This window comes from Cibotium barometz, chromosome 19, assembly GCF_041138505.1.
Source record: "Cibotium barometz isolate CiBa-2024 chromosome 19, ASM4113850v1, whole genome shotgun sequence".
NCBI lineage: Eukaryota > Viridiplantae > Streptophyta > Polypodiopsida > Cyatheales > Cibotiaceae > Cibotium > Cibotium barometz.
In genome coordinates this window covers 57,452,053-57,524,141 of record NC_141064.1, presented here as the reverse complement: position 1 = coordinate 57,524,141, position 72,089 = coordinate 57,452,053, and the positions used below count along the sequence as shown (strand labels likewise).

General features: G+C 41.2%; 3 protein-coding genes across 13 annotated transcripts; all 3 read right to left on the bottom strand.

The window, feature by feature from the left end:
* Window positions 1-21,040: 21,040 nt before the first annotated feature.
* LOC147628783 (uncharacterized) lies at window positions 21,041-21,522 on the bottom strand. Its single transcript, XM_086813094.1, has 2 exons — window positions 21,259-21,522; window positions 21,041-21,166 (listed from the first exon to the last, which is right to left on the bottom strand). The coding sequence occupies exons 1-2, from the start codon at window positions 21,520-21,522 to the stop codon at window positions 21,041-21,043; spliced, it is 390 nt and encodes a 129-aa protein (XP_086669220.1).
* Window positions 21,523-41,222: 19,700 nt separating this feature from the next.
* On the bottom strand, window positions 41,223-45,288 carry LOC147628782 (uncharacterized). Its single transcript, XM_086813093.1, has 3 exons — window positions 45,271-45,288; window positions 42,270-42,532; window positions 41,223-42,238 (listed from the first exon to the last, which is right to left on the bottom strand). The coding sequence occupies exons 1-3, from the start codon at window positions 45,286-45,288 to the stop codon at window positions 41,401-41,403; spliced, it is 1,119 nt and encodes a 372-aa protein (XP_086669219.1). The 3' UTR covers window positions 41,223-41,400.
* Window positions 45,289-46,230: 942 nt separating this feature from the next.
* Window positions 46,231-53,625, bottom strand: LOC147628781 (uncharacterized). Of its 11 annotated transcripts, none has more exons than XM_086814031.1 (6): window positions 53,299-53,625; window positions 49,769-49,841; window positions 49,177-49,648; window positions 46,952-48,670; window positions 46,580-46,742; window positions 46,231-46,433 (listed from the first exon to the last, which is right to left on the bottom strand). In XM_086814031.1, exons 3-5 carry the CDS (start codon window positions 49,628-49,630, stop codon window positions 46,591-46,593), a joined length of 2,325 nt encoding a protein of 774 aa, XP_086670157.1. In that variant the 5' UTR covers window positions 49,631-49,648; window positions 49,769-49,841; window positions 53,299-53,625; the 3' UTR covers window positions 46,231-46,433; window positions 46,580-46,590. The 11 variants fall into 11 exon arrangements, with proteins under 11 accessions (XP_086670157.1, XP_086670165.1, XP_086670155.1 ...); XM_086814039.1 differs by having other exon boundaries at window positions 46,231-46,428; XM_086814029.1 differs by having other exon boundaries at window positions 49,773-49,841; window positions 53,299-53,550.
* Window positions 53,626-72,089: the final 18,464 nt, after the last annotated feature.

Here is a 72,089-nt window from a genome sequence, read left to right as displayed (position 1 = left end):
AGTGCAAGAAGCATCTCTTGCACTTGTGACTCTGGCGGAAGAGCCGCAAGCTGAGGCTGTGAAACGGGACATCGAAGGGGACGATGTCATGGATGAAGTTCCAGAGCTCGAAGTGCGAACTCTACACCCCATCATAGTAGAAGGTGTAGAGTTCTTATTTTTGGATGACATCGCCCATGTCCTTGGGCTGCACCAGGATGAAACTCTCTCAGTCATTGCTATGTACGCGGGCATGCAAGACACACAACAGCCGTCCAAAGATGATGACATCCGCATTGACTTCAGTTCCGCAGATGTCACAAAGGTGCTTGCGCTCCCGAAAAATCATGCCTCAATAGAGTCCCTTGTGGCAGAGACTCTTGTACAAATATCCCAGTGCAAGGATTTCTACGAGAGTGTGCCAGAAACTAGCTTTGCCCCTCACAAGCCGCTTGCCATTTCTGATTCCGTCAGCCTCGGGAGCATCAATATTAGTGATGCAGACCTTGCGGATCATGATGATGCCACTGAGGTAGTACACCCAATTTCTTCCCTTCTTAATTTGTAATTTTTTGAAGTCAACTCATTCTTCTATCTACTTTGTAGACCGCAAGAGAAATGGACTGGTTCGCAAGCCGAAAGGGTGGAGCACGAAAGGAGGTGGAGGGGAAAGATGCTGCGCTATGGCACTACATCCCGAGCTTCAATGCCGAGATGCTTCGCGTAATTCACAACGACTTTTCAAATGATGCGCAAGCTGAATTTTTGAAGTGCAGAGCCCTAAGCGCCATCCTGTCTGAAGCCCCTATAGCCCAAAATGCCCATAAATGTATTCTTGTAAATAGGGAAGCAGCTATCTATAGCTTTGGTGATAAAAGTGCAGGGTCTTTCCTAGGATTTTGTGGCCTTAGCCTTGGACAAGGCATCACTGATGCCAAAGAGATAGCCGAACGCATTGGTGACAAACCATCAGTAAAGACTCTCACCCACGAGGCTTTCACCAAGCTCATCAAGCGAGTTGGCTAGATCCAATGTAGTCATTTGCCTTCTGTGAAAATCAAACAATTAATGACATCAAGATGTTTTTCGAGCTGATTTTAAGTTTTATCTTCTTGATGTGTTTATATGTTGTTGTCGTGTCCTGTCATGATGTTTCAATCAATTTTTGTGAACGCTCGTCTGCCACCGCCCGTCCGACTTTGGCTCGACTCGACGGGCCGATTTCTCCCGCGTCGTATGGCCCCAGAAGGGTAGATCAGCTGTGCGGGGTGCGCCGGGCCAGAGGGGGGGGGCGGTGGTCGCTCCGTGGAACCTGTGTGCCACGGAGCGACTTTTGCATGTTTGACCCTGGTCAAACATGCAAAAGTCGCTCCGTGGCACACAGGTTCCACGGAGCGACCACCGCCCCCCCCCTCTGGCCCGGCGCACCCCGCACAGCTGATCTACCCGGTCAAACCGGCAAAAGTCGCTCCGTGGCACACAGGTTCCACGGAGCGACCACCGGCCCCCCCCCTCGGCCCCGGCGCACCCCGCACAGCTGATCTACCCTTCTGGGGCCATACGCGAGACAAATCGGCCCGTCGAGTCGAGCCAAAGTCGGATGGGCGGTGGCAGACGAGCGTTCACATGAGGTCGAATGTACATAGCGACAACAATTACATGCAAAAGACTACAATTACCTTGACAAGACAACAATCACTTGCAACAGAAAATAACTTTTTTGAAAATAGACATGGTTTTTCATTAATCAAATTGAGATTACAAAACACGGTTTGTTGCATTACAAAGGCTTCCCCTATCTAGTGAAAGAGAGCTTCCTCTCCACGGATACGCCTAGCTAGATGAAGATCAGATGGCTTCAAAGTGACACGTTTTGCATGCACCATGCACAAAACCGCGTCTTGGAAAAGCGAAACCAAAATATCCTCGGCACCTTGTTGCATAGCGCCTAGTGCCGCCGCTTGCACACGATTGACATCCCGGCACTGGTCGTGGATAATCTCTTTGACGAGACGCCCAAAAGGTGCCTTTGGAATAATTGGTGTGCAGGTCTTTTGATATTTGCGAATTTCTCTAAGGGCAACTGTCCCTGGTCTCCACCTTTGCTTCTTCTGCGTTGTTGGGGGCGGTGGTGCTTGTGCGTGGCGAGTCCAAGCTGGCGTGTCATTTTTAAACTTCTGTCGCTGCTCTTGGAAGTTATCGGAAGGGGGTTCTGTGCGTTTAGGAATGGTTTTCCCCTTCTTAGCCTTTGCAGGTGTTGGAGTTTTCTTTGCCTTTGCAGATGGAGTCTTCGGAGCTGCTCTCTGCTCTGCCTCCTTCCTTACTCGCTCCTCTTCATCTTTCCTGTCTTTTTCCTCACGAAGCCTCCGTGTGTTTGCTGCCCTGGCTTCTCGTTCAAGCTTCTGTCTCTTATTTTCTACTTCCTCAGCTGAGAGTTTTCTCTTTCCTTTACCAAGTGCACGAGCCAAGACTCTGTCTAGCATTGCATTGACAATCCTATTGCTCGGCAGGTGCTCCCTTTCTACTGTGTCTTCATTTCTCCTCTTTGTATATTCTGCTCGAAGACTTTGTATAGCCGCTTCCAAAATTGTGTCATCTTCGTATCGGGCCATTCGCAGGTCAGCAACAAATCCGTGAGCTTTTCTGTTAAGCCAATCCTCCTCCGCAGCAAAGAATGCTAATCTTCTCTTGTTGCTTGCGGCGGCCTGAGCTTCTTCTACAGCCTTCTTATCTGCCTCCGCCTTCCTAACTGCCTCGCCTTCTTCCTCCTTCTTGGCAGCCTCATCCTCCTGTGCTTTCTTTGCTGCCTCGTCCTCCTGAGTTCTGACGGTCTCTTCGGCTTCTTTTCTTGCTCTCTCAGCTGCCTCCATGTCCTCTGCTTCTTTGTGTAATCTCTTTGCTTCTTGGCATTCTTAGGCTTCTTGGGCCTCTCGCTCAAGCCTCACACGCTCAGCTTCCAGATCCATTTGGGCTTGTGGGTAAATGTTTGGCATTGCAGTTCTATGTGCCACCGGTAAGGGCCCAAGGTCTTTGAAAATGTCATCCTGCGTATTGGAGGGAGGATCATTTGGGGGCTCCATGTGCGTGAGATATTAGTGCACGAGCGAGAGAGAGAGAGAGAGAGAGAGAGAGCGCGAGAGAGTCAAGGGGAGAGGAAGAGAGAGAGCTCACAAGTCAAGACTTTTAAAAATGACTATAAAACTCACTGATATTTATAGGGGGCCAAAATTACAAAAAAGTCAATTTACAAAATGAACGCGCCAAAAAGTGGCGAACAAGAATTATTGGGTGGGTAACCACACACGGCCATTTCTTAGTCGACCACTGTGCCATTGCCTCGCTCTTTCACGTGCCATTGACGCATTGCACCCTTCTCTTTCGCCTTGCACCTAACACCTTCATGATTTTGCGCCTCAAAGACAAATTTCCGGCTCGCTTTTGGGCCTTTCTCCCAGTAAGTGCACGGTAAAACCAATTAAACATTTCCTGAAACGCATTGCTGCGAACCTTGCCACCGCCATGACCCGTGTTCTTAAAATAGGCCGCCTTGGCTTGGTAATGTGATCATTCCATGCCTTGGTTGCTCCAGAGTGCAAGAGACCCATATTCATCTAGAAAGAAGGAACTGTGCGCATAGAGAATATGCATGTAGTGTGTTATATGAGTTTCCCCCCAAGCATCGATCATTTCTTCTGTGAATCTATCAATCGAAGTCTTGAATGTAGCTATCTCTGCTTCATCAAGATACGGGCGCTCAAGAAGCCTCATCATCTCATCACAAGCTTCCCACACATGTGCACGCTTCAATCCTAGTGTCGCCTCATTGCCTCACATGTACTCGCGACAGTGGAATTGAAAGAATAGGGTTCCAAGTAGCATCCTCCTCTGCGCGAGATGGTGCATTGCTTTGATTGCAGCTCATAATTCCATTGAGCCAGACGTGCATACCCTTCCCTTTTTGTAATTGATTTGAGCCCTTTGCACTTGCCTGCTTACGACCTTTCACCTTGGTTGCTTGTTTGGCCTTCCCTACTGCGACACTTGGCATCCTTGGATGACAACAAAAGATGCATGGAAACAAAGTGTTAGCACCGCTTTTAGTTCCCAACATGCATTTGAGGGTCTTGAGATCACCACCAAGGTGTCACTCTATTTCAAAGTGACCAGTGCTGCCAGGCACATGCAAGACTTCACCATTTGATTGCCTGTGTATCACTCCTTGAATACCTGTACGGGTGAAGTACCACCTCAGACTGTCATGGTCCTCGTGCGGAAGGGTCCATGCCGCCTGCCACCATATGTTCTTATCAGACTGCACTCCAAAGTAATCTTGCTTGCGTTGCTTTGTGTGCAAGTTATTCTCCGCATCACCTGTTTCATCTTTGCCGTCTAAGCTCTTTCGCTTCAATGCCCTGCTCATGAGTGTCAGACTTGTATGTTCCACCCTTTGGCCCTTTACAACCTGACATTCATCCAATTTGAGGACAAATATAGCCTTTCCATCCGTCTCCTCTAATGTCATATCATAAAACTAAATAGCTCGTTGAAGCGCCTCCACCTCGACGTAAACATTGTTAAACTTGTTGTAAGCAAAATCTTTTGAATTTGACATTGGCATGCTACCATCCACCCATCTGTAGCCGCCTAGCAAGTCGGCAATATTGTTGTTTGCTGACTTCCTTGCCATAACTATACTGTATGGTGTTGGAAGTATAGATCGTGTCATTCCTTTGCCTCGTAGACGTGCTGTGATGCAAGTATACAAAGCCCTGTATCCCTTATCACTGATACCTGCTATGTCGCACACAGTGAGCATGTCAATGGGACTGACAATCTGCTTGAATTCCTTGAGAAAATACTTTTGAATCCTGTCACGCAATGCACCATTTACTGGATTGGTTATCATATTGATTACTTTCTGCTCTGGAATAATGTGCTCAAGGATAGACTCCTCAGTATTGGAACAACCTAATATTGCTTTAGCACATTCCCTGGACATCACATAGTTCAGAGTCAATGACATAACTATATGAAAAAGGAATGTAATGCTAGTTTTGAAGCTGTGATTACCTTGTTTGGCGCACACGTTGCTTGCGAGCCCCCCCATCTTTGGAAAGAAGACTCAGAGGCTTTCGCTTTCGCTGCCTTGCATTATATCCCACGGGGAGGTGAGTGAAATGATCGCACGTCAGCGAAGGTTCCGAGTTGAGTTTCAAAGACGGAGATAGTTCTCTATAGCTCAATCCCTCCTTTCCACACCTTTATCAAGCTTCATCTTCTGCTCTGCATCCTCCTTCTCTAGATCCTTGACTCGAGCCAGCATATGTTCCTTTGTGGCCATGAAAGTCGACGCACATTCTTCCTTTTCTGCCTTGCATAATTTTAGAAGCTTCCTGAGGTGATTTTGATTTGAGAGTTCCTGCAAGTACAAAGAATAGAGCCTTTGATAGTACCCTAAGAAACCATTATAACCATTACCCAAGAAGCATACGACCTGCGTGATATTACGAAAAGGGGGAGGTGCACCAGTCTGTGGATCAAGGGGATAAATGCTTCCATCAGTCCAAAGATCAATGGCTTTTGCACCTTGAAGTCGTAGCACCTCAGCAGGAATACATCCCTTCGTTCGATTACTTCGCATTGTGGCATACTCCTCGTCTAAGTCCACGTGCAAGCGAAACTTTGATTGCTTGTTGGTGATGTCCCGTAGAGCCATTGTACCTAGCAAATGGAGATGGAGATGTAGATGGATACAGAGATGGAAATGTGGATGGTAATGGAGATGGAGATGTAGATGGATACAGAGATGGAGATGTAGATGGATACAGAGATGGAAATGTGGATGGTGATGGAGATGATGGAGATGGAGGATGGAGGTGGAGGATGGAAATGTGGATGGTGATGGAGGAGATGAAGATGGAGATGGTGATGGAGATGGAGGTGGAGGAGATGCAGATGGATATAGAGAAATGGAGGCCTTGAGGAGATAGATATGGAGAGCTTGCTAGTGATGGAGATGGAGAGCTTCAACTTGCAAGGATGTGTAGATCTGTACCTTCACAGGAGGGGATGGTGAGCTCTTCCATGAGAGCTGGTGGAGAGGATGATAGATATGGAGAGCTTGCTAGTGATGGAGATGGAGAGCTTCAGCTTGCAAGGATGTGTAGATCTGTACCTTCACAAGAGGGGATGGTGAGCTCTTCCATGAGAGCTGGTGGAGAGGATGATGGAGTAGGAGGTCCAGATCTGCAGGCCATGGCTCCTAGAGAGAGAAAAAGAAGCCCTTACCCAAGTAAAACACCCTAAATGCATTTTAGAGAGAGAGTGTAGAGAGAGAGTGGGATCTGCAGCACCTCCAAAAAGGGAGGGAACAAAGTGACAAAAATTTTCAAACATTCTTTGTGAAAGGTACTTCACTACAAGACAAAAAGGCAGTTAGGTCCATATTCCTTCCCAAGGACAGAAGATCTAATGATTAGATTACCTTTAGGCCTATTTTCTTTTTTGTAGAAAAGGAAAAATGCATTTTCAAGCCTAGGCCACTAGCTTGGTCAAAGCTTGATTAGCATTTTAAGCATTTCACTAAGTGTCCAAATAAAAGGGCCCAAGAAGACCCCAAACAAGTCCTAATGGTGGACAGGTGGTGAGCGTTCTGGTTGCCAATGATGCCATAGATACTCTGATGAAGGAATGATGGGAAATTAAGAATCAACCGAATAATTTGGAAGATTGTGATCAGTGATACTATGGTTGCATTAAAGGATTGTTTTAAAACTGGTTGAATATGTGAAAAAGGCAATTTCATATTGGGTGTGTAAGTGGTGTGACTAGTTTTATTTTTGTATGAACATCCGGCTAGGGGGCCTGGGAACTCTTTTCCATGGTACCCGGGACAAAAATCAAATTCTAAATTGGATCCCATCACTACAGTGATGGTTGGGCGGTTGGCTAACCCATGGGATCAGATGGGGTTAGGCTGGACTGATGGATCCGTAAATCAAGACTCAATTTCTGTTATTACGATAGATGAAGTAAGTCCCAGATAGTAATTGTTCTATGGATAGGAATCAAGGGCTGTGCCTCTTGATGGGAAAAAAAGCATTGATCCCAATGATCCAAGTGCAAGTTTCTTTCTTGATCTGACCGAGTATCTTTATAGGTGCAGTTGGATCAGTTTGATCACTAATGGTTTTGACTACGTTAGAGTAGAAAGTTATCCTGGAAGAATCGCCCGTGCTTTCCGGATAAGGGAAGTTTTTTCGGATTTGGTTTTGGAAAAACCGACGGATTAGTCTTTTGTCCGGATATCTGTGGACGAGGCCCCGAGTGTGGAACCCTACCTCACGCAAGAAGTGCTACTTCCGCTGCTAGTACCCCGAATCCGTTGCGCGATGGGAACAGGGATCTCACAGTTGGTATCAGAGCATTTGGTTAATGAGGATCAACCGAGAAGCCAAATATATCAAAAATTTATCTAGAATCACAAAAAGGTTGTAATTGTGTGATATAATTCATACAAATTGATATTCAAACTGAAAATTCATAAATTAGTAATTGGTTCTTCAAATGGAAGTACCGCAATTATATGGAACCCTGACTTGCTTGAGGCCTAGACATGACGGTATTTACCTTATAGTTCCAAGTATCATGACTACCCGTATATACCGAGGATATAACTACAGCTCTTTACCGGCGGCAGTATATACGAGTAAATCTAAGACTTGAAATTATAAGCATTAATGCTATCCAGATGATGATTTCGAATGTGGTTGATATGATTTTTAATTATGTTTGAGAACTGATGAATTGATTTGGATTCTGATTGAAAAATGATGATCCCTGAAATTTGGTTGAAATGTAATAAGCTGAGCGAAACCTCAATGAGGATGAATGGGACGAGTCCCTGTGATGATATTCATAACTGGAATGATGATAATGACTTCAGCAAATCACTATGAGATTAGTGGATTGTGCTGTCAAATTGCTACTATTAACACTTGACTCGGTATATCAAGTTAAGGGATGACAAATTGAGAACTTTCTTGACTGAAATTCCCGTGGAGGAATGTTCAGAAAGAAATTTTTTTGATCTAATGGACCATTATCGTGTTAAAGATATGAATGATATGATCTGAAATGAATTGTTATTTAATGATGAGTTCTATATAAGGGATATTTATTCCCGTATTCTGTTGGGTTGACCAGAATATAAGGAACCCCAGAATAAATTGGATCTTAAGAAAAAGAGTTGTCCTCTACTTTACGAGATGAGGACATCTCACACTTTTTAATTGGGGTAGAATGTAAGATTCCTCCCCAGCCTTCGAGGCATGCAGGAGTAAGAACCTCCCTTTTTGATCTTATAATTATTCCCTCTCTAAATAAAAGAAAGATTCTGTTTAAAAAAGGAAGACCTTTCCCCAGAATACTTCTCAAAAGTCCCACCTGTTTTAAGGATTATGAACGATGAGTTCAGAAGTGAGAACCGGTGTTTTGGATGCCAAGGTTTTGGTCATCAATTAAAAGACTACCCAGGATCGACAGAATATGCAGATAAAAAGAGGAGAGTCAGAGAATTCAAAGAAGCAGATATGGTCTTCATTCGAATATGGCCCAAAAGAAGTTCTTTATCTCTTAGGAAGTATAAGAAGTTATCCCCTAGATATTGTGGGCCATATCGGATTTCAATGAAAGTAGGTGACTTAGCCTACGAGCTTTTTCTACCTCATCATCTCAAAGTTCATAATGTATTTTCATGTGAACCTTCTATAGAAATATGTGCCAAATCCAAATCATGAAAAGACGGTAAAACTTCAGTGACAAGATACCGTTGGCTTCTAGGTTACGCTAGCTCCTTCTTTTATATAAGTCGTAACTCTTACTTGTCACTCGCAGTAATCTTACTTCCATCGATCTCCTTTCTTCTTAATCTCCTTTATGGCTTGGCAGTAGGAATTGGTTTTATCCATGATGATTTCTCACCTTCAAGACGCAAGCGAGTCTGTGAAGAAGGATTTTATAAAACTGTATGAGCGCTCACTTTTCCCTCACTTGGGAACTTCTGTAGCTGAGACCAAATGGCGGACCTGTCAAGATATAACTAGGGTAACACCGTGGGGGCGACAGCACTTCCATAACAATGTCCACTTGGCTATGGTTATTGAAGCCTTAGATTTGGGTCCCCGATACTACTGCGTGATGAGATCAAGGCATGGTGGATTTTCTGAGCGGGTCTTCTTACTAGCGTGCTTTCTTCCTCACCAGAAGATATGCCTTTATCCCGTTTTCGGCTTGCCTCTTAGAGGTCCTTTTGTTAGATCACCTCATACCACTGAGGTCGGTGCTGCAATAACCGGCCGAATTATTCCCATAGATGAGTTACCTTATACGTGTGCAGCTTGTGAGTGCTGCTTTTGTGACCATATGATGGACGGGCTTATGGAACTGTAAAAAGTCCTTCTATCTTTGTTGTATATGTTCCAAGAGTGAATAAAGTTGAAACCTTTGTTCTTCTCTTGAGTCTTGTTCTCTTTGAGACTTTTCTTGGTGGTTAATCTTAATTAAATTTTCTCCTAGTCTCATATTCGTGTATCTTGCGAAATTACCCCCAGTTTGCGAGATGAGGACATCTCGCGTTTTTCAAATGGGAGAGAATGTAAGATTCCTCCCCAGCCTCTCAAGATGTCCAGCATCTTCCCCTGTAATTAAATCCCTCTTCAGAAATATAAAAGATCTTGTTTCTAACTGTTTGAACCTAGAGAGAGAAAATATTCTAGAGAGAGAATATTTAGATTCTGAATATTTTTAGATAAAAAAATTCTCATATTATTAAAATAAGTTCCCCTGAAACAGAAATTCAAAAAGAACTTTCCAATGTGCAATTGGAATTAATTAGAAATGGATATAAAGGACCTTAGCCTAAGGGTCTAGATTTTCAGAAATCTTTGGATTATGGTCCAATTAAGGTTCCTATGGGCCAATAGGATTAATCCATGTGTGGGGAGGAGATAAATCCAATTTGTAAAAAGAAATTATCCAAAAATGAATAAATGCTTACATAAGATGAAGAGTTGAATAAGGACAAGGCTAATAGTTTAAAAAGGGAGATAATTAGAAGTAAATACGCACATAAGATGAAGAGTTGAATAAGGACAAGGCTAATAGTTAAAAAAGGGAGATATTTAGAGGTAAATACTCACATAAGATGAAGAGTTGAATAAGGACAAGGTTAATAGTTAAAAAGGGGAGATATTTAGAAGTAAATACTCACATAAGATGAAGAATTGACTATGTACAAGGTTTATTAGTAAGAAACTATGAGTATTACTAAAAAAATGAGATATATTCGGTATAATGATTCCATTTTGACACATATGTAAGAAAGGGGAGTCCATTAAAGGAGGTGCATATTTCACATGCTTGAATGAGTTTTAAACTCAAAGATAATGTGATATTTTCATCTCTCCTCTCTCTTGAACCAAACCAAATCAAAATGGAACCAAACCGAATCAAAAAGTAACCAAACTAGGTCCAAATCTAGTCCAAATTCAACCAAATTGAATCTGGAAAATTCTAGAAATCAGTTAGCCTTGGTTAGAGCCTCCCTCTCCTATAAATAGAACACGAGTCCTTTGAAAGAAAGGAGGAGAATTTTACTATTCTAGAACTATGCTGAAATAATGCTAATATTTACTATTCTCTAAAATTCTCTCCAATTTGTAAGAAATTGGAGCTTCCCTCTTTCTTCAATCTCCATTGGTGGCTCCATCAACATACTAAACCAATTGATTGGTTGGGGGCCTCTACCGTGAATAAAGAATCAAGTAATTTTTAAAGTAAGTGGTGAATTTTGATCTTTTCTATAATTTCTCAATGTTTCTCTCTTCTCAACCCCTCTCAAGCTTGAGAAGCTTAATTGGAATGGTTTTTGAATGCTATTGAAGTAATTAATGAATGATAGTAAAGATTTACATAAATTTACATTTATGCTTAATTCTAGTGGTTTTTATGTAACATCTCTCTCTCACTCAAGAAATGGTCATACTCATGACCTATTCTCAATCCAAATGAAGCTTTTCATAAAGCTTTTCCTTAATCCAAGATTAATCTATGCTTAAGGCCAAATTAATGGCTTTTCCTATGCTTTTAGTTTATGTATTTCATGAATGTTGATGATTCAATCCATTATGGGTTAATGATCCAATTAGGGATCATTCTAATCGTTCTCTTAATGATAAGCTTTATCTTTTAAGATAATTGAGATTTATCGGTCATAGCAGCGGAGCTATGGCAAATTTTTTATAAAAATTACACATAAAATAATTTCATTCAAAGCATGAAAAGAGGACTTCCTACCATATTCTAGGAATTATCATCCTAGATAAATTAAAAGAATTTTATTGTGCATGGAGATGTGGATGTATGCATGTAGATGTAGATGTTTGGATGTGAATGTGAATGTAAATGTGGATGTATGCATGGAGATGTGGATGTATGCATGTAGATGTAGATGTAAGGATGTGAGTGTGAATGTGGATGTGGATGTATGCATGGAGATGTGGATGTATGCATGTAGATGTAGATGTATAGATGTGGATGTGAATGTGGAGGTAGATGTATGCATGTAGATGTAGATGTATGGATGTGAGTGTGAATGTGGATGTGGATGTATGCATGGAGATGTGGATGTATGCATGTAGATGTAGATGTTTGGATGTGAATGTGAATGTGGATGTGGATGTATGCATGGAGATGTGCATGTATGCATGTAGATGTAGATGTATAGATGTGGATGTAAATGTGGAGGTGGATGTATGCATGTAGATGTAGATGTATGGATGTGAGTGTGAATGTAGATGTGGATGTATGCATGGAGATGTGGATGTATGCATGTAGATGTAGATGTTTGGATGTGAATGTGAATGTGGATGTGGATGTATGCATGGAGATGTGGATGTATGCATGTAGATGTAGATGTATGGATGTGGATGTATGCATGGAGATTTGGATGTATGCATGTAGATGTAGATGTATGGATGTGAATGTGAATGTGGATGTGGATGTATGCATGGAGATGTGGATGTATGCATGTAGATGTAGATGTATAGATGTGGATGTGAATGTGGAGGTGGATGTATGCATGTAGATGTAGATGTATGGATGTGAGTGTGAATGTGGATGTGGATGTATGCATGAAGATGTGGATGTATGCATGTAGATGTAGATGTATGCATGTAGATGTAGATGTTTGGATGTGAATGTGGATGTATGCATGGAGATGTGGATGTATGCATGTAGATGTAGATGTATGGATGTGAGTTTTAATGTGGATGTGGATGTATGCATGGAGATGTGGATGTATACATGTAGATGTAGATGTATAGATGTGGATGTGAATGTGGAGGTGGATGTATGCATGTAGATGTAGATGTATGGATGTGAGTGTGAATGTGGATGTGGATGTATGCATGGAGATGTGGATGTATGCATGTAGATGTAGATGTTTGAATGTGAATGTGAATGTGGATGTGGATGTATGCATGGAGATGTGGATGTATGCATGTAGATGTAGATGTATAGATGTGGATGTGAATGTGGAGGTGGATGTATGCATGTAGATGTATAGATGTGGATGTGAATGTGGAGGTGGATGTATGCATGTAGATGTAGATGTATGGATGTGAATGTGGATGTGGATGTGGATGTATGCATGGAGATATGGATGTATGAATGTGGATGTGGATGTATGCATGTAGATGTGAATGTACGCATATAGATGTGGATGTATGGATGTGAATGTGCATGTAGATGTGGATGTATGGATGAGGATGCATGAATGCGCATGTAGATGTGGATGTGAAAATAGATGCATGGATGTAGATGTGGATGTATGGATGTGAACGTGGATGTGGATGTGGATATATGTATGGATGTGAATATATGATATGTGATGTGAAGGAATCTGAAGTGATGAGATGGAAAATGATGTGATGGGATGAGTACACATATAAATGGAATATGGAATAAGTAATGTGGATTGATGAGGGATAATGTGGAAAAATGAGAGTTAATATAGAAATTGTATTTGTAAAGTGTTTGTAAATGCTGTTTGTAAATGGCTGTTTTATGTCAAGAATGCTGGGGAAGCATTTTGACCATCTTGTGATTAAGGTCGTGGAGACCTAATTGTTGAAGTTGCAACTGCTGACGGAGAGTCAATGGAGGACGTCTCGCGTGCGTCGAGGAAGATATTGGAATAAGGAGTAAGAGTTGTTTTCTGAAACCGGGCATGGATCTGGTTGATTGACCTTGCTGGTCTTCAATGGATGAGTCCATGGCTCTTTATATGGATCTGTTGGTTGATCTTGCTGATCTTCAACGAGAGTCCATCTTGATTTTTATAAGTGATTATATTACCGAGTATTATGGGCTAGGAACTATTGAAAAGGCCCCTGAGTGGACAGGTGGTGAGCGTTCTGGTTGCCAATGATGCCATAGATACTCTGATGAAGGAATGATGGGAAATTAAGAATCAACCGGATAATTTGGAAGATTGTGATCAGTGATACTATGGTTGCATTAAAGGATTGTTTTAAAACTGGTTGAATCTGTGAAAAAGGCAATTTCATATTGGGTGTGTAAGTGGTATGACTAGTTTTATTTTTGCATGAACATCCGGCTAGGGGGCCTCGGAACTCTTTTCCCTGGTACCCGGGACAAAAATCAAATTCTAAATTGGATCCCATCACTACACTGGTTGGGCAGTTGGCTAACCCATGGGATCGGATGGGGTTAGGCTGGACTGATGGATCCGTAAATCGAGACTCAATTTCTGTTATTACGATAGATGAAGTAAGTCCCGGATAGTAATTGTTCTATGGATAGGAATCAACGCTGTGCCTTTTGATGGGGAAAAAAGCGTTGATCCCAATGATCCAAGTGCAAGTTTCTTCCTTGATCTGACCGAGTATCTTTATAGGTGCAGTCGGATCAGTTTGATCACTAATGGTTTTGACTACGTTAGAGTAAAAAGTTATCCTAGAGGAATCGCCCGTGCTTTCCGGATAAGGGAAGTTTTTCCGGGTTTGGTTTTAGAAAAACCGACGGATTAGTCTTTTGTCCGGATATCTGTGCACGAGGCCCCGAGTGTGGAACCATGCCTCGCGCAAGAAGTGCTACTTCCGCTGCTAGTACCCCGAATCCGTTGCGCGGTGGGAACAGGGATCTCACAGAGGGAGAGCTCACATACACGAACCACCACTTGACGATTCAATCATTCAACACCTCAATCAATCTCTCAATCCCTTAAATCCACTACACTAATCAAGAGAACAAGCAATGCATGGCAATCTCTTAATCCCATTCAATCATTGATTAAATCTTAGCTTTCCCTAATGCCAGCAAACCCATAAGCATGCATCTACTAACCCACAAGCTTAAGCAAGCATAGAATGTAACATTCACAAACCCACAAGATCATAGAGAGAGTCTATCCATGAATAACTCATTGCCAATGAAGTGGGCAAGAGCTTGCATCAATGGAGACTACACACACACACACACTACAAGCATGCATACACAAGAGAAAGAAAGAAGCATTCAACTAATCATAGATTAATCTACCTCAATGATGCTAAAACAGATTAAGAGAAAGAAGTGGAGCTATACTCATTGGAGCTTGATGCTCATTAGAGTACAATAGAGAGAGAGTTAGAGAGTTGCCATAGCTTGAGAGCTCAAGAGCTTCACTCAATCGCTTATGAGAATGGCCAAAAACGTACTCTTTCTTTAGCTAACATCTCTTTTATAGAGATGTCACTAACCCTAACCCTAGGCCTCTTTCACACATGGGCGGACAACCCCATAAGTGAGCCTTGCTTAATACACTTAGAACCCACATTGGCCTAAAACGATTTACATTGCACTTCGGCACAAAAATATGAAAAAATTATGTGCGTCTTTATGTTCCCATGGCTACAATCCCGCTCTCTCGCATAATTGCTTCCGGCCTCCTTCCATAATCCGTGTTCCCGTGGAACAATCTTGATGTCTCTTTCTTTTATTGCTTCATTTGCTGCTTGGTTTCCATTATGTTTGAAGCAACTTCCCTTGTGTTCTCATCAATCCTTCATGTTAGCACATGAACTATGCTACTTGGTGCGGCTCAAATATCCAGAACTCTAGCTCACCAAACCTAAAGAAGAACTAACTAGTAGAACCAGAAGAACTGGAACACAAATCAAAAGAAGAACCAGTAACCCCACCCCCACCATTGTTCATACCACCACCACCACCCCAACCACTACATCCTCGCCTTCTACATTACCACACGCTTCAGCGACCAGAACCTCAAAAAAGTACTGCTCTTTGGGTTTCTCAATACGATTATGCTCATTTTTCCACCTACGTTGCAATTAGAGATGCATTTCTTCAAAGCTTTGGGGAGGAATAGACCTCCGTGTGCATGTGCTTGATAAGCTATGCTAGATGAACCAGAAAAAGCTTCATGGTGGAAGACTATGTTGCTAAATTTTAGAAGGTTCTCCGAAGATTGTGTGAGGTACCGAGGCTGGTTAAGACCTCGGCAGGCTTTGCCGTGAGCGACATCCCTTGACGACTCCCCGCCAGCTGTTCCAACGAACCTCCTCTTAGTAAAAACATATGCCAAATGCTTCCTCTAGCATTCTAGCGTAAAACAGTCTTTTGAATGAAAAACAATGGTTCCAATGCAAGTAAAATTCCCAGTTTGAGATTGGTTCTACAAAACCCTTGTCTCCATAATTCCCGGTTTCATAATGAGGATCCTCGATCTCTCATGAGAGTAATCTACCCATCATTTTGTTTGTTTGTCCCACCAGATTCTTGGTGAGTTTGGTCAAAGAAAAAACTAGTTTAGTTCCGGTAGTCTATTCTTTGTATTTAGGAACTGGAATTGGTCACGAAGTTTTTTGCTTGATTCAGATCGAGAGATGGACAAGTAGGTTTACTGTCCGTCCCTCTCGTAGTCTAACCAAATTCATTCGGTTTAGTTTTAACAAGGATTCCCTTTAGATAAACATCTAGTTTTGGGTAAATATCAATTTAGTGATTTTTCCAATTAAAATATCCAAAGATATTCCTTATGCCATATAATTTCTCGACCTTAGTTCATTAGGTAGAATTATGGTGGAAATTAATCTTTTAACTATAGATGAAGTTATTCTCTACAAAGCTCCATAAATGTTTTATGAACAAGCAACTTAGGTCCATGCAGCATATTCTTCGCCAATAAGATCCTTCCTTTTTTTTTAAAAAAAATTGTCATTAACTTTTCCTGTCTATATATCCTCAAACACCTTGACAGAAACTTGTTTCTCTTGCTCAAGTGGACAAAATAACACCATATTGGAAATGCCACATTGACCACACTAGTTTCCCATTAAACAACATCGATATGCATGGAAAATGGAGTTTGTAGGCTTGGAGTAGAGTATGGATTTCCACATAGCTGTAACACTACTGCAAGGATGTTCGATAGGTTGTGAAGGAAAGTGTTCTTGACACCCTGCATATTGAACAAGTACATAGGAATACTTGCTCCTGGATCCCACGACGCATTAGATTAATTCCATCCTTTTAAAGCATCATCTGTACATGCCAAACACAATAGTTCAAGTATAGTGATCTTTCAGCTCTCGCACAAAATATGGCTTCAACCCCTTGAAACTTTGTAGAGAGATATTCAGTTCTCTTGGAATCTTCTATAAAGCTCAACCTGTGACAAATTTTACAGAAAAGGAAAGGTCAGATTGCGAAAGTTTCCAAGTGCTTGAGAGCAGAGAGACAAGCATTGAAAAATCATTTAGAGCATTGAGACAAGCACTAAAAACCAATTTAAAGCAGTTATAAGCATTGTAAAGTAGTTAAAAGCAATGACAAGCACTGCAAAGCAGTCAAAAGCATTGTAAAGCACCAAAAAGCACATTAAAATAGACAATTGCTATAAACCACTAGCACGCCTTGCAAAGAAATTCAAAGTACCAAAACACATCCAAGCAGCAAACTACTTTAAAGTTTTGGACAAGCACAAAAAAGCAATTAAAAGGACCAAAAAGTACATAAAAGTAGCCAAGTTCTTTAAAGAAGTGATAAGCATTGTAGAGCAGTTAAAAGCACATGAAAAATGTTTGAAAGAATCCAAATGCTTTAAAGTAGGGTGAAGCACTGGAAAGCAGTTAAAAACACATGAAAAACACTTGTTGAAAGTAGCTAACTACTTTAAAGGAATGGCAAGCACTATAAAGAAATTAAAATCGTACGAAAGTAGACAACTACTTTTTAACAATAGTTTAAAGCACCTAAAAGAAATTAAAATCGTACGAAAGTAGGCAACTACTTTCAATAGTTTAAAGCACGTAAAAGAAATTAAAAGCACATGAAAAGAACTTGAAAAAAGCCAACTACTTTAAATAACTACTTTAAAGAAGTGCTAAAAACTGCAAAGCAGTTAAAAGCACATGAAATTAGATAACCACTTTAAAAACAACTACTTTAAAGAAGTGCTAAACACTGCAAAGCAGTTAAAAGCACTTTAAAAACAACTACTTTAAAGAAGTGCTAAACACTGCAAAGCAGTTAAAAGCACATGAAATTAGATAACTACTTTAAAAACAACCAATTGCTTTGAAGTAATAACAGGCATTGAAAAGAAGTTAAAGGCACATGAAAGTAGCCAACTACGTTAAAGCAACTTAAAGCACTTATCAAAGCAATTAAAAGCACTTGAAAGTAGCCAAATAATTTAAAGAAATTGTAAGAACTACAAAGTAGTTAAAAGAACATGAAAGTAGTTAAAAGAACATGAAAGTAGGCATAAAGCAGTTTAAAATAATTACAAGCACATGAAAAACACTTCAAAGTAATTGAAAGCACATGAAAAGAACTTGAAAGCAATTAAGAGCACTTCAAAGCAATTAAAAGCAATTCAAAGAACTTTGAAGTGTAAAACACTTCAAAGTAATTAAAAGCACATGAAAAGCACTTAAAAGTAGCAGTCAACTGCTTTTAAAGCAATCACAAGCATTGAAAAGCAATTAAAAGCACATAAAAGTAGCCAATTTCTTCAGCAATAAGCAATGGCAAGCAGTTAAAAGCATAGGAAAGAATTGAACTATATTAAAGTAGTGAAAAAACATTATAAAGCACATGAAAGCAACAAGCTACTTTAAAGCAATGGAGATGACACCCTCATGGGTAAATTGTATTTTATATAGGTTTTGACTAATTAAGATCATAGAAACTGGTTTTAACCCATAAAGTCATGCCCTTCTTAATATGATATATCGACCTACAATCCTTGTTTTACAACCCAACATAATACTCAATAAGAATATTATAATACGCAGCTGACCTTCATTGAGGATCCTACTTAATACAAACTGATTAACACTATAATCATGATCAAAAACCGCATCCTACATAATATCTATGTGTAATAGTGTTCCTAGTTTCAAAACTGTAGCAAATACAAGTTAGAAAAGTTGATCATATGACATGTTTAACATAATAAGAGGGTCAGCCCCTTGCCTGTCCCTAATGATCATTAGAAATCTGCATGTAGCATAGATACCAGAGAAGCATGAATAATAATTTTTCACTTCACACTATGTATGCAGCAAGATATAATTTCCTTAAAAAACCAAAGCTTAAAATACTATAAATCTATATTTGGGATTCACAAAGTCCTTATCGCATAAAATAACCCGCGATCTTCAGAGAAGTCATAAACCATAATTTGTTTACTCATCCATCACCATACTAATGCTCTAAATAACTAGAGTCTAAACATCGAAAATCCATCTAGTGGGATTCACCAAGTCATTATCCCACAAAGCATACTCCTAGGGCTAACGGTAGAAATCTTCAGAGAAGCATAAACCAGAATTGTTTTTTGTCTGCATGCAGCATGAGGGGCATGCCCTAAAAACTAGGACAAAAATTTCAGAAATTCATTTTATGGGATTCAACAAGTCATTATCACATAAAACATCCATCAGTATCCCATATGTATAGTCAAGACATAGATACTTGAGAGAAAGAGCTCCCAACGGACGCAAATACTATAGACATGGTAGAAGAACACCTAACACAAGCTAAATGAGCTTGTAAAACTCATTGTCTTTTGTCCATTTTATAGTTGAAGCAGAGTCGAGGTTGCCAACTATCACCATCAACGCCTTTATTGGCGTAATCTCTTGTGTAGAACCATTATCCACATGCAACCATAGGTGTCATAGAGACACACTTGAAGTTAATGTCCTTGGAAGGTAATAAGTTAAAACATAGTAAGGCCTAGTGTAAGGCATTAACATTGGTTTCCAAAAATATCCATATATCGAGAAGAGCATATGTGTGTGTGAGTGTGTGTATTTTAGGCCTAGTGTAAAGCATTGAGAATATTTTTCAAACATATATGAGTCGGTTATCATAGATGAGCATTTGTGTGTGTGTGTGTGTGTGTGTGTGTGTGTGAGAGAGAGAGAGAGAGAGAGAGAGAGAGAGAGAGAGAGAGAGAGAGATCATAATCAATATGTGCTCATGGATTATGACATCCAAGATTCTATTGAATTAGGATTGATGCTATACCTCTTCTTGGAGAGTATAGAGAGCTTCCACTATAGAGAGAGGGATAGATGATTTTCAACAATTGCACTTGCCAGAATTAAGTAGAAGTTCTCATAGTACTACACTTATCTCTTAATAATGCACTTGGAAGGAATCAACTGAGCTCTTGGTAGTTGTAGTTGGAGGGAATCAATTGAGTTCTTAAAAACCATAATTACCTATCAATAGCAATAGCCACTATATATGTGGAGAAAGAGAGAGAGAGAGAGAGAGAGAGAGAGAGAGAGAGAGAGAGAGATGATTGTAGAGAGAGAGACATAGAGAGAGGAAGAGACGACTATAGACAGAGAAATATGGAGGGTGGGAGAGAGATAAAGACAGAGAGGTCGAGAGAGGAAAAGTTCAATATGCTCAATCGAGCCATTTTCATTCTAATAATGACAGTGAACAGATTACGATCACACCATAATCACAGTGATAGATCACAAGCATAGTGATAGATTACACTATAATCACGATAATAATACAAGAAAAAAACAAATTTTAAGGAGGTTTAAAAGTGCTCCAAAAATAGTGACATCACGACGATAATACGATAAAATTGTAAATTTTTCAAAGTTCTCCCAAAAGTAACGTCCTTGCCCCCACCATTTTTGGATCCACCTTACCTTGCTTTTGCACTCATAGTCCTCGTGGGGTAGACCTAAGCTTGTCACCTCCCTTGTGTAGTTATACTTGCCGCTAGTCAAAGCAGCCTTGACTTTGTAATATGAGGGTGTTGACGCAAGGTTACGTAATATCAAAAATCTTTTAGAACTCTAATCATGCATAATATCAGCATTATGTAAAACAATAACTTCTTTTCCATTTATGGTTACAGTTTTCATTATCAAAAGATATCCATAGTCACTACTACATATTAGCCTAATACCGGGGCTTGTACCGGCGCTATTTAACGGGGTCTAAAAAAGCCTCGTCATCGGTATAAGCGCCGGTATAAGCGCCGGAACCGTAGCGTCGGTATAAGTGTCGGGTATTATTACCGGCGCATATAACGGCGCCTATACCGACGCTGACCGAGGGTAATACCGACGCTTAAACCGGCAGCTATACCAGCTGATATACCGACGGATAAACCGGCGTCTATACCGGATTATATACCGAGGCATAAACCGGCGTGTATACCAATGTATATACCGACTCTGTTACCGGGGCATATACCGACGCTGTAGCAGAAATTTTTTTTTGGACAGAATAGTGCTGCCTGGCTGTTGCCTAGCTGCCTGCAATGAGCAGGATCAACAACAGCAAACAGATAGCACCATTCTGTCTACAATAGAGCACAAAAACAACCGTGCTCGTTTGCATATTTTCCTAATCGACAAACAAGAAATTAAATTAAACATTAATACTCAAGAATGTTTTGATCATATTTCATTAGTTTGAAGGTCATCTTACATCATGGTAATGCCTCCCAATTGACGGTCTCTTCTTCTTCTTCAAGCATCTCAAACAAGGCCACAAGGCCATGTTTGTGAGCGTACTTCTCCTCTCGCCTACTTGGTGGGCGATTCATGGCCAACTCCTGCACACACGATTAACAATTATAACTTTTAGAAATCAACATTTAGCCCACATACATACATTTAAATAAATAAAATTGCTACAAACACTTACGAATTCATGGCGCATGGTTTCGTAACCACCACTCCCGAGATGAGAAGCCCCTACTGTTTGGAGTCTTGCCCTTGCCGCCTCTCTTTGTTGTTGAAACCTGTCTGGTGTCTCGGTGAGCTCCTGAGCAATGGCTGCCCACTCCCTGTCATCTAGCCAAACAGGTTTCTCCTTCCCCTCTCTGAATGCGTCCCTCGCCTCTGACCTACGATGCCCCATCAAAATGCGAGCTGTATACTGTATCCACTCATTAGAGACGACATTCATAGGGTCAGATGGCTGGAACTCTTGCTTTATCTTTGTGTTTATATAATTTTTCTTCCCCTTGTCTTGCTGATCCCATTTAGTCATGACAGAGTCATGAAACTGTATAGTGCACAATTGTCGAATGCGTGTCTTCATTGCCTTCCCTGCACTATCCATTATTGGTGCCCCATCCCTAATTGTGTAAATCTTGCTGTTGTCATGGTCATGTGCACCCCAGGGAGTGGAAGGTGACCCTATGGGTGTGCTATCAACAGATGAGAGCGAAGGACGACGCTCATGTGGTGGTGGTGTCACAGCATCTGTGGCACTACCACCACAACAACCTCCCCCTGAAGACCTACTACGTGAGCGCCGTCTATGTGAAGAGGTGGTAGATCGAGCTGTAAGAGGAGTGGAAGGCTGTGTGGTATGAGGTGTGGGAGCTGCTGTCGTACCCACGGGTGTGGGAACTGGCGTCGGGAAGCCAGATGGTGAGGCAGATGTCCCTGCTCCAGAACCCCAATAACTCTGAGCCATGGCTCTCTGCTCTGGAGTCATGGACGAAAGAAAACCATATAACTGCTGGGGACTCATGCCCTGCGGTGTAGGATTAAATGAGAAATCTGGACTGTAGTCGTAGGGCGGTGAGTCACCCATGGCCTGTTGGACAAAAAACCATATGACAAACTTGTACGGAATGAAAATTACACGGTAAACAATGAATGAAAGAACCATAAGATAAACATTAACAATGATAAACAACATTGGTAAAACTATATCAACTTGCTCCTACAGTAGTGATTATGATGGTAAACATTAACAATGGTAAACAATGAATGGACCTTCAAGGTGCCAAATATACATCCATGTTCTTCACCTTGTACTTTCCTGGAACTATTAATGAGAGCAACAGATGACCTTTCTTTATTGCTAACCATGGCGGAAGATTATAATTCACAAGGCAAACAGGCCATGTGCTCCATGAAGAGCTCCTTAAACCAAAAGGGTTTACACCATCCATTGCTAGGCCAAGACGGAGGTTTCTAGGTTCTTCCTTAAAAGCCGGCCATTTCTCTTCAATGTGTCTCCATGCGGGTGAGTCAGCAGGCACACGCATCACTTCATCTGTGGATCGAGTTGTGGCATGCCATGTCATCAAGCTTGCTATTGATTTGCACCTGAACATGCTTTTTATCCTTGGGATGATTGGAAAGTGCCTGAGAACCTTTACCGGGACAGCTTCCCCCTGAACATCTTCTCTATATCTGTTAGAGCCACAATGGGGACATTCTTGCAAATGCTCATATTCATGGCGGTTGAAGGTTGAGGCCATTTCTTCACATCGGTGTACCTAATCCCCCTTCGTACCGCTTTACCAAGCAATCACGGCACAAAGAGTTCAAGCCATTCTCCCCTTGGCCTCTCCAACCAATGCCAAGGTACCCTCACACATTGCTAGATTCTATAGAAACTTGAAGTGGTTGCAATGGTGAGTGTAGGTACAAAATGATGTGGATAATATCAAATGATAGAACAAGTTTGTTGGCTTACAAGTATTGAGCATGACTCATGCCCTTTTACAATTTAGAACTCATCAATAAAGCATGGACTCATGCCTCAATCCATCATCCAAAAGCTCCAACACAAACCAACAATTCACAATGCCCTCACCATGGCATTTGCATAAGCATTTGTTAACCACAATCAAGGCATTTGCAATTGCATTTCAACAATCCCTTTCACATAAGCCTTATGCACATGCTCTATGCAATTACGCTCTATGCAATTACGCTCTATGCATAAGCCTTATGCACACGCTCTATGCATAAGCCTTATGCATAAGCTCTATGCATAAGCCATATGCATAAGCCATATGCATAAGTCTTATGCGTACGCTCTATGCATAAGCCATATGCATAAGTCATATGCATAAGTCTTATGCATACGCTCTATGCATAAGTCTTATGCATACGCTCTATGCAAGACTTATGCATAAGCTCTATGCATAAGCTCTATGCTATACGCCTTATGCACTATGCTAACCCTTTATCCCTTTCACGTAAGCCTTATGCACACGCTCTATGCAATTACGCTCTATGCAATTATGCCCTATGCATAAGCCTTATGCACACGCTCTATGCATAAGCCTTATGCATAAGCTCTATGCATAAGCCATATGCATAAGCCATATGCATAAGTCTACCTGCGTACGCTCTATGCATAAGCCATATGCATAAGTCTTATGCATACGCTCTATGCATAAGTCTTATGCATACGCTCTATGCAAGACTTATGCATAAGCTCTATGCATAAGCTCTATGCTATATGCCTTATGCACTATTATGCTAACCCTTAATCCCTTTCACATAAGCCTTATGCACACGCTCTATGCAATTACGCTCTGTGCAATTATGCCCTATGCATAAGCCTTATGCACACGCTCTATGCATAAGTCTTATGCATAAGCTCTATGCATAAGCCATATGCATAAGCCATATGCATAAGTCTACCTGCGTACGCTCTATGCATAAGCCATATGCATAAGTCTTATGCATACGCTCTATGCATAAGTCTTATGCATACGCTCTATGCAAGACTTATGCATAAGCTCTATGCATAAGCTCTATGCTATATGCCTTATGCACTATTATGCTAACCCTTAATCCCTTTCACATAAGCCTTATGCACACGCTCTATGCAATTACGCTCTATGCAATTACGCTCTATGCATAAGCCTTATGCACACGCTCTATGCATAAACCTTATGCATAAGCTCTATGCATAAGCCATATGCATAAGTCTTATGCATACGCTCTATGCATAAGTCTTATGCATACGCTCTATGCAAGACTTATGCATAAGCTCTATGCTATATGCCTTATGCACTATGCTAACCCTTAATCCCATCACCCAATGGTGTAATAAACATGATCTTGTTTTACGTACATGGATAATAGATCTTACCTTGATAACATATATAAACTCTATGAATAAAGAGAATACCTTATGCATAGAAAAACAGAGCATAAGACTTATATGTTATATGTATAAGAGAGTAAAAACATTCAAAAAGCTTTCAACAAGAAGGCTACGCAAGCTCTATGTACAATGTCCATGCAAGCTTTCAAGAAACCTATGCATAGAGATTTTATAAGCTTGTAAGAAACCCATGCATAGAGATTTTATAAGCTTGCAAACTCTATGCATAAAGCCTATGCATAGAGCTTATGCATAGAGATTTCACAAGCTCACAAGCTCTATGAATAGAGCTTATGCATAACGCTTGCAAGAAGGCTATGCATAGAGATTGCAAGCTTATTATAGGTTTTATGCATAGATATTAAATTAATCCTATGTGTAAGCTTACAAGAACCCAAAACTAACCCTAAACCATAAAACAGGGATGCAAAAATTCATAGAAAATAGCATAAACAAGAAAAATCGAAAGAGGATCTACCTCTTTTTTGCAAAGCTGAAGGAGAGGATTGGTGAAAGATTGGTGAGGTGAAAGAGCTGCAAAACAAAATATTAAACAAACTAATTAGTAAATTAAACACAAGAAAAAGAACTAATACAAAACCCTAAAATCTCTATGCATGCATTAGGAGATCTATGCATACATAGAGAGCTCTCAACATGCATAGAGAGCCAAAAAAACACAAAACCCTAAACGTCCTAATTCTTAAATTAAAAATTAAAAGCAATTGCAATAACATGTTAGGAGAAGGAGAAGAGGAGAAAAGAAGAAAGAAGGAGAAAAGAGGAGAGAGGAAAAAAGAGGAGAGAGAGAGAAAGAGAAGAGGGAGAGAAAGCACCTTCTTCGCTTGTACTTGCGTGTCTTCTGCGAAAAAACCAGAAAATAGGCTCTCGGCTGTGAAAAACTTACGAGCGCCGGTATATGCTACGAAATATGTGTCGGAATATACGTCGGTATATGCTACGGAATATGCGTCGGTATAGGCGTCGGAATAAGCGTCGGTATAGGCGTCGGTATACGCGACGGGACACGAAAATTAAAAAAAACCCCGCCATGCTTGTCTCCTCCAACATGACGACGGACATACCGACGTTCGACATTTGCGTCGGTATTTTAGCGTCGGTATGTCCTCAAGCTCTTGTAGTGAGTCGGAATAGTCATGGTCGGAATTACCCTCTTACTTGAAAGAAAAATAGTTCTCGTTGACATCGATGTGCAGATTAGTCACATTGTTCATCTTTTTTTCTCTATAGCAATGCGGCCCCACCCTCTCTGTGGCTACTTGTGCATGTAATGCACATTGAGTTGGCCTTGAATAGTAGTAGGTGGTTGTGCCAAGTAGCAAGAAATTAAGAGGAAAAAAAAACTAATTGAGAAATCAAAGTGTAAAAAAATAAATGTATAATGATAATAAAGTCACTAGTTGTATCAGGAGTGAAAAATTCAACTTTCGAATGTTGTAGAGAACCAATGAAGAATGAGATCTCACATTTAAAATACTAATAGTGTATATTTATTATTTTTAATATGTAAAAAGTATATATCTATGTTGCTAAAAGAATAAATTAATAACCCCAAATATATCCTTATGATGTCATACTTCTAAATGTATTTACACTTCAAATCCACTACTCAGTTCTCTCAACCTTGCTTATAGCACTGCCACTCGGTGTTTTTAGTGCCTTCAAAAATTGAATCATATATGCTAGTATATAGCATATTTTTGGCAATTTCATGAGAATATTAGTTATTATAACAAATATTTAACCAATAATATTATTTTAGAGTAACTCATGACTTATTTAAGAACCTTGTAAAATCATCATTTGCCTAAAATAGTTCCATTGACCTCCATCTTAAAAATCCCACTACAAAATTAAAAAACAAATGTAGCTCCACAAGATTGCACGTAGTTAAACAAATGAACAAGACACAAGATATGTACCTTCCTTTAGTGGGGGGTTGGGGATTGGAGAGAGAGAGAGAGAGAGAGAGAGAGAGAGAGAGAGAGTTGGAACACGAACTATTTTTGCTAGGCAAAAGATAAAAATTTACCCAAGATTCTCATTATTCTTCTCAAGACCTTTAGCTTTTCACTTGATATTATTATAGCTCTCATATGTCCATGAGCTACATTTGTTGATGTCTATAGTTGGTTTGATGGCCTATCACATAGACCTCATTTTCCCCTTGAGCTAGTCTCCATATAGTGAAATGATCTTTCATACATATACAAACCTTTACCCCCAATAAACATTGTGAAATTTAAGATGAGTATTCTTTGGCCAATGTGGTTCCATGATCCAAACAAAACGATAGTGTGATATATAGACTTAAAAAATTGATAATTTCTTAATGAGTAAATGTTGCACTATCTAACAAAAATATATATTTTATCCATATTCTTATAGTCTTATACTCTCTCCGCCTCTCTTGCATTCAAAAAATGAAATTAGCCATTTATACAACTCATATTTATTGACCACTCATACAATCATATCTATTAACCACTCATACAACTCGTATGTATTTACCACTCATACAATAAAATTAACCACTCATACAACTCATATATATTGATTAACTCAGATCTTTTTGTTTCTTTGAACTAGATTATATAAGAATTCTAGCCAACAAATGTGATGCCATATATTCCAACACCATTTCTTGATCAAAAAATTACCTGCAAGTTTTCTTTCAAACTATTAAAAAGGATACCCATAGCTCCTCTCATGACCATGGAGATGCTCACAAACTAGTCCAGTAGGCAATGTAAAAATACCTTTAGTCATGTCATTTGGACCCCACACAAGATAATACTTGAGTTAATGCAAAGTTTATAAGTTCCTAGCTTCTAACCACTTAATCCTAGCCTTTACAATAGTGATAGGTGACTAGCAGTCTCAATGCCCAAGTTATCAAGCCGAGGCTATTCATGATTTCACTCTGTACACTCTCTCTCTACATTCTAGCTCTTTCTCAAATAATTGCTCTCACTCAGCACATTAGTAGTATTAATGAAAATTTGTAAAACATGAAAAAGAGGGAAAGCATGGAAGATGTACTTTTCATTAGAGTTTGTGAAGGATTGTAAAAGTTATGTAATGGTTTGCTCGTGCACAACAATAACTTCTATATAAGATTGTACAATCCAATAATTTGAATTAACAATAATAATCACTCAAGTTAAAATTAGAATCAGAACCAAAACCCCGCTTGATGAAAATGGATAGTATTTTAGGCCAATTGGTGCCACATTGCACTCGCCGGTTGGATCCACTCCAGTCTTCTTGCATTTTCTTCTGATTGGTCCTTCCGCTGGTGCTAGTTGTGGTTATTGTGTGTTTTCTTTGTTTCTTGTGTGCTTCTTGTGTTTTTATTGAAAAGCCTTAGAGACTGAGATATCTACAGTTTCATTGGGTTTCTTGTATGCTATTGGCTTAGAGACTTCGATCCACAGTGATATTCAACTACTTGTATGCTATTGGCTTCTCTGAGGCTCTTCTTGATATCACGTTACTCATGTGAGAACTGTGAGGTTAGTGTTAAGAATGTGTAGAGTAAACACAAAGAGAGAGAGAGAGAGAGAGAGAGAGAGAGAGAGAGAGAGAGAAACGTGTATGTGTAATACCTTGTAAATTTGATTGTATTTCCAAATGACAAGAGAGTGTCTCTTTATACAAACCAAGGTCACTACAAATAATAGTGGCCATTTGACAAGGAGTTGTTACATTTGAAATATAATAGCAATATGCTTTCTAAACTATAGGAAAGCAACTTCCTATAAATAAGGAGAGAACATTCTAATCTAAACATATGTCCACTCAAATGGACAGCTCACACCTTAGCCACTTAACATCCCCCCTTAAGGTAAGAGGTGGACATTTGAAACATAACAAAACAGCATCAAGCATCTTCTTTGGAACATTCCCCCTAAAATGGAGACCAGGGAGAAGGCCAACACCAAGGCAGGAGACACGGTGCTTTTCATGTGGTACACGCTTGTGAGAAAGTTGGCCATATTGTCCTTGGTGGGGGATGAACCGCATGTTGATATATCCTTCTTCGACCACCTACTTTAGAAGATGATAGGTGATGTTCACGTGCTTGAGCTTACTGGATACTTTGGAAGATTTGGCGATAGTGATGGTGGATCTATTGTCACAAAACATTGTGACAAGCGGCACATCATAAGGGAGATGAAGTTCATTGATGCGTTGTTGAAGCCAGAGACCCTAACGTGCACGGTGAGGGAAGCTGCTACATATTCTGCTTCGGTTCTAGAGGAAGCCACTGAGAGTTGTCTCTTGGTTTGCCAAGATATGGCTCCACTAGCGAGACGGAAGAGATAGCCAGAGATACTCCTCATGTGGGAGTCATGTCCCCCCCAATCTGCATATGTGAAGGCCTCCAAGGTGAGAGGGCCTCCTCCTGCAACATATGTCAACCTGTGTGCTTTAGTGGCATGGAGGTACCTTAAGCACCTTTTGAATGCAATGCCATGAACTCATGTAATGCATGGGAAAGAATGTGACCAGTGTAACACACATCCAAATGGTTGCAAGTAATGCAGTACCTAATTTGCCCAAGTATGTTTACATATGGAAAGTCGTGCATAAAGCTCCTATCTACATGAGTGTAGGGGAGATCTTCACGAGTAAGTTTTTCATTGGTGACCATGGGAGTGGGGGCATAAGATGAATGTTACATGCTCGCATGAGCTAAGATCTCTTCAATGTACTTCTCTTGGGAGAGAGAGATAAAACTACCATGCAGGTAACGGATTACTTGGATACCAAGGAAATATTCCATGGGTCCATTATCTGTGATGGGAAAATTAACATTGGAACATGCTCTTAGTAAAATGTATCATGTACTCATTTGAGGAGATAATGGGAATGTCATCAACATACAGCCCTACAAGTACCCAACCTTGACTATGATGCAAGATGTAAAGATTGTGATCAGTGATAAGCCTTTTACAGCCCCATGAGAGAAGTGCATCATGCATTCTACGATACCACTATCGGGATGATTGCTTCAAGCCATAGATTGGGCATTCAAGCTTGCAAACAAAGTTGGGATGTGTGGGAGAGACAAAATAAGGAGGTTGATGCATATAAATATCCTCTTCTAATCTACCATGAAGAAATGCAGTTTTGATATCAATGTGATGAAGAGGTAGATTGTAATGAGCCGCTAATGCAACAATTAAGCGAAAGGATGCCATACCCAAGACCACTGAGAAGGTCTCAGTAGTCGATGTCCTATTGCTGCGTGAAGCGACGGGCAACCAATCGCCCCTTGAACCGATCCAGGATCCCATCATCTTTAAATTTCTTCTTTAGAAGCCATTTGCATCCCACAATGTTGTAGTTGGGTGGCGGGGGCACAAGAGCCCACGTGTGTTGTTCTTGGAGAGCGTCCATCTCTTGAGACATGGCTTCAATCCATTTAGCCGAATGGGGGCTTGTGATATATTCGGAGACCGAGGGGCATTGTGGGTCTTCAAGGAGCTCGGGCGGAGCATGAGACACCTTCTCGGCTTGGAGGATGACAGAGAAAGAAGTTGAGTTGTAGATGTCTGCCAGGCTACGAGTTTTGCCTCATTGAGGAGAGATGCCATCATCATGGAGACTAGGGGTAATGGCTTGAGCTGAAGAGGGAGGAGGGGTGGTGTTTGAGCCGGGTGTGGGTGAAGAAGAGGGAGATATTGAGGAGGAGAGGTAGATAGGGCGATCCACCGTGAATCTTGGTGAGGGAGAATGAGAGGAGGGTAGCATGAGCTGGGAGGAAGCATGAGGGACTGAAGACAGAGGGCGAACGATTGAGGCTACCATGGTAGAGCGCAGAAGGGAAGCAGTAGGCTACTCAGGGCGAGGATGTAATGGCAAGGCCGTGTTGCTGTGGATGGAGGGGACAAGCGGCCGTGTATGTGAGGGGAGGGGATAGATATAGGCTGGGTAATGGGGCACTTAAGAGAAGACGAACTGGTTGTTGTGGCGCCATGCACTCGATGGCACCTAGTTGTTGCAGGTGATGGTGGTGTTTGGCTGCTGGCACCTGGTTGGCTGCATGGCAGGTAGCAAAAGTCAGTGCAGAGTGTGGATGAGGAAGTAAGGAGGAATGTCGGCTAAACTCTGCAAGATCGAGTGGGCATGGCAGCCATTGGACGGCGGTCAATAGCCATGCGCGGCTGTGGCCTGCACAAGGTTGGAGAGGGTGTGGCAGCCAGTGGGTGTGTGGGTATGGCACGCGGGTACCATGCATAAGAGAGACAAGCCACAACAAGCATTGAGTGAGCAGCCTCCATGAGTGTTCCAATTGCAAGCTTCTTGTGCTTCATTTGATGTAGTGCATGTGCTGAAATATGGCCAAGCCTGTAGTGCCATAGTAATGTTTCCTCTTTTGTAGGAGTATTGATAGTGGTAAAGAGGGATTTTGCTGACGTAGAGGTATTACCAACAAGAGGCTAAAGCTTGCCATCTTTAGGGCATACTAATGTGAGATTCTTGCCATGATTATCTGTGGCTATAATATGGCATCCATCTTTTAGAAACTTGAACTCAAATCCTTGATCAGTGAGCTCACTAATAGAGATGAGATTTTTCTTATGCCTTGGGACATAGGAGACTTTTTGTACTAAGGTAGATTGGCCATTAGGGAGAGAGATGACCACTTCACCATAACCATTAGGAAAATTTGGACTCACTTTTGGGCCTTTTAAGCTCTTTGAGATTCTAGGGAATATTCCATAAGGACCAATGAGGGTGAGGCTTCCGTTTTACAAAACTTTTGAGGTTACTTTTTGGTGGGGAGGCCATAACTTGAGCATAAAAACTCAAAATGTGTCGGAGGTTGGTGCATTAGAATCCTCTCATCACAAGATCTTTCTAATGATATGTTATATGATATAGTTTTCAGGTATTATGGATAGAGTTATCCACGATCCCCCTTTTCGTAATAGAATGATGACTTGACATTTCTTAGAGGGCCCAAAAATGAGTCCACATTTTCCCTAATGCCTTAGATTGTTGTAGGCTATCATCCCCTAAGCATACATGTAAGGGGTTGTTAAGAGAAGTAAAATTAGATAGCCAAGAGAGATTAAAGGTCATATGATGGGTTGCCCCAATGTCTAAATACCATATAGTAGAAGAAGGAGCTTTATGTAAGATACTAGTAGCAAATAGATGAAGAGGATAATCATGATAAGTAAGAGGGTTATAGAATTAGGGATTAGAATCTTGATTACCTTCTTGAACCTCAGTGACGTGAGCTCTTCCAACAAATGGCCTCTTGTTGTGGTGATTGTTGTTGTTGTTGGAGAGTGCCCTTTGCTTGGTGCACGGCAGTCATTCTCTTCATGCCCATGACGGTGGCAATATGTGCATTCCACATTTGAGTAAGGAGTATGTTTAGCATGATAATGCTTGTGGTGTCCCCCCTTTGGATTGAAGTGATTAAGTCGCTGAGAGTGGTGAGAACCACTTTTGTGATGACCATGTTTATGAGCATGGATAGAAGTGGGTAGGGCACTATTTTGATGTTGGAGTGGGATGTTTGATCCCTTAAGACCTCCTCTTATTGAATCTTTGCCACCAAGCTTTGAAGCTTGAGCTCCGTTATTGAAGCATGAGTTGTAATGAATGCCCCCTCCATGTTGATCTGGTAAGGCTGCTAGAACATTGATTGCAAAGTCTCTTGGATTTCAAGACCAGAGAGAAGGGTTTCATCTAGAAGACCCTGCCAAGAATCCAAGAACTTGGTGGTTGCTTGACCTTATTGCATGTTGAATTTGACAAGTCTCTTTACTAGAGACACTTGATAAATCAAGTCAGTGTGTAGATAGCAATCTTTGAAGAATTGCCATATTTCTAGTGAGGACTTTAAGCTTCTCACCATTTGCACTTGCCGATCTCCGCAGTGAAGAATGATCTCCATCTGCACCATGATGTCTTGTTGCTTCCAAAGATTGAGTGCTTTGGGTTGCTCCTCAATGGGTTTGCCATCAGCCTTGATGTACTTCCATAGTTGGAGTTGCTTGAGATATAGCTTCATTCTTAGCTTCCACACTAATAAGTAGTTGTTGCCATTTAGCTTGTCAATGGAGAACAACCTTGGCTTGGTTGTTGCAGCAGAAGAAGAGACTACCTCCATGATACTTGATTGAAGGAGAAGGAGCTTAAGCTTAGAGGTAGAGAGGAGTGAACCTAAGATGTGAGATCTCAAGATGAAAGAGGCTTGTGGATGGCTAAAAAGTCCTCAAAGCTCTGATACCATGTGAGAACTATGAGGTTGGTGAGAAGAATGTGTAGAGTAGACACAAAGATATATATATATATATATAGAGAGAGAGAGAGAGAGAGAGAGAGAAACGTGTACGTGTAACACCTTGCAATTTTGATTGTATTTTTAAATGACAAGAGAGTGTCTCTTTATACAAACCAAGGTCACTACAAATAGTAGTGATCGTTTGACAAGGAGTTGTTACATTCGAAATATAATAGCAATATGCTTCCTAAACTATAGGAAAGCATCTTCCTATAAATAAGGACAGAACATTCTAATCTAAACAAATGTCCACGCAAATGGAAAGTGTTGAAATATACAAGTGAATAGGGTGTGTGCGAGAACAAGCCCTTGGCAAAGAGGCTGTAAAAGAGAATGTATAAATGTGAAAGAACCTATGGTGAAAAGGTGAGAAGAATCTACTGGGAGAGAATAAAGGGTAGCATGAGAAGATTTAGGAAGTGTGGAGATATTCTGGGAGAGGTGGAGAGAATCAAGCAAAAGAGGTGGAGTGAATCAAGGAGAAATCAGTGGGATTAGATGCTTGGATGTAAACTCTATAAATTGAGGCATTGGCCTAATGAGAATTTGTTGGTTTTTGATTATCCATGCTTACATTAAGCTATTAGTTAATTACTCACTAATCACGTCTTAATTATCATCTAATCACTTTATTAATGATGTTGATTTTGATTATCCATGCTTATATTAAATTATTAGTTAATTACTCACTAATCATGTCTTAATTATCATCTAATCACTTTGTTAATGATGTTGATTCTAGAATTTGATCTACCATAGCTCACCACATTGGTATAATTTTAACATGGTATCAGAGCAAGGTTAGAATCCATCAATTTGTGAGCCCATTATCTTGCTAATCACTTTGCTAATTAGGATTAGTAGCTAATTATAAATTTTTCCTCTTTTTCAACTATTCTCTGCACCCCTAGCTGGTGGAGGGGATTGATCTCCCTCCATAGGCCCATTGCTTCTAGCCACATACAACCATGATCCCCAGGATTCAGCCCATCAAGACAGAACGTTAAACCGCCGCGTAGAACTCTGAAAATTCGCTGAATAGTAGGCGTCATTTTTCTATAGCAAATCAAAGATCTCTACTTCATCAAATCAAATCAGTCTAATTCCTCTTAGCCTCGGGGGTTTTCAAGCATGCTCTACAAGCTGGTGAAGTCAGAATTTTATTTGATCAAGTCTACAGTGAGATCCAAGCTCTTCATCAAATCTGTAGAGCAAGTGACTCTGGTAAAACAGAGATTAAGCATTCAATGTTTGGTCAAATCTTGTGTTTCTTGGCTTAATCCTCTACTAGACTGATTGCTATTGAAGGCCCTTGAAAGGATTTGAGCTCATTTGAACTCTAAGGCCTCAGATCTGGGCTCCCCGCATACTCTGTTTTCTACACACAAAATAGAGGATTAATTTGCTAATCAGATTAATCAGTACTAATCACTGTATTTTGATACAATTGAGGGTTCAAATTAACCATTAGGTATTTGATACAGATCCCTATAACTTCAGATTGAAATTCGGAGTTGGTTTGATACTCCAACCATTCCGTATAAATTGGTTACCCTTGATTTAATGTAATTTTTGGTAAAATTATGCTGTTAAATTTGTGGTAATCATCATTTTGCATTCAACCCTTGGTTAATGCCTGTAAATCACACTCAAGTTCAAGATTATTCATAGCCAGAGTTGCATTTGGGAATGTGCATAAGAATAAATGCTAAATGCATTATGTATTGGGCACATTACATCAATGTAAAAATGGGATCAGATACTGTCCTTGTCCAGAATAAGGCAAGAGGTTAGACCTCCCGCATAGATTTGAAGTTTGCATTGCATAATGATACAAGATAAACATCAAAAGCCCAAAAGAACTGTCAAACAAACATTTAAACATGTTGCTCACATAGAGCAAGACGACCTGACAGACAAGCTCATGGCCCCAGCAATGAAAGAAGACGAACATCTCATTCCAAGAGGAATATCCACACCAAGAAGAAAAGCTGGAGGAAGACATGGACACGAGAAGAGAAGCTGCCACAAGAAGACTGAAAGAAGAGGAAGACATGGACGCGTAAAGAGAAGCTGCCACGACAAGAAGACTAAAGCGAAGAGAAGATGTGAGGCTCCAAAGAGTGAGGAGCCATGTGAAAATCTCTGAGAGAGAGAGAGAGAGAGAGAGAGAAACCCCACAACCCAATGTAACCTGTCCCAACAAAGTAAAACCACCTCTGAGCCACTGATGATGTAGGCCACGTGGTAGATGTATGTGTGAGCACTTTAGTCAAGGTCGCGAGCACTTGTAGTAGCCTTGGACACATAGAGAGAGAGTGTCAAGGACTATGAGTTTTGGGACTTGAGGCACTGGTCGCGGGCTATCAAGTAAGAGAGAAACTTGGTACAGGGTCCAGGTGTGCTAAGTTAACTTGAGGGGAGGTGTACTAGGCACTGGTCGTGGACTACCAAGTAAGAGGGAAACTTGGTATAGGGTCCAGGTGTGCTGGGAGTATTCACTTGAGGAGAGGTGTTGAAATATACAAGTGAATAGGGTGTGTGCGAGAACAAGCCCTAAGAAGTGTGGAGATATGTTGGGAGAGGTAGAGAGAATCAAGCAAAAGAGGTGGAGTGAATCAAGGAGAAATCAGTGGGATTAGATGCTTGGATGCCTACATATGTACGTGGTGGTGAAGGTAGGTTTACATGCATGGAACTTTGTGAACGTTATAGAGAGATTACCATTGGCGCCTACGCATGAAGACGAACGTGGAGAGATAAAGAAGGTAACATAGAGAGAGGAGATGAAGAGGCGCACGAACGGACAAGAGGACGGAGGCGACCTTTGTGCAAACACATGGACGCATGGAGGGGCACACACATACGAAGAGGAGGTAGACTGTGTTAATGTTCCAGAAGTGAGCACTGACGAGGCCTGCAACTTTGTTGCGAGCAACACAACTATGCAGCGACACGTTCTTCCAAGTGACCAGCTAATAAAGCACGTGTTGTGGGGGTCAGGCGGGCATCTAAGCATGGGCGGCCCGATACGGCGATGGAAATAACTAGGCAAAATGGCAAGAGACTAAGCCATATATGCTAGGTAGGGTGGCAGCTAGTGTGGGTGGCCAAAGGCGGCACAACCGAGCTCAATAGGGTAGCACAGGGTGGATTTTGGGTGGCCATTGGCTTTGAGCAGCAGCAAAATTAGCATCAAACGGCTCTGGTGGTGGTTCTTCGGTGGTGCAGTGGTAGCCGGCGCATGAACGGACGGGAGCACGGAGGCGACCTTTGAGCAAACACATGGGCACGTGGATGGAGACACACATACAAATAGGAGGTAGACTGTGTTAATGTTGTACAATGAGCACTGACAAGGCCTGTAACTTTGTTGGTGGGCAACACAACTATATGCAGCGGCAAGTTCTCCCGACGGTGTGACCAGCTGTGTTGTGAGGATCAGGCGGGCAATCGAAGCATGGGAAGCCCGATACGACAGTGGGAATAACTGGGCAAAATTATAGGAAACTAAGCCATATACGCTTGGTATGGTGGCAGCTAGTGTGGGAGGCCACAAGCAGCACAACCGAAATCAATAAGGTAGCGTGGGTGGCCATTGGCTTTGAGCAGCAACAAAATTGGCATCAAACGGCTCTGGTGGTGGTTCTTCGGTACGGTGGTGATCGGCCAAATCGGGCAGTAGGGGGCTCTAGGAACAGTGAAATTGGCGACGGTGACATTTCGGGGATCTGGTTTGTTTTTATCAAAAACACGGAGAGCCGCCTGCTACCCCCAAATCCCCGTTATCAACTATAAGTGCGGGATGAGGGAGACCATAAAGAGAATGCAAGGAGAGGAAGAGCTTGAGTTCCTTGCAAGCAAACACACACACATACAAGAAAGACCAAGACACAAAAGAAATGGATTTTCTTCTATCTTCTTCTCTTCTCTACAACCATATAACTAAATACATACTATAACGGTCCATAGTGTGAACTCGACTATATGAGTTGACGCTATATCTATGTCATAACTCTAGTACTCCAAAGTAGCTCTCACATAGCATACCATCCACTGGCGATATATCAACCATAATCTCACCAACAATACCAATGGCATAAGTGCAGAAGCTATCACCCAAGTTAGTCATCAACATCCGTCATAGCACTAGTTGAGCTCCATATTTCAATACTCCCCCATGAGCTCAACTCCACACACTGCACTCAAAGTAAACTCCTTAACCTGTGGAGCTATGTGCCCAATATCTTCGTGAAGATATCAGCCACCTGATCCTCTGTACTGATATATACCAGATCTACATCACTTGCTAGAACCTTCTCTCTCAGAAAGTGATAATGTACCCCAATTCGCTTTGTTCTAGCATGGTATACTAGATTACTGGCCAACTGTATGCTACTCATGTTGTACCAAGCTATCTCACAAGTTGCCCATAGTAGTAGCACTACCTCTGTCCTCTGCCTCTCTACTAGATAAAGCAATTTTTAGCACAAAACCACTTAGAACCTACTTTGGAGTCAGCAAACAAATATGAAATAATGTGAATCACAAGGGTTACACTTAAGCTAAATTGTTCTATTAACAAAACAAAAAAAATTCTCATACAAAACTTTGCCTAATTCCACCTCTAACCTAATAAAAAATCACTCACAAAAACGACTACCTGAAAATGACCAAAATCAAAAATTTTCTGTAACACAAATGTTTTTTAAAACATGTTAGATGTCCTAACAAAACATTCTACAACAAAAAATTTGTGAAGAATATTTATACGAAATTATGAAGCGTCACATAAACTTCTATCTACGACACTACCAGCCCATGTAGTTGTATCTCTATACAAGTCTTATAGAAAAGTCCATAAATCCACTATAAACTTTATGTATCTGAGAATCTATCTAGCCACATCTAAGTGTGGCTTCGTAGAGGGGTCCGCATAAGCTAACTCACAAGTCCAATAGCATAACTCAAGTCTGGCCTGGTAATGGTAATGTAGAGCAAGCTACCCACTATGTGCCTATACATAGTGGGATCCTCCAAAAGCTTACATGTATTTGTAGAAAGATTTGTGTTCTACTCCAATGACACTGAAATAGGCTTACAGCCTGTCATACCATACTTTGGATAACATGCCCAAGCCATACGACCTCTAACATAATAAAATGCCATAAGGTGATCTCATCACCTCTATGCCGCCCAAGAAACACTGCAACTCACCTCAATCCTTTATCTCAAACTTCTACTTCAAAAGCCTGCTGACATCATGTATATCAACATCACTATCATCAGTGACAATCAAGTTATCCACATAAATGACTAATAGCACGATCCCTCTATCTATCTTTTCACATAAAGTAAAAATGCTCCATTGGATATCTGAAATCTAATGGTAACAAGATACTCTCCGATCTCGTTTGACCATGCTCTGGGTGCTTGCTTCAAGCCATATAAGGCTTTCCATAACCTGTAAACAAAATCTAGGTATGCATCACTCTCATAACGTGGTGGCTGCATCATGTATAGTTCTTCTTGTAAATCACCATGCAAGAAGGCATTCTTTACATCCATCTGATATAAAGACCAATCCTTTGTTGTTGATGTGCGGCCATAGCAATGACAGCTCTCATAGTTGTCATTCTTGCAACCAAGATGAATGTCTCCTCATAGTAGTCAATTCCATAGGTCTGTGCATAGCCCTTGGCAACCAATCTCACCTTATACCTTCTCTATGAACCACTTATATTATGTTTGACCTTATACAACCACTTACATCCAATTGTCTTCTTTTCCATAGACAAAGGCACTAACTCCCATGTTGCATTTATATCCAATGCTGCTATCTCCTCTTTCATGGCATCTTTTCATTTTTTATTTTCCAAGTGCCGGATCAAAACAAGTGGGCTCCAACTCCTATGTTGCTTTAACCATGTAAATATAATAATGGGTTGTACCTCTACCTATCCAAATGGTACCTAACTCTCGTAGACCTGCGTACACTTGGATCACTACCAGCAGGTATCCTCAAAACAGTCCTGGTTCTTCTTACACCAAGAGTAACTACAAACAGAATACCGCGCCCCTCATCAAGGCTCTGCTCTCAGAGCTACTAGAGTTACCATCCACATATGAGTTACCTGCTAACAGATCAGGCACAAAAGGTTGATCTACATTTTCCTTCCCTTTGCGTGATACATGTATACCTATATCTATCCTTAACCTACCTGACCATGGATTAAAATTGGATCCACTACTAGAGGATTCTTGTAAGATTCCTCCCTCCATCTTTTGAGGAGTAAAGGTATAAGAACCTTCCCTTCTGTTCTTATAATTATTTTTCTCTCTGAAATAGAAGAAAGATCTTGTTCTACCCTGTTTTGGACTAGAGAGAGACAATTCAAAATTAAGATATCTTTGGATATAAAAATCCTCCTAGTGTCTAAAATGGATTCCCCTCAAATAGAAGTTCAAAATGAACTTTCCAATGTGCATTAGGAATTAATTGAAAATGGTATAAGGAACCTTAGCCTAAGGGTCTACATTTTCAGAAATTTTTGGATTATGATCTAATTAAGATTCCAATGGACCAATTGGATTAATCCAAGTGTTGGGATGAGGTAAATCCAAAAGAATGAAAGAAAATATCAAAAAATGAGTAAATTCTCACATAAGATGAAGAGTTGCCTCAGTACAAGATTTATTAGTTAAAAACTATGAGATATTACTTAAAAAATAAGATATTTTAAAATAATGATGCATTTTTTACACCTTGGTAAGAAAAGAAAAACTCTTGAGATAGGTGCCTTTTTCACATGTGTGGAAGGATTTTTAATTAAAAAATGTGATATTTTTATCTCTCCTCTCTCTTGGGTCAAACCAAATTAAAAAGGAAGCCAAACTGGTCCAAATCTTGTCCAAATTGAGTCAAACTAAACCTAAAAAATTCTAAAACCAAGTTGGACTTTGTTAGTGGCCTTCCTTACCTATAAATAGACCTTCATTCCTTTTTGTATTTTTATATTGGAACTATATCATGCCAGTATTATAGTAAAATAATCATGTTTTCTATTATCCCTTTAAATTCTCTCTTGGGAGCTTGGAGCTTCTCTCTCTCTACAACAACTCTTAGAGTTTCTCTTCTCCTCTTGGTGGACCAATTGATTGGTCAAAGACTTCACTGTTGTTAAAGAATCAAGACAAACTTAGAGGTAAAATCAAATTTTTATGATTTTTTCTAATTTTCTCAATAACTTTCTTCTTTTCAACCCCTCTCAAGCTTGAGAAGCTTTCTAAATGATTGTTTTAATTCAAATCAAGCTTTCCCTTAAAGCTTTAATGTTTAATTAAGAGAGTTAATCTTTATGCTTATTTGTAACGCTTTCTTTAAATAAATCTCTCTCTAAAAGAATAGCCATCTATATGGCTAAATCCCTTGAAAAAGGATGCTTCTCAATGATAGTCTCTTAATTCAAAGCTAAACTATATGGCTAAATCCCTTGAAAAAGGATGCTTCTCAATGATAGTCTCTTAATTCAAAGCTAAACTCTAGACTTGATGAGCTAGAGAGTAAGAAAATGATATTTTTATGATTTTGTGCTATTAAAATAATGATAAACTCTTTTATATTGTCTATGAGTATTTCAAAACTACTTTAATTCATTTTAAATGAGAAATGGATTATCCTAACAACTTGAGAAAAGAGGAATGTTGAAATTAACTTAATCTAGTGAGATAATCATAGTTATGCTTAATTTTATGATTAAAATTATGATTTAAATTCATAGTTGAATTTTAAGCATAAAGAGGAACTAGTATCATATTTTCATTACAAGCTTTTATTCTTTTTAAAAAAATAAAAATTTTCAATAATAGCAAGCTATGGCAAAATTATCAAAAAATAATACATGTCTTATTTTTATGCATAATGCTAAAAGAGGACTTCCTACCATATTCTAGGACTGGACATTCTATGCAAAAAGAATGATTTTCATCATATTGGTGAGAAATATTTTTTTTTTGTAATTATGCATACTTAATTCATTATGAGAAAAAAAATTGATAAATTTATTTTTATGCAACAAGAGGAATTTCCATGATATTTGAGATCCAAGTAATTAAATGGTAAAAGAGAAATTTTTGCCATAACTCAAACTATGAGTATTTATCAAAAGTAAAATTTTGAGTATTATTATTTTTATTAAAAAATATGAATAGAATTGATTTTTTATAAATTCCATGAATCTTTTATTCAAAAAGAAGAATATTGAATATATCTTACTTGAGAAATTTGAGAAATAATGTGAAAATATCCATCGAGAAAACTTGGATTATTCTTATTCAAAAAAAGAAAATCTGGAATCCCTGGAAGGATCCAATGAGTAAACAGAAGTTTTGATTTAGTTCTCATTAATGAAGATTAAGGAATAAAAATACAATCTATAAATACTCTTTCTAAGTTTTTACTATTCAATTCTCATAAGATTTATTTTTCCTTTTTAAACCTTCAACAATACTCTTATACGTAGATTCAATGGGATCGAGAAAAAGTACCTTTAACTACGCTAAGCAATTCGCATAAACTTAGAAAAGCCCTATCGGTATCGAAAGTAAAAACCGATACTAAAAGTGGATGTGATAAGATGTGATGTGGAGTTGAATGAATGTGATGAGATGTAAATGGATGTGATATGATTAGATGAGATGTGAATGTGATAAGAGAAGATGTGAATGCGATGTGATAAGATGTGAATACAATTTGATGTGATGTGAGTGGATGTGATGAGATGTGATGTGATGTAATGTAAATAGATGTCAATGTGAAAGTGATGAGATGAGAATGAGATGTAATATGTGAATGGGTGTGATGTGATGTAAATGGATGAGAATAAGTTGTGAAGTGATAGTTGTGCATGTGAATGGATGGATGGATGTGGATAGATGTGAATGTGAATGAATGAACAGATGTGGATAAATGTTATGTGATATGGATAGATGTGGAGGAAATGTATGTGATGTGATGTGGATGCAATGAATGTGATGGATATGAATGTGATGGATATGAATGGGTGTGATGTATGTGAATGGGTGTGATGAGATATGAATGGATGTGATGAGATGTGAGTGGATGCGATCAGATGTGAATGGATGTGATGTGATGTGAATGGATGTGAATGTGATGTGATGAGAAATGTATCTGAATGAATATAAATGTGATGTGATGTGAATGTGATATGATGAGATGTGAATGGATGTGAATGTGATGTGAATGTGATGTGATGAGATGTGATGTGGATGGATGTGATGTGCTGAGATATGATTCTGAATGAATATAAATGGATGTGATGTAATGTGAATGGATGGATGAGATGCAAGGTTGATGACTGTGATGAGATGTGGACCTGGATAGATATGAATGGATGAGATGTGGACCTGGATAGATATGAATGGATGAGATGTGGACCTGGATAGATATGAATGGATGAGATGTGATGTGGATCTAGGTAGATGTGAATGGATGAGATATGATGTGAATGGATGTGATGTGATGTAGATGTGAATGGATGTGATGTGGATATGGGTAGATGTGAATGGATGAGATGTGATGAGGATCTGAATAGATGTAAATGAAAGTGATGAGATGTGATGTGATGTGGATAGATGTGATGAGATGTAATATGATGTGATTGGATGAGAATGGATGAAGGATAATGAAAATAGATATGACTGGAAGCAATGTGAAATGACTTAGAAGAATGTGGAATAACGAGAAATGATGTGTTGAAAGATGAGAGTTTGTTCGAAACTGTATTTATGACCTGTTTTTAAATGATTGTTTTATGTCAAGAATGTTGGGGAAGCATTTTGACCATATTGTGAAGTTACAACAGCTGACGGAGAGTCAATGAAGAACATCTCACATGTAGCAAGGTCGACCGAGGTTTGGACCAACCTCGGTTCGATTTAAATGGTGAGCTTCCGATACGGTGGATGAGGGACCAAGAAAGCAGCCTATGAGTGAAGCGCTAGGTGACCTGCGAAGGAGCCTAGAGGATCCTAACCATACGATGGATGAGGGACCAAGAAAGCAGCCTATGAGTGAAGCGCTAGGTGACCTGCGAAGGAGCCTAGAGGGTCCTAACCATACGGTGCTCAGGCTCTGGGTCGCCGAAGATACCCACGCGTGCGTCGAGGAAGAAAATGAAACAAAGAGTTAGAGTTGTTTTCTGAACTCGAGCATGGACCTGGTTGATTGGCCTTGCTGGTCCTCAACAAATAAGTCCATGGCTCTTTATATGGATCTGTTGGTTGATCTTGCTGATCTTCAATGGAGAGTCCATCTGGATTTTTTTATGTGATTATATTTTCGAGTACTATGAGCTAGGAACTATTGAAAAGGCCCCTGAGTGAACAGGTGGCGAGCGTTCTAGTTGCCAATGATGCCATAGGTACATTGATGAAGGAATGATTGTGGAATTCAAGCTAGATATTTGGGAGGATTATGATCAGTGATACTATGGTTTCATTAAAAGATTGTTTAAAGACAGCTGAATCTGTGAAACAGGCAATTTCATATTGGATGTGTAAGTGACGTGACTATCTTAAAATTTGCTTGAAGCGCTGGCTAGGAGACCTGGAAACTCTTTTCCCTGGTACTCGGGGCAAAACATAACCAAATTCCTAAATGGATCCTATCACTACAGTGGTTGGGCGGTTGGCTAACCCATGGGATTGGATGGGGTTAGGCTGGACTGATGGATCCCTAAAATGAGACTCAATTCTGTTAAGTTACGATAGTTGAAGTAAATATCGGATAACCCTTGTTCTATGGAAAATAATCAACGGCTGTGCCTCCTGATGAGAAAAAAAGCATTGGACTCTATAATCCAAGTGCAAGTCTCTTCCTTGATTTGACCATGAGATTTACGAGTTCGGTTCGATCAGTTTGGTCAGTGATGACCTTGACTACATTAGAATAAAATATCATGGAGGAATTGCCTATGTCTGTTGGTCGAGGGAAGTTTTTTCAGGTTCGATTTTGGAAGAACCGAGGGATTAGTCTCTTGTCCGGATATCCATTTGGGCAAGGCCCCGAGTGAGGCTCTGCCCTGTGCAATGAGTGCTTCTTCCGCTGCTAGCACCCAAGATTTCGTTGCGTGAAGGGAGCAGAGATCTTTCAATTCTCCAAGTCCCCTAAGTACATATGATTGTTACTCTACATGTAGTGGAGCATTAGTACTTCTTACATCTGCATCTTTTATTGCCTTCACTGGTTCATCTTATCAAAGACAACAACTCTGCTTACTCGCATCTCACGAGTGGTAGGATTATAACATCTATAACCTTTTTGCTGCAAAGCATGCCAATGAAGATGCATTTCATTGTCTTTGGATCCAACTTTGTTCTCAATTCGTCAAGAACATGCACATATACAATACACCTAACACTTTTAACTGAAACACATCCGGTTTTATGCATATAAACTTTTGTTCAGGTGTCATACCTTAAACAACTACATTGGGGATCATGTTCATAATGTACATAGTACTTTCTACTGCTTCTATCCAAAAATAATGTGGCATATTCTTTTCAGACATCAAGGCACATGTCACTTCTCCAATGTGTCTACTTTTTTGTTCTACAACACCATTCTGTTGCGGAGTGCACCTGCATACTCTTGATTCCTTGCTTTCTTAAGAAATCACTGAACTCATTGGAGAAATGCTCTCCCTCACCATTTGATCTCAAGCATTTTATTTGTATGTCTTTTTCCTCTCGACCAAGACTTTAAATCTCTAAAAGCAAGTGAATACCTCACTTTTCTCTTTCATGAAATAAACCTATACTTTCCTAGTGTGATCATCAATGAATGTAACACAATACCTACAACCTACAATTGTTCCAGTCTTGGTCAATCTCCATATATCTGAATATATATCATCCAATGCGCTTGTGCCATATATCAATATCTACAATGACACCTGTTTCATACACAAGCATGGATGCCTTTACCTCACACACATTCACATTTAAAGTAAATATACTACCATTTATGTTACCCTTTGCAACCAAGCGACACTAATTTTTGAGGTCTTCCACACAAAATATCCTTAAAGGATTACACCTCACTCGCAAACATGTTCACACCCTATCAACCATCTATCTTTCAAAAACTAAGTTCTTTGTAATATTTGAAACATGAACTATATCTACCAAGTATTTCATTTTGCCATCCTACATAGACAATGGAACTTTACCAACATGCACAATGGGATGCGCAGTATCATCACCTGTTTCTACATAACCTGGTTTTTTCATTTTCTATATGTCTCTAAATCACTCACCACCATGACTGGTCATGTGGATAGAGGTGCCAGGATCCACACACCATATATATTTAGATCCTGACACATCTCCTCTTATTATGGAATTGAGCACGTGCTGCATCACGAATAGCTGCTCACTTTTGTCATCACCACCATGTTTACTACATAATAAATAGTTGCCTTACTATAACTTTTCACTTTTAATGTCATTATGCTTTTTAAAGTAAGCTTTTGCCATATGCACCAGTTTACCATAATAATAGTACTCTATGCTATTTGCACTCTAATTTATTTGCCAACTATCTCAGTTCCTCTAGCTTTCCTTGCCTTTAGACTAGCCTCTTCTACCTATGTATAATTATTGTTGCATTGCGAAACATTGACACTCAACTACAGTTTGAGTTCTTCTCTCACTCTTGTAGTAACACAAATCACCTTGGCTTAGAGAGTCCCCCTCAAAAAACTCAATTCTCCCCTCTTGAACCCCATCGTCGCCTCAATTCTTTCTGTAACCTGCAAACGGCCATCTACCTTGGTCCATTGTATTCTTTCTATTTCCATTTTGTGCACATGCATCTTTTCCTTTTAATCGCCACCTGTCTTTCGTCACCTTTGATCCATCAGAACCTATCATATACACATCTCCCATATCTATACATCATGCTTAGGAGGAGCTCATTTTTCTCCTCACAACGGTACGACACCAAGTACACTTTCCATCCCTATCCAACACTATCATCTTGGGTGAACCACAAATTGGATACCAATGTCTAATGAACAATCATACAATATCCTAAACAATAAAAATAGGCCTTGCACATGTAATTAGCCTAAAAAGCTAAGTTGTTGTATCTAATAAATATATCTATAATTTTGTTAAGTATAGAGTATCTGTTAGTTACTGTATCTATAAATAACATCACAGCCAAACGCTTTCACACAACCCCACACGCCAGGGTAGAGGTAAAAGAAGCAAAACTTGCACACCATCCCACATGGGATGTGACGTAGACGAGCAAAACTTTCACACGATCCCACATGCCAACACTTGCACACCATCCCACATGAGAGGTGCAAAACTTTCACACATGCCAACACTTTTTGTCATCGTCACCATCTCACCGAATGGATTAATTAAGCATGGAGGTAGCCTTGTTTTTTTAATACAGCAGAAGTTTAAAAAAACCAAAATAAACTCGATGCTTGCATAACCTACAAAAACACAAGGTTATTTAGAGACGGTTCCCTTTCCAGCTTTTCTCTATGATTCTTTCCTTTCGCATGCTCTCCGTGAAGCTGGCCTAGGCATAAACAAGCTCCGGCCATGGTTAGCTACAGTCTTGATCCAAAGATAGAATCAACATAATTTTGTGCATGTATATTGTATAAGTAGAGCTATAAACATTCGACATTTGAGAATTAAAGGAGCGAGGCTGGATGAGCATACCTGGACTAGGTTTAATTTATTTTTGGTCCGCCGCGTACTTGCCAGAATTCAGAGTTACTAGTAACCGGGTGTAGCGTAGTTACGTCTTCATGAACGGTGTTGTTTGAAGATTTAAAAAATTCAATTGTTGACATACCATTTATCCCAAAGCTTACAGGACAGCCTGTTATGAATCCCACAATCGAGCCAGCAATATATTTCCAAGTAATTAGTGCGGTAGATTTTGCAATCATGTGTAGTATCAGAGTCGAGTTGGCAGACAAAACAAAAAAAGGAGGAAGAAGATGCTGAGTGAGGGAAGCAAAAAGTAATAATATAATTGATGGATCATGAGGCGGGGATTTAAAGAGTGGGAGAGCATGTATTATATACCTGAAGGGAGAGAGCCTCGATCCATCAAGTAGCGGTGAAGAAGCTGTTTGATGTGCGGAGCTTCTAAATCAAGGTTAATAGGACGTCCATAAGGGAAGATGACCGGATCACTGCCAGAATAAGTGACTGCCTCTCCACCATCCGGATAGCTGACCTTGAGGTATGTGTCCGTCCATTCAAATATAGGACTGAGAGGGATGTGCACCATCTCTAGTGGCCGCATTGCTGGCGGCCTCTGCTCGGAACTGCAGCTAGAAGCTGAGCGCCGGGCTGCTGGTATGTTCAGATACTTGCTTAAATCTTTGCCAAACCCCCCTATCACACACTCTGAGCTCTCCTGAATGAATATCTTGCTCGCCACATCGGTTTGCAGAGCCAACATGCCCACCTTGTGAAGCTTCAGCTGATCCCTCCCTTCAGTACTAGCATCTCCTAAGCACACCATGACCAATTCCACCACTCCTTCTGGTTCCTCCACGCTTCCCAACAGCACTAACCACACGTTAAATTCTCCCAGCACTGCATCCTCCTGCTCGTTGGCGTCGTCAGGGATCACCTCGCTATTTACTGTCAGGTAGATCTGTGTTGAATAACCACGGACTGCCGGGACGAGACCTCTCATGTAGATACCCTTGAACTTCTTCTGCTGGACTCTGCTCACAACCTGTGATCTGGGGTTTTGACTATCGTCTGAATGTAGACAGTGCTGCCATTTGCTCATCTTCAGGACACAGCCGAAGCGGTCGTCTACCCAGAGACTGCCGAGCTGTTTACCATGGCCAGGGGAAACACGAGCCTCGGCCAACCTGCACCTCAGTTTAATTGACTTGGAACCTTGGCAAGGTCGACTTAGCACCTCGGCCTTGCGGCGCGTCGGTCGTATGTCGCTAGTCCAGCTCTGGTCCAGAGTGATAGCTGCGCGATCTGGACCCATCCAGCCTTGAATATACCGGTCCCAGTTATCTCGGAAATTTGGAGACCACGACATTCCCTCCACGCAATACCCTACTGCATCTGTAGCACACAGCTCGATGAGAGTATCTTGATCGCAAAAGTTTGCCGCTCTCGCAACCTGGTCATCCAGTGTCTGCCCGGTTCTTAACTGCTCTCGTGCTGCGCCCTCCTGCAAGCCCAGGACTCCCAGTATTGATAGAACACGGTCCTCCGGAACCGAACAATAGCGCTCCCCGACTCTTAATAGAATTTGCCTGGGATTTGCCCTGCCTACTTCTAGCAATTTGTACATACTACAAAGCATTTGCTCGTAACCCCAGTTCTTTATCCACCTCCTGGCTGTGTCCATCAAGAGGGCGGCTCGTGCTACCAACAGAAAAGCTTCCCTATCCACGAAATGAAGCATCGTCAAAGGTGCACCAGGCCTAGACGTACTTCTGAGGAGAACTTTACTGCGGCATTTTGGACAACGAACATCCCCATTGTACTGGCGACATTGCTGCATGTAATATGCTCCACGATATATGAAACCAGCACTCTGCTGGCACATTCCGCTTAAGGAGGACGGCCTCTTCTCCAACAAGTCTGGAGGAATACAACAGCTACACAGGCCGACAGAGGAGCTACCATGTGCTACCAACTGATTCACAGCCGAGAGCACTCTGTGATCTAATCCCTCCACTATGAAAGTTAAACTCGTGGGAAGGATAAACTCTTGTAGCGTCCACACTCTTTCAAACCATCTGGGTATCTCTTTTGGAGAACCTGGACCAAATGGTACAAGGAAATATTTAATTAGGGGTATGAAAACTTTTCGACAAATAAGCAAAATGCGAACGTTTTTCCATTCGATATTAGACTAGTTGTAATCAGTAATGAAATCAACATCACCATGGTCGAGAGAACTTTCGAAAAGACTATGTGTGTGGAGTGAAAGGTTTTGTGGTAACTACGGTTGGCAGAGAGAGAGAGAGAGAGAGAGAGACTAGTAGAAAGAGATCATCTTCAAGAGAGGAGAAAAAGCCGCTCCATGCAGAACTACGTTGTTGTGAAAGAGAGAGAGCGCTTCTTGTTTGGGAAGAATAAGAATATATTCTCTAGTATTTTATGGGTCAACCTATGTTTGAAACACTCGAAAATTTGTGAGGTCACAATTTTGCAATTGCTGGATTGTTAACTTCTTACAAGGCCGTGGAATAAATATTGCATTTTGCATTTTTCATTTTTGTTTTAAAAATGTACTATTTGTTCCAAAAAACAGGAGCATGAACCTGGACGCCAAAGGTTGTATCCTTTTCCAACGCCGTGCATCAAGACATAGCAACCTTTACTCTTGGCATAGTACGATGCCATGCTAGCGATCTCAGTTTCTTTCTCTTTGTCATTCTTCTGATCTATGCAGAGGGCATCAAACCAGATGCTTTCCACTCTTTCTTCCCTCAACAAACGCAGAAGGTCTGCCAAATCTCTGTAGGCCTGTTCCCCGCTCAAGTTCTCTTGAAGAAAAGCCTGGCTGTAAGCATTGGCATCCCCATGGGTGATGCCTCGCGTGATCAAGAGCTCGCCAATCTTCTTAGAGAGATCACGAATATCCTGACTCCACGTATGAGATAAAACATGGAAGTCCCAGTTTGTGGGTTTGATGAAGCAAATAATTCCTTCGTGCTCTTTGGCCAGGGTGTTCCCGACATGGATTACTCGCAATGGGAATATTGTGCTCGCCATTCGATTTGTGAAAAGCTCCTGTTATCAGTACCATCGTTTCTTCAGAATTTATAAAGCCAAATTTTCAGTTTTTTTTTTTAAAAAATTACTGATAGGAAGACAAACTGCGATAAGAATAAATCAAGACTCAAGAGTGACCTGCCTGACTGACTGATGGAGCCCAAAAAGAGCTGTGTTTTCTCCTCTTGTCTAATCCAAGCACACGAAAGGCCTACCAAACATGCAAACACTTGATGAATGCTTGGATGAGAAATACCAAGCTAGGGGGGTGTAAGAACTAGAAACGACTCCAACACAGAGCGCACACATACACATAGACATATGACAAGATGGTATTACCACGGATTGACTTAAGAAAATATGATATTACAACTCCTTGATTTAAGAAGGGTTGCGCTGTCATGGGACTAACGTTAATTTGTTACTAACTAGTTACGAAGGGCCTAAAAGATTAAGGGCTTATTTACATCGTAAAGGTTTAAGTCTTATTTTTAAGATTCCTTCAACACACAAATAAGTCGATTGCCTTAGAGCAGGCTACATGTTTTGCTTGAGGAACCAACTTAGTAAGAAAGTTTTAACCTACATCTCATTGGTTGAGACATGCTACAGATGCATGTATCCTTCGGAGACTAACTTATGGATGACGGGACACTTCAAAATTGACGTGCTTTGTCTAGTTCCCAAGATGTGTCAGGATTTTTTGCTAGGATCACTGACGGATTGACTGTCGGAGTATAGGGAAACGGAAAAGGGGAGTAACTCCTAACTTATGTGGAAGCATTTGAATCCATATTAACTCTTATCGAAGCAAGGGAGACCGCTACATCTTTAGCTTTAGTGTAGGACAAGGTAACAGGATCATGTTTCTTGCTTTGCCAAAATGCACTACCAATGGCAAGAACGTACCATACATAGCCAGTTCTGGATTGCAATGAATAATACTTGGTGTACCATAAATAATGCTTACTGAGTGCGTGCCAATGAACCATACAAGGGTCTTGCATAAACCAAGCCAAGAAACCAACGGTAAAACAAAGATAGGACATGAGTAGCGTAGACCCATCATATGGAATGGTTGCCATGTAGAAAACTTCATCACCAATATATAGAGGGCCACATATCAGCAGTCATCAAAGCATGCAAGTCATGGACCCACACATAGAAACAAAACGCAGCAATCACCTGGAAATTTTGATTGACCTATATTCGCATATGAGTGACTATATGTGTGAATAAACTCATAATGTGAGATGTGCATATGTTTTGTTGGGGTGAACACTACTATAAATATGTATGTGTACATATGTGTGGGTTTACACATCTCTCTCCCTCTCTCTCTCTCTCTCTCTCTCGCATGTGTACCTTCATATGGAATGGACCCACACATAAAAACAAAACTCAGCAATCACCTTGAAATAATATTTCAATTGTGTATATGAGTGACTATATGTGTGAATACACTCATAATGTGAGATGTGCATATGTTTAGTTGGGGTGAACATTACTATAAATATGTATGTGTACATATGTGTGGGTTTACACATCTCTCTCTCTCTCTCTCTCTCTCTCCCTCTCTCTCTCACACACACACATACACAACATATATGTATACGCCCGCATGTGTACCTTCTCACACACATACTCTCTCTCTCCTACTATAGTTGCACATATAGATCCTTCTGCTCAGATACTATATGTGTGTACACAATATGTGTGTGTTTTTACTCGTGTACACACACGTGTAGGACATGAATGTATGTATATGTGTGCATGTGTATGTGAGGCAACTCATGCTACCCTCATGCTCAAATTGTGTGTCTGTCAACTTGTGTGTGTGACTATGTATGTCAACTCTGTGTACACATGCGTGCGATTGTGTGTGTCACTCCTTGTGTGAGTGTGTGTATGTATGTGTGTGCATGTGTCGATGTGTAAGCACATGTATATCTCTGTGCGTGTGCGCAAGAGAGTGAAGGTGTGCACCTATGTGTTTGTGTGTGTGGATGCACGTGTGTATATACATGCATATATGTGTGTACATGTGTATGTGTATGTATGTACGAACACTTGTGTGTGCATGCATACGTGCACGTGTACGTGTGTTTGCACGCTCGAGTGTGTGCATGCACATGATGTGTTTATTTGTGTCTGTTGTGAGTATGTGTGCAAGTATGTCTGTACAAGTGCGTATGTGCAAGCAAGTGTGTGCATATGTGTCATGTATACATTTGTGTGTATGCACATAAATGTATGTGTGGGCTTGAGAATCAATACCATAGTAATAGGTTTAGAGGATTTACTATTGCCTATACGGAGGACAACCTCGTGGAGAATCTTGGCAACTAACGACTTAAGTTTTAGACTGGCCACAAATGACTGGTGGGTGGTACATTAGGAATTTTTGGAGGTCATTTAGAGGGCCTTGTAAGGAAGTTTGACGAAATATTCCCTCCAAAAACGGGCACCGAATAAAAGTTTTGCAAACGAACTCCAAATTTGTCCGACCTCACATACTTAGATTCTACTCTTCAAAAGCTATCCATTGATATATAACACGATAGGGTTCGGAGAAGGGACACGATAGATACCTAGAAGATTCCTTTCTATCTTGTCCCTTCTCCGAACCCTATCGTGTTATATATCAATGGATAGCTTTTGATCTAGGTATCTATCTTGTCCCTTCTCCGAACCCTATCGTGTTATATATCAATGGATAGCTTTTGAAGAGTAGAATCTAAGTATGTGAGGTCCGACAAATTTGGAGTTCGTTTGTAAAATTTTTATCCAGTGCCCCTTTTTGGAGGGAATATTCTGATCAAACTTCCTTACAAAGCCCTCTAAATGACCTCAAAAAAATCCTAATGATAAAAGCATGCCAAGATGGTGGCGAGGCAATCAAAAGTAGTATTGCTTAGAGATTTGTCGGGATGGTCATACCGAAGAAAGTGGTCTCATCAAGCAATATCTGCAAATCGTCCAAGAATCGGACGGCTAATTAGGCTTCAATCATATTGGAGCTATTGATGAAATGTTTAACCAATGTAACCTAGGAAACAAGATCAGTATGCTTGTATGTTGAACAGATTAAGAAACCCCATAAAGCTTGAGAGGTGGTTACAGAATACACCATCTACACCTAGCGACAATCGCCAAGGTGAAGGATAATGTCTATCCATGTCGCAACATCTCATGTCCATGTGGACAAGCATGCCCAAAGCTAGCTTTAGAGCCATCAATGAAATGGTACGTTGCAAAAAGCACACGCCATACTAGAGGTAATTGGCCCAACGAGCTTATCTACGATTGGTTAAAATCTTTGAAAGGCAGAATCCCTACTTAGAATAATAGTCGGTAGTGAATACTCAGGCTTTCCGTTCCCTGCTACAAGGTTGGAAATCAAAAAGAAGTTTACCAAACCATAGTTGCTTTTGGACGGGCATACACCCGTTTTGGCCGTGAAATACAAACCTGTCAATTTTTGAAACAACAAAAAAAAACTTGCTATATTTCACAAAGCCGTCAATTTTCAAGGACAAGGGTGCCCGTCAAGATTTAAGCCTGCTACCAAGCACACGAATGCATCAATACGTGGGGCAAAAAGCAGACAAACACGAAAAACCTTGGACAAACAAGCAAGCGACGAGCTGGTGAGCTTTCTTACTTACTGTTCTGACCGGCGGTAGTGAGTACGAAAGTGAAGATCTCAATAATATAATTGGGGCTTCCCGTTCCCTGCAGCGAAGTTGGAAACCGGCGCACAGAATGCTGAAGGCAAACAAAGACGCAAACGCTTTGATGCTTGGATTGAAAAGCAGTTAAAGCATAAAGAAGCAGCTACGATCTGAGTGTCTTTAGAGCAAGCGCCGAGGGGAAGAAAACAGTGAAAAAGTAGAAAACGGTGAAAAAGTAGAAAAGGTTCGAGCGTTCTTATCACGCATAAGTCGCACGAGCGCATTCACGCGCCCATGACCGTGGTTGGACACATGGTTCTCGTGAGCTTTCAGTAATTTTGGTTTAAAAAAAGGCCTGAAAAATAAAAAGAGGAAAGCATTTTTTTTAAAATAAAAGGCCTGAAAAATAAAAAGAGGAAAGCATTTTTTTAAAAATAAAAGTTGGACGATTTTTATTACATGAGGGTCCTGCATACCCTTCTTACAAACACACACACACCTACAGGTTTAGGAGGTACAAGGTAGGCAGCTGTGGATCGAACACATTACCTTGGGTTACCAGCCATCCACTTTAACCCAACTGACCTACCGATTCATTAATCTTATATGACTCGAAACTTCATTAATCTTACAAACACACACACAGCTATAGGTTTAGGAGGTACAAGGTAGGCAACGGTGGATGGTGGATCGAACCCATTACCTTGGGTTATCAGCCATCCACTTTAACCCAACTGACCTACCGATTCATTAATCTTATATGACTCGAAACTTCATTAATCTTACATAAAAATAATGCTTCTAAAATCCTCTCTTGCAATTCAGAAAGAGGTTGACAAAAATAAAACATACACATTTTCTTATTTGTGATGACAAAAACTCTCATGAATTTGCACTTGTGAGAGAGAGAGAGAGAGAGAGAAAGAGGGAGTAATTTACTAAATGGCTACAAGAGAGAGAACGAGGGAGTGATTCACGATATGGCTGAGAGAGAGAGAGAGAGAGAAAGAGAGACAAGATTACTGTCGTGCTGTGCGCTTTTACCGCACAGGTCGTAGCTGGGGACTTGCCGGACACCGTATGCGAGCCACGAATGGCTGCAAGCATACAACCAGGGAAGGAAGCTCAAACAGAATGCCAAAGGGTGTGTCACTCACCGCTCAACCGCCGCCTTGAAGGATTCCCGCGTTGCAGCCGTGAAGAAGGAGCCGCCGTCGCCGCTCTACCGCCTCTCCGCCGCCGTGCCGCTACACAGTGCTCGATCGCTCTCTCACTCTCTCTCTCTCTCACACACACGCAGGAGAAGGAAACCAAAGAGATAAGGCAAGAGCACTCTTGTATTCACAACACATGAGAATGAGGATTTTAGGGTTACATTTGACTCTTATAGGTGACTTGGCCGTTCACACTTGGCCGTTCACACTTGGGCGCCCATACATGGCCGGCCGACCCTAACCCTTATCCTACTGATATCCAAGGTGCGCCTCTCATCGGCGATCACCCAATCCCTTCATCCTTAACATATGGTGCCGACAAGTCCGGCCCATGACTCAGAATATTTAAATTAATGACGTAAAACATAGTGCGTCCGCCATGGGTTAATATGCCCCCCTTCTTGATGTAGATTCCGTCCTCGGAAGCTATGGTATGGTAAGCTCGAGAGGGCTGTTGTGGTAGACCGTCTGCAAAATAGGGAAGTAGAGTGAAAGTATGCTAGAATTCAAAAGATATAAAGTGTAGAAATTCAAGCATGCTAGACCACAATGGATGATGAGAACTTAGTTTAAGGGTTACATGAATGAGCTAGTGTAGTAAATTAACAGGAGTTTAAAATTATTGAAAGTAAATCAAGAGTTAGCAAGGTGTCAAAGGTTAATCAAGGTTTATAACTGGCCTAAGTCAAGGAAAAGAACCAAGCTTAATAAATAAACAGATGACCACATTGTGTTTACTCTAAGAACAAGTTTATACCACGAGCCTAGGGACACAAGAAACATTAGAGTGACAGGAGCCTTTTGCCTTTATTTCTTCACGCACGTGACAATTTTTATATACAATGGCGACCTTCCTAAGGCAAAACTAACATCGATCCTGGTACCATGTTTAACACAAAGCATTATCCAGGAATCTATTAGCTCACTTTAGGCAAGGCTACCCCCTACCAACCAAGGCATCGGTCTGGAGTAGAATACTCCTCGCCTACCAAGTATCAATAAGGCGATAGGCCAACATTAAAGCACATCATAGACTTGTATTGCCATTTATTGTAGGCTTGTTTTTTTTTTAATTTATAAAGTTTCTTTTGATCTTCGCTCCTGAACTAAAATGTGTTCTTACATCCTTTCGACAAGGGGTAAAAGCTATGTCCTAGAGATCAACACACACACAGCCAGGTGTTCAAACATTAAGATGGTTTGACCTTAGACCTAAGACAATCGTATTCCAAGGTTAACTAAAGACGTCATGCTGCCTAGGAATATTTCCAATAAAGTTAAGCTCATTAATGATTTACACTAGCATGCAAGCAACTTCAAAAACTAAGTAGTACATTGACAATTTCCATGTGGTCATGCATTATAGTTTATGCAATTGATTGAACAGTAAAAACGAAAGAGAGTGGGTATGGAAGAATTACACCTGTAATTGGATTTGACGAGACAGCTTGCAATTTGATGTAGATATATTTTGATGTAGATATATTTTGATGAACGTTGCGGCAATCTCTGGACTTGGAAGCGAACCCACCTCAAACTTTTTAACCTGTACAATCAACTAACAAGCACTATACCTCGAGAGGCACATCAGTGTGAAAATTTCAAGACTTGTTTAAGGAATCTGAACTAGAAAAAACTTGAAAACGCTAACCTACCTACCAGTCACCACACTACTACTGAGGATACGGTAAGAGGATGTTGTAGAGTCCTGGCTCTAGCCCTAAGGCTAAGCCTCTATCCGCATCATCCAAACAAATAAAGTCAACCTCAGTAGTGCCATGAGTTTCATCCGTCCATTCATCATTGTCAGATATTTCCTTTTCATTTTCCCATCCACATAAACTCATCAAAAATGTAACCATGCGAGGATAGTCATCTTGTGGAAAAGGAAAGCATTGGGCTATCGGGGATATGTCCTCTACGGAGTAGGGGTCGGTCATGGTCAATAGGCGAATTAGCCATTCTAATTCCTCAATATTTTCCTCTCTGGCTAGTACATCTATATGATCCCATTCAGTTTCAATTACAGGATAGCACATGTGGAATATCTGAGAAAGGTACAGATGATACCTCTCACCAAAGGTAGGAGTGGATGAAGTGTATGATGATCGTGCATCTGCCATATCTGCAAACACAGATATAGCATCAGTAGGTTTGTGACAGGTCAATCTAGTTCTTGATTGTATACGGATATCTCTGCTCTTAACGTGCTCTTGCTCTTTTTACTATTTTTTATTTTCTTTTCTTTGTTTTGTTTTATATATGAAGCTATATATATACATCCCCTTGAATTTGGCAATTACATGGTCAGGGGAGAAGGTTAAGGAGGAAGCATTAGAATGTCGAGCGTGAGTACCTGTCCCCCTTTCCTTGGGTAGATCATATTATTTGCAATGATGTTGCAGCCTCTTGGAACCAATTTGTCCAGCGGGTCATAGGTTGTGATGTGGGCAGATAGCTTTTTATGACCCTTGTGGCCACATCCAATTGCAAAGATGGTAGTGTACGCTCCCATTGACGAATGGAGGAAATGGTTTCCGACGATACCAGGGGAGACGTAGACTCATCGATTTTTTGTTGGGTGTTGACAAGAGTAGGTGTAGAGCATGTAGAAGCTTCTATATGAGTGTGTGCTTGGCATGAGGAGCTAGAAGCTTCATGTGGCTCCCCCCTTCCTGAGCTAGGTGGTAATGATCGATATCGTTTGGGAATCCAAACTAACTCTGGAAGGAGTGGTGCGGAGCACTCCATTACCTTTCCCTTACCACGATCTTGAATTGTCGTTGGGGTGGCAACAATTGGTTTGCAAGGTTTCACAGGTGATGTAGAGGGATTCAGCTTATGTTCAGGGACCCAGATCTGGTCATTCCCCTCGTAGTACCCTTGGGCTACTAATAATTTTTTAGGGATCCACCACGATGTTACATTGCCCTTTCTCGGGTGGGTAGCTGCTTTCCTTTTACGAGGCTTCTTGGTGGCTGAACGAGATTGAGCAGGGGAAGTAGCTGTTAACGAAGCTTTGGGGACCCATTTGTATGTACTCCTTGGCATAGTAAGCGAAGCTTTAGGGACCACCTTGCCTATTTCCACTCTTGGCGTTGAAGCGTTAGAGGGGTGGCCAACAATCGAAGATGGTTTTGCCACTGGACTTTGTGATTTTTCGTTATCTAATATTTGAGTGGATGACTTAGGTGCGGGATTTTGAGCGGTCAGACCTAGTGTTGGTTCTTGCGTTGTGACTTGTCTAGTTGCCCAATCGATATTGCACTTGGTGGCCATCATCCATTTGCGCCCTAAGATTACAGTCCCTTCCATGGTTCCAGCAGGCATAACCAAAAAGCTTTGAATTATGGTTCCCTTGTCATAAGCAACCGGAGTGTGCAGAATTCCTGAGACAGGGGTTTTCTTCTTGTTGATTCCTTGGACTTGGATAGAACTCTTGGTTAAAGGTGGTTTTCCCAGTTGACACCACACGCCATATGATAGCAAATTGTGTTGAGCTCCTGTATCCAATAATGCATTATACAGCACCTCCCCGTAAGGACTCTGTAACTCAATTGGGTATCTTAGAGGTGGGTCAGATTCCAGTGCATCCTCTTCTGCTTCCTCGAAAAATACTTGCGTAATTCCCAAGTTGGCTTCTCGTTGTCTCTTAGCACGCTGTTGACGTTCTTTGGCTTCAACTCTCGCTTGTATCTTTTTAAGCTCAGCTTGTTCTTTAGCTGCCTTCTTTTGATGGATTGCATGTAACTCCTCCTGGCTCAGGGGGTCATAGTATCTTTTGAATTTACTCCCATTAAGGAATCCAATGGTTTCAACTCCGTCGAGAGTCTCCACTCTGATGGTACCTTGCGGTGTAATTTCACATACTCTATACGGTCCCTTACCAGCATATTTGAGCTTCTTCTTTTCGTTTCGCACTCCATACATCAAGACTTTATCCCCAACCTTGATGTCCTTGTCCTTTAGATGGCGATCAAACCATTTTTTCCTTCTATCCTTCTCCACAAGGGCATTGTATACAGCCAATTGTCTTTCTTCATTTAGCCGCTCAAGGATATACAGACGTTCTGCTAAGGGATTACCATCCCAACCGTCTTGAGTAGCAACACGAAGACTTGGAATGACAAATTCCCACGGCATGACTGCTTCTTGGCTATATACCATTTTGAATGGTGTACAATTAATAGCCACTTTGTACATAGTACGATAGGCCCATAAAGCTGTCGTAAGCTTTAGATCCCAATCCGTGCGATGAGCTTCAACTGTCTTTGTCAAAACAGAGATTAAAGTCTTGTTGGTACTCTCAGCTTGGCCATTCGCTTGCGGATAGTAAGGAGTAGATTAAAGTCTTGTTGGTACTCTCAGCTTGGCCATTCGCTTGCGGATAGTAAGGAGTAGATTTATGATGGGATATCATGAAATTTGTTGTGAGCTCCTTAATCACTTCATTTATAAAATGCGTACCATTGTCGCTCACAAGTTCAAAAGGACAACCAAAGCGTGTGATTATATTTTCAAAGAGGAACTTGGCTGTTGTCCTCGCATCTGCCTTACGTGTCGCTTTCGCTTCAGCCCATTTGGTCATATAGTCAGTGGCCACAATAATATAGCGAGATTGTGTGTTTTGGGCCGCTGGACTAATTGGACCTACAAAGTCTAAACCCCACTTTTCAAATGGTTGGTTTACTTTGATTGGATGTAGGGGCATCTGATCTTTCCGTTGGGGTTTCTTGTATCGTTGGCATTCATCGCAACCCTTCACAAAGAGTGATGCATCTTGGAACATAGTGGGCCACCAATACCCTGATTGTAAGATCTTTCGCGCAGTTAAGTCTCCTGAGAAGTGACCACCGGCTACGCCCATATGTGCCTCTTGCAAGATGTATAGATACTCATCCTCTCGGGCACAACGCCTAAGAACGTCATCCTTTCCTCTTTTATAAAGAGTCCCGGCTATCAGGCAATAGGGTTCGCATTCTTTGATCAGCTTCCGAGCTAGATCTTTACGAAGCTCCTTGGGTGGAAAGCCATTAACCAAAAAGTTAACAATTTTCTCACTCCATTCAGGCATTGTCTCCACCATGAACAGGGAAGTGTCAGGTAAGTCATCATCAACCCCCGTACGAGCCTCACCATTAGGTATGCGAGACAAATGATCAGCCATAACATGTTTCTTGCCAGGTCTCACAACAACCGTGAAATCAAACTCAAGGAGAATCAATAGCCATCGTGTGATTCTTCCTGTGGAGCATGGTTTGTTTACCAGATACAATAATGCTTGATGATCCACATAGAAAACAAACTTGGTGGCAAGGAGGTAATAACGAAATTTCCTTACTGCATATATCATTGCCAACCCTTCTCGCTCCGTAGTGGTGTAGTTCATCTTAGCATCGTTCAACTGGCGACTGGCAAAGCTAATGGGGTAGTCTAGCTTGTGTTCTCCAGGTTGAGTTAACACACACCCAATAGCAAAGTTTGATGCATCAATATGCACATGGAAGAGTAAATCCCAGTTAGGCATTCTCAAGATTGGAGCACTCGTCAAGGCCTTCTTTAATAGCTCATAGGCACGGTCACATTCTTTGGTCCAAATAAACTCGATGAGAAGCTTATACAATGGTCGAGCTATCTCGGCGAAGAAGAGAATAAACCTTCGATAATAACCAACGTGACCCATAAAGCGTTGGACTCCCTTGTAGTTGGTGGGTGGGGGTAATTCCAGAATGACCTTGATTTTACTCTCGTCCGTGGAAATCCCATTTTTGGACACTATATGCCCTAAGATAACTCCGTGTTTAACCCAGAATTGGCATTTGAAAGGATTCAAGGAGATGCGATATAATCTACACCTTTCAAATATTTTTCGTAAACACATCAAGTGCTCGTCCCAAGAGGAATGAACACAAAGATCATCTAAGAAAGCTTCACAGAAGTCCCTTAGATATTCCTTAAAGGCCGTGTTTATCAATCGTTGGAATGTTGCAGGTGCATTGGTCAGGCCAAAAGCCATCACGCGAAAGGCAAACACTCCAAACTCCGTGATAAATGCTGTTTTAGCTTGGTCCTTGACCGCAATTGTGATCTGATTGTAACCCGAGTACCCATCTAAAAAGCTATATGCCTCCTTGCCTGCTACTCTTTCAAGCACATGTTCAGAATATGGCAAGGGGTAATGATCCCTTCTGGTGGCTGCATTAACCTTTTTGAGATCAACGCACACTCTGAGTTTCCCATTCTTCTTTGGCACGATGACTATCGGAGAAACCCATTCTGAGTGCTCAATTGGGTATATGAATCCACATTTTACCAGCTTTTCAATTTCCTTTTGTACAATCTTTGCGTACTTAGGATTCATTGGGTAGGGACGTTGCTGGACTGGTTTAGCAGTGCTAATCATTGGAATCGTGTGTTGCACCACCGAAGGTGGAACACCCTTCATATCATGATATGTCCAAGCAAATATGTCCTTGAATTCTTTAAGAAGCTTCGTAAGTGCAGCTTCTTCCGCCTTGGTGAGGTCTTGAGCAATAAAAACTGGTTTAGACTGCTCACCCGGATCTGCTAAGTCTATCTCCTTAACTACCGCAGGGCCATCGTAGACACCGCTACTCTCATTGGTAGGCGTTCGTTGGGCTTTTGTGTAGACTACTTTACGTTCCCCTGTGGTGAATGATTTGAAATGCTCGGGTGCGGGGTGTAAGTCTACTGGTTCTTGTTGTGCCCGGTTTTTTTCTTTTAATTCCGCCTCCTTTTGTTGTTGAGCCAACTCTTGGTTTTGCCGCCTTCTTGCAGTACGACTTAGTTTTGGCTTCTCTTCGATTTCTAATTGGGCGACGTCATGAGGTTGCGGAATACACCACATGACACTTTGGAGGTATTGTCCCCAATTATCCGCTATCTTCCGATGAGCATCAATGGCTCCTACATAACTAAGCCATTCTGCAGTGGATCTCTCCTTATTTATTGCAGTTCGTACATTAGCTCGATAGCGTTGGCGCTTATGTCTCGTTTTCTTCTTACCAAGTTTTTGATTTTTGTTTCTATCCGATTCGGACTCACTTGTTGATCTTCACTTTCGGATGAACTGCAGGAGGTCACTGTCCTAGGCTTTGAGCACATTGCTTCCACATTTGGGTGAATATTCGATTCATTTTTCCCATCAGCAGGCTCAGGGTCAGTTTCTTCTTGAGATTCATACTCAGAGTTGCATTGGTCAGAGTCTTCGCTACTTTCAGTGTCGGTGGAGTTTGCCACGTTCTCGCCATCAAGAGTCAAGTGCATAACACCTATCATGTTTATTGGCACTAACGGTGGCATATCTTGCCCCTCAGGTGTTACCCAACTTGTGCCTCTATTTCCCCATGTGTCTATGGTTGCCGCTAGGTGTACCCAATCCACGTTATCCGACTCAGTCATACCCGGTAGGACATCCATGTAAGGAGAATCTTTCCCATCATCAGTCTCTTTTTTGCATGTGTAGCAATACCTTAATGGGGCGGAATGAACAGTGGTATCCGATCGATTATCGATGATAACCTTGCTTCCTAAAGGATGTGCACGACCATTCTCAAGATCAACTCGAATGACAGAGTCCTGGAATCGTAGGTAGACATGGTTTTTCGACCAGTCATGTACCATTTGTGCTTCCCTCATGAAAGGACGTCCTAAGATCATTTGATATGACATAGGATGCTTGGAGAAATCCATTACAATGAAGGTATGTTTTACCTTGTATCCCAGGACCTTGATCTTGAGGTCCCTTAACATTCCAATAGGTTTAGCTATGGTTCTGTTTGCCATCTTAACCACTATGTTTGTGACTTCGAGGTGAGGCCTTCCCATAGATTCCCAACAGTTTTTAGTCACAATGCTCACTCCAGCACCACCATCAAGGATTCCCTTTAGAGTTAATCCCTTGGTAGTAATGGGGAGGGTGGCATTAGATTTGTCACCTTCAAAGTACTGTCCCAACTTGTTCACAGGTATTTCCACGACCGAATCTTCATCAAAGTTGGGTTGTAGATCCCAATGCTCCCCTTCATCTTGAAGCGTGTCGGGTCTATCCATATTTGCAAATTGTGGTAGCCCCGCCTTTAGTTCTCCATTGAGAAATGCCCGAAGAGCTAAGAATAGCTCAGGATCTCCGTATAATTTGGATATGATCGTGGTTCTGATCTCAGAGGACATGAAATCCATTAGCTTAGACACATTCAACGGTACTTTTCGAGACATCGCCCCTTGACTAGGGACTGGTGAAGATGGAATCACTTCCTCTTCGATGGGGTCAGGCATTCCCTCACTAAACATTCTTTCAAGCAAAAAGGGTGTTTGCCCACTTCCTGATGTTCTATCCTCACTTTCTTCTCGAATGATACTCGGTATAGCTAACGGTTTATGGTTCCTGTGAGGCTGAACTTGCGTAGGAAACACTGTGTCTGGAATTTTGATTTTTCTCGGGTTTGGCTCCAGTTCTCTTTGTGTTTCTTCCACCAAACCCCTTAAGTGTTGCACTTGTTCAATCTCCTCAACTGGGTTTGGGTAAGTTCCAATCTTTTTCTTGAGGGTTTTTGGCCCACGTGGCTTGTCTTGGGGAGTCTCAGTCAGTTTGGATGGTCGAGAGGGCATTAACTGACTTGGTTGTGGGGCCGAGGAAGTTTCCTTCTGTTTCCCCTTATTTTTGTACTCGCTTGATTCTCCTTAATTGAGCTCCCGAGTGGGTTCCTCCCTTAAGGTAGTGGCTTTGGTCCCCATGGTTTCTATTGAATCAGAATCATCTTCAGGATCATTCATATACACGGGGTCATCTCTTGTCCCTATGTTGGTCTTTGAACTGGGCTTGGAGCTCGTGGCATTAAGCGATCTCTTTCGTCGTGTTTTCTTTTTCTTTGCCTGAGCGATTGATGCAGTATCCCTCTCTTCAAGAATGTAGTTTTGATTTTGAAGCATTGACCGTGTAACTACATTCGCGGGTACAACAGGTGTGGTTCCTCGTGCTTGGTTGGTGACCTCAACCAAATTCAATGGTGTAATCTTGGGTGCATTAGGATTATGTGGACATTGAGCAATCAAATGATCTATGCCACAACGATTACATGTAAGTACCGGCATTCCCGATGTGCTCCCTTGATTTGGTTGCATTTGAGTGGCGATCTTCTGTAGCCTATTAGGGCACTCCGCTACACAATGCGGTCCACCACACTCGTAGCATTGAAGAGGTGGTCTCCTTGCCATGGTATTAAGGTTTTGCCCTCTTGTGGCAAGAGCAGCCGCTTGATATACAGGCTTGACTTGCCCGAAATGATCCTCCATGTAGTACTGGGGAATCATTTCAAACGTATCAATCCCGTATGGAGCAGTAGGGTCTATCTCCTCTTCATAATCCCCACATGCACTATGTGACTCACAACCCATCTGGTTTATAGGGGTAATCCTTGGATGTGGAGGTTGTGGTCCTAGCACTGGCGGTGGTAACGGCACAGACTGGACTACATTCGGGTTCCTTGGAACTATGTGCTGTGACGGTTGCTCGATAGGTTGTGCAGGCATTAGCGCGGGTACTTGAGGTGTGTTTGACCAAGCTAGTGGTGCCTGGTTTGCCAACATTCGCTTAAGTGTTAGGCAATCTTTAGATTGATGGCCATACTTACCACATGCATTGCGATTTCCATTGAATTTGACTCTAAATGTGGGACATTCACTCGTGCTATGTGGACCTAAGCACACCGAACACCATTGTTGCTCTCTCCTTGGGTACATATGGCTATTCTGAGGAGCTCGATTACCCCTAAAGTATTCTTGGAGAGCCTTAGTAAGGTCGGTCACAGACATTTCAGATATCTTGGGCTCCTTGGCAATAGGTTTTACCGTCATTGGCTCGTGCCCAGATACTTGCGAACTAACGGATTTTGTTTCTGAAGACACCTTTTTACCTGCAATCATCAAGTTGTCTTCTAACTGGATTGCATTGGCAGTGACTGCTTCCCATGTTGTAAGACCTCTAATGACTAGGCCATTGTAAATGTCCTCGTGGCGCAATCCTCGGATGAATCTATCGAGGAGTTGGTTGTTATTGAAGCGTTCATCGGGAGTGCAGCGAGAATTTAGATGCTTCAATCGACTTATAAAGTCTCTCACTGACTCCCCTTCCTCGCGTTCAGCTTTTTGGAGTTGAGATGCTACCCCCCAAAGCACACCCTCGCGTATGTATTCTTTCAAGAACAATCTCTTGAGAGTGGGGTAGTGAGTGCGCTCTTCAACCCTTAAGGTTCGATACCAATCTCCGGCCTTCCCACTCAAGGTTAAGCCTAAGGCTTTACACTTGTGCAGCTCATTGTGCTCTTCCAAGGAATCACACACGTGTTCAAAGACTTCAATGTGCTTCCTAACATCCTCGTTACCACTGAAGTTTTGAGTGAGCTTAGCCACTTGTACTGCCTTGCTTCTAGGTTCTCTCTCAGGCATACCCCGCATGTTTTCTGCAATGGATCATCCGATCGTCTGAGCAAATGCTGTGAGATCACCTAAGTGAGCAGGCATAGTTGGTGGAGGCACTTTTGGGATAGCCTGGCTGATAGGAGTTGGCGTTGGTCTGAGTAAGTTGGCAAATGACGTAGGATATGATATGTGACTAGGCCTAGCTCCCCTTGGATAATGGTTATGATAAGGCGGTCGTGGAGCATACGCCATTGGCATACTAAGAGGCGTAGGAGCTACCTGAGCATGAGTAGCGATAGGTACATAGGGTCGATAGGCACTGGCACGCACTGTTGTAGGTACTGTTCCACTAGGTAGCGGTGTCGTACTAACTACAGCGGTAACAGGTGCACTTTCAGCTATGCTCATCATTGGGGTAGGCATTGCGGATTCCTTAATGGAAAGTTGAGCCAAGGTTGGAAAACTAAAGTTACTGCTCGTGGGCTTAACCTGCATTGAGACTCCAGGCGAAACAACATACGAAGGGTCTATGGGACTCACCAAGGGATTGTGATAGGGTTGGTTGTTTGGCCTTGCCCGTATCCAAAAACCTCATAGGGCCAGTGGAAACTAGGTCCACTCCCCTATTTTGCCTCTCAATTTGGATAATTCTATGAATCACCTCACATATCATGTGTTGTTGCTCCTCTAGATTAGTGGCGCTAGATGTAGATCGTAGGACTTCTAACCAACCTACATGGTATGTGTAACCCGTGTATAGGTCCGTTAGAGTCTCTGTGTGTAGATCATATTCCCAATTTTCATTGAGAAATATCCCATCTAGACTTGGTGTGCCAAACGGTTCTCTTGAAGTGGACGCAATGTCACTTCTTATGGATTGGCTTCTAGGGACCTCTACTTTAGGAAGAGCATCGGAATGTGGTAGCTCAGTAGGGCCCTCATTAAACGAAGTGGGTAGAATATCCACATGGACACTCTTTGGGAGGGTAGGGTCTACATAAGATGTGAATGGCGAATCTACTACCCCTCCTTCCTCATTTACTTCGCTTGTCCCATGTTCAGAGCGTGTAGCTCTACTAAAGGTCTCTATTAGACGACTAAACATGCTAGATCCGGGTTGTGGGGCCCACACTGGCATGTTTTGGCTTGTCTCCTTAGGGTTCTTGGTAGGGTGTCCTTCCATGGCTTCTGAGTCAGAGGATGAGTCACTATCCACTATTCGTGGATCTTGGGTTGCACTCCCTTGGGTTCCAGCCGAAGGCCAAGATGCCAACGTGGAGGGATGGTGTGAGCCTGCGTAGACTGAAACGCTTTCTAGTGGTTCAGGCTCTAGCACCCGACCAGAACGTAGATGCATGTGACGTGGGTACCCTACGTGCGTTGGTAACTACCCTTGAAGCCCACACAAGTGGTTTCTTGGGTATTTTGCACCTCGTTTTTACTTGTTTTTAGATTGTTTTTAACTCGTTTTTGACCCCCTTACTTACGGTCGAACTTGGACTAGGGCGTGTGATAGCTCGAAATGAGCGTATCGTTTAAAGGATCCTAGTGTGCTTTACAGCACCGTGTTCGCCTATCTAGAGCTCCTGTAGTCCTCAAAATAGTCCGTTTCCTTTGGGGGGAAGGGGCAAAAGCCTATTTGCTTGTGGAGGAAAGGGTGAGGGCTTTATCCCACATGCTCACTTTACTCCTTGGGGAGTGGGCTACATATAGGGCACGACTTCCCATAAGCTCTCACTTGAGAGAAAGCTATGGAGGCTCACTCTCCTATATATATATATCAAAAGACCGAGACCGAGACCGAGACCGGGGCCGTGGGTCAATTGGGGTTCTTTCTTTTCAAAATTTTTTTCTCCAATTAGAAAATCTTTCCTCTCCACATGTTTCGTTCTTTCTTTGAAAATAAAATTTAATTTTTTCTTTTTTATTTTTATAATTTTTTTATTTTTTATTTTCTGTTTTTTTTGTGAGATAAGTTTTCTAGGGTTTCCTTAGGGTTCAGCCTTGGCCGCGGTGCAGTTCGCACACACAACGCAGATCTGGGGATTCAGAAATCCCTCTCACACGCAGAAACCAGATAACAGAACGCACGCCCACACGCAGAGCAAAAATATAACAAAAGAAACAGAAATGCAGAAGACAAATTGCAAAAACAGGGATTGCAAAACACAGAAACACCTCAACAACAAACACACAGTCGCTTTCCTACAGTGCAGATTAAACTTCACGCAACAACCGAGCTGCAAACTGGAGCTTGGTGCAGGGCAACTCCCCGGCAGCGGCGCCAAAAATGTGCGCTTTTGCCGCACAGGTCGTAGCTGGGGACTTGCCGGACACCGTATGCGAGCCACGAATGGCTGCAAGCATACAACCAGGGAAGGAAGCTCAAACAGAATGCCAAAGGATGTGTCACTCACCGCTCAACCGCCGCCTTGAAGGATTCCCGCGTCGGCAGCCGTGAAGAAGGAGCCGCCGTCGCCGCTCTACTGCCTCTCCGCCGCCGTGCCGCTACACAGTGCTCGATCGCTCTCTCACTCTCTCTCTCTCTCTCTCACACACGCAGGAGAAGGAAACCAAAGAGATAAGGCAAGAGCACTCTTGTATTCACAACACATGAGAATGAGGATTTTAGGGTTACATTTGACTCTTATAGGTGACTTGGCCGTTCACACTTGGGCACCCATACATGGCCGGCCGACCCTAACCCTTATGCTACTGATATCCAAGGTGCGCCTCTCATCGGCGATCACCCAATCCCTTCATCCTTAACATATAGTGCCGACAAGCCCGGCCCATGACTCAGAATATTTAAATTAATGACGTAAAACATAGTGCGTCCGCCATGGGTTAATACGTGCAGAGACACTTGGCTATATGCAATGAGACAGCGATTTGCCTAGCTACGAGTAATGAGCCTACCAGGCAGAGAAATCTCTCCACTATTTGAAACGAGCCCCTATGCACAAATGTAGATATATGAAAGAAAGCTCCCAATGGCAAAGATTCGCAATTCTCTAATAAATGTGAATGGTTTCAAAAACATGATTGTTCATAAGCTCCCAATTGCAACCATTTGCAAATTTCTAATTGATATGAATACCTTCAAAGATATGGTTGTTGATGAAAGCATCCTTCATTTCAAAAATAAACCCATCCCAATTAAGGTTAATCAAGGTTATCTAACAACACACTGCAATAAGAATTAATGTATTGGTTTTTCATTTTAACACATTTCAAGGTCCTATTGCTAGGAAAAACCTACACACTAATCGGTCTCATAGCTTAAAATTTTCAAAACGTAAAATGGTTTTTTAAAGGCAACCAAAATTTCCAACATGTTATTTTCAATTCAATGTCTAAGCACAAATACTAAATAAAGGTTTCTCAGTCTCATAACTTAAAATTTAAAAAATCTTAACCTTTTTTAAAAGCAAGGAACCAATTGAAGAGATGTATGAGTGTTGTTACTATTGAAAATATGCAAGGAGGAAGAGACCTTGAGCTCGCAAGCACACACACTCATACAAACCCTAGAAGAGAGCACACAAGATGAAAGGCTGAAAATTTGTTATTGTTCTTCTCTACAACAAAAGAGTTTTACCAAAAAGATAAGGAAAATACAACATAAGTACTAAAGTACTATGTACATGCGGTCCATAATGTGAACAGGCTAAGTGCGTGAGTTGGCAAGATAAGTATGCCATAACACAGTGGTGGACTAGTTACTGGTGTAGTCGATTTATAGAATCACTTGCAAAGATCTATCATGTCAGCATCCTACCAAACACGTCGGTGATGTGGTGGAAACAGTTACCCAAGCATTTGATCTTGGCACCTCAACACTCCCCCTCAAGCTCAACTCCATCTCTAGGACTCCAAACATATTTCGGAATTTGCGAAGCTTCTCTTCTCCTAGGGCTTTCATGAAAATGTTAGCTACAGCTCCTCTGTGCTAACATACATGAGATCAATGTCTTCTGCTAAGACCCTCTCTCTGATGAAGTGATAGTGGACCTTTATGCGGGTTTCTCACCCAATCTATACTGCTAAGGTTGCCACAATAGATGATAACCTGTCTATCAACCTATAGCCCCAAATCACCAAGTGGCTTACGCAACCAAGCTACCTCTCATGCTGCCATTGCAGCACCCTTATACTCTGCCTATGTACTCAACAAGGCAACGGTTGGTTGCTTCTTGCTGCTTCATGTCACAACACCACTCCCAATAGAGAACATAAATCCACTAGTAAATCTCCTCTCTGCAATACTACTACCCCAATCTACATTGACGTATCCAAAAATTGTAACTCTGTACCAGCCTCATAAAAGAGACCATAGTCTAATTTAGACTTCACATAGCATAATGTGCACCTCACACCATCCAAGTGTGACTTCCAAGGAACCTACTTAAACTAACTCTCCAATCCAGCTGTATAGTTTAAATTTTGTCTGGTGATCGTCATTTAGATTAAGCTACCCACACTATCTTCCTGTACAAAGTGGGGTTTTCCAAAATCTCACCAATAAGTGCACTTAACTTGCCATTTGAATCTAATGGCATAGAAATTGTCTTACAACTAGTCATACCATATTTGGACAGCATGTCTAATGTATATTGCCTCTGTGAGACAGCCATATGCCCTTGGCCATCCTAAGAAAGTATCTCACATCAACCAAATCCTTCATGTCAAATTTCTACTTAAGGAGACATTTAACACTCTCAACTTCCTCTCCACTATCACCCCCAACAATTTAGCTGTCCACATAGATTGTGATGACCACAAGTCTCTTATCACTGTTTCATACATAGAGTGAATGATCAACATCTGCCACATGAAAACCAATGGTGATAAGATATTGTGCTATCTTATCATGCCATGCTCTCAGTGTCTATTTCAAGACATATAAGGCATTACGAAACTTACATACAAAATCAGGGTGACCCACATCTTCATGATAACCTAGTGGCTAATCCATATACACTTCTTCTTGTAAATAAACATGCAAGAACGCATTCTTAATATCCATTTGATATAAAATCCATTCTTTTGATGTAGCCACCGCAATAACAGCTCTCACGGTTGCCATCTTGGCAATCGGGCTAAAAGTCTTTTCATTATCATTAATGCCATAAGTTTGAGCATAACCTTTGGCAACCAATCTTGTTATATATCTACTAATGCTTCCATTTGAGTTGTGCTTTGTTTTGTACACCCACTTGCATCCAATAGCCTGCTTGTCCTTAGCCAATGGCACCAAGCCCAAAGTCTCATTTGCATCCAATACAGCCATTTCTTCATTCATGGCTTTCTCCCAATCTACATTCCCAATAGCTTATTCAAGACATGTGGGTTTAACATCTTGCACACCTTTTTCCATATATGCATAATGATGAGCCACATAATGATGAGCCACATAATCATCATATGTCAATAGGTTTTCTAAATCACCTTGACCTGCGTTGTCCATGATCACTACCTAGTATTTTTATAGCTTCTCTTGCCTTTCTTACACCAGGTGTTCTAATAGTTGCAATCCCAAGCTCATCATTAAGGCTCTACTCCAAGCCACTAGAATCTCCATCAAAAAAATAATGACTTGCATAAATATCGGGCATACCAAAAGGCTCACCAACCTTCTCCTTGCACTACAAGACACTGCTTCCATACACGCGTTCAATAGACACGATAAGTTATGGGCGCATGTATGGTCGCGCATGTATATGTGGGCGCGTGTATATTGGCATCTAAATTTGCGTGTATTGAAGTTTCAGAAACGCATCTACCAGGGCGTGTATATTGGCATCTAAATTTGCGTGTATACTGGTTTCAGAAACATGTGTATCAGCGCGTGTATATACACGCATTATTACACGCGAGAACTTTATTAAGAAAAACTCCATTCCTTTACAAAATTAAAAACTATTTTCTTTAAACCATCTCATAGTACATTACAGTATATATCATTACACAATCCCACTACATGCATTTACAACAATGAAATATATTCAAAAATAAATCATGAGATGATAATTAAAAGACAACATATACAAAAGAAATGTCATCAATTTAGAACGATACAGTGCTGGATTGGTTAGAGTTCGATCTCATCTTCAATAAGATCCATCCTTGCCAAACGATCAACATCAATATCCATTTGATCAATTTGTAAAGCTACAATTAAATTTATTCCACTATCGATATTCTATCCATTGATAATGGTATCGATGCCCTGATCATCCTCATCAACATCACCATCATCCTCAATGGTAGGGTCATTCTCATGATCATAAGAAATGTCACGCTCATCCTCATTATCATGATCATCTCTTATTTCTTGATCATCGATCACAACATCTTCAGTGGCATGTTCGACATCATCTTCATTACAGCTTGTTACATCCTCCATATGCTCCATATCAGTGAATGTATTATACATCACTGTGGAACGTGGTGTAATAGGGATGACGTACCACCATTTAATGTCATGCACCATTGGCAGATAGATAACCTACTCAAATACACATACTACAGTAATTAATTAGCATATCAAAAGTCAAGGGGTACGCGAGCTTAGATATATATGTACATGAAACACATTAGTAAAAAAATGCATACCTGCTCACATTGTTGTGGCAATACGAGCCTATTTTTCTTTGTTTGCCAAAACTTTGTAGAGTCAATAGTTACATAGCCACTTGCATGGCGTTTTATCGTTGCATTAGGCCCTTTTTCCACCACGCCCAGCCACTGTAGTGATGGAATCCAATTGGTTAGGTTTTGTCCCGGGTACCAGGGAAAAGAGTTCCCAAGTCAGATATTCATGCAAATTTAACACCAGTCATGCCACTTACACACCCAATATGAAAGTGCCTTTTTCACAGATTCAGCCATCTTTAAAACAATCATTTAATGAAACCATAGTATCACTGATCACAATCCTCCAAAATATCCGGTTGAATCTTAATTTCCAATCATTCCTTCATCGGAGTATCTATGGCATCATTGGCAACCAGAACACTCACCACCTGTCCACTCAGGGACCTTTTCAATAGTTCCTGGCTCATAGTACCCGGCAATTTATGCACTTATAAAAATCAAGATGGAATCTCTGTTGAAGATCAACAAGAT

Bases quoted from the DNA above. Each gene is read 5' to 3' on its own strand.
- LOC147628783 (XM_086813094.1), bottom strand. From the start codon at position 21,522: ATGAATGTCGTCTCTAATGAGTGGATACAGTATACAGCTCGCATTTTG. The intron at 21,167-21,258 runs GTAAGTGTTTGT...TCGTGTGTGCAG, and splicing joins AAACCATGCGCCATGAATTC to GAGTTGGCCATGAATCGCCC.
- LOC147628782 (XM_086813093.1), bottom strand. The intron at 42,239-42,269 runs GTCCACATCTCA...ATATCTATCCAG, and splicing joins ATCCATTCATATCTATCCAG to GTCCACATCTCATCCATTCA.
- LOC147628781 (XM_086814031.1), bottom strand. From the start codon at position 49,630: ATGGCGAGCACAATATTCCCATTGCGAGTAATCCATGTCGGGAACACC. The intron at 48,671-49,176 runs GTTCATGCTCCT...CATTTGGTCCAG, and splicing joins ATACAACCTTTGGCGTCCAG to GTTCTCCAAAAGAGATACCC. The intron at 46,743-46,951 runs GTATATAATACA...GATTCATAACAG, and splicing joins TCGAGGCTCTCTCCCTTCAG to GCTGTCCTGTAAGCTTTGGG.